The 65,065-nt window shown below is 41.2% G+C and overlaps 3 protein-coding genes across 4 annotated transcripts; 2 read left to right on the forward strand and 1 right to left on the reverse strand.

Annotated features, from left to right (window-relative positions):
• Nucleotides 1–2,325: 2,325 nt before the first annotated feature.
• Nucleotides 2,326–7,954, reverse strand: klhl38a (kelch-like family member 38a). Its single transcript, XM_056399011.1, has 4 exons — nt 7,498–7,954; nt 4,329–5,685; nt 4,080–4,185; nt 2,326–3,475 (listed from the first exon to the last, which is right to left on the reverse strand). Exons 2-4 carry the CDS (start codon nt 5,682–5,684, stop codon nt 3,186–3,188), a joined length of 1,752 nt encoding a protein of 583 aa, XP_056254986.1. The 5' UTR covers nt 5,685; nt 7,498–7,954; the 3' UTR covers nt 2,326–3,185.
• Nucleotides 7,955–9,660: 1,706 nt separating this feature from the next.
• fam91a1 (family with sequence similarity 91 member A1) lies at nt 9,661–34,399 on the forward strand. 2 transcript variants are annotated; one of them, XM_056399751.1, is made up of 24 exons: nt 9,661–9,964; nt 11,469–11,553; nt 12,172–12,323; nt 14,110–14,167; nt 16,239–16,306; nt 16,695–16,808; nt 17,428–17,518; nt 19,034–19,096; nt 19,405–19,511; nt 19,656–19,694; nt 21,499–21,611; nt 22,256–22,365; nt 23,656–23,768; nt 23,872–23,958; nt 24,160–24,289; nt 26,480–26,628; nt 27,348–27,482; nt 28,629–28,742; nt 28,895–28,967; nt 29,580–29,726; nt 30,259–30,357; nt 30,551–30,674; nt 30,807–30,876; nt 31,868–34,399. In XM_056399751.1, exons 1-24 carry the CDS (start codon nt 9,893–9,895, stop codon nt 32,051–32,053), a joined length of 2,499 nt encoding a protein of 832 aa, XP_056255726.1. In that variant the 5' UTR covers nt 9,661–9,892; the 3' UTR covers nt 32,054–34,399. The 2 variants fall into 2 exon arrangements, with proteins under 2 accessions (XP_056255726.1, XP_056255724.1); XM_056399749.1 differs by having other exon boundaries at nt 9,662–9,964; nt 30,256–30,357.
• A 2,610-nt stretch (nt 34,400–37,009) lies between these two features.
• Nucleotides 37,010–39,015, forward strand: lratd2a (LRAT domain containing 2a). Its single transcript, XM_056398481.1, has one exon. The coding sequence runs from the start codon at nt 37,510–37,512 to the stop codon at nt 38,332–38,334; it is 825 nt and encodes a 274-aa protein (XP_056254456.1). The 5' UTR covers nt 37,010–37,509; the 3' UTR covers nt 38,335–39,015.
• The last annotated feature ends 26,050 nt before the right edge of the window (nt 39,016–65,065 follow it).

A 65,065-nucleotide genomic window follows, 5' to 3' on the forward strand; every position in this document is an offset into this window, starting at 1 on the left:
ACCTTCACTTACCTCAGTTTTCATTCTTTTGCTTGGTTTCTGGATTTTTATGTAGTTCTTCTCTGGTATTGAAAATAAATGAAAGAGGCCATGCTCAATCTTAAAACTGATTCTGTCGCTTTATTTTATCTTTACTGTAAATATTTATTGTATGTCTTTAGCTTTAAGAATTGGGTGCATTTTAAGAGGTTACATTGTTTGTACAGGCATTTTAGCATTACTGCTTGAAAGGAGCTGGGTGATGTGCTTAACTGATCTTAGTGGGACTTGTGTAAAAGATAGCTAACCCTGGCTGCACACAGATGGCAGAGCATTTCTAAACCATCCCTGGCTGTAGAGGTGTAAACCTTCTTAAACCCCCTGTCCATCACATTAACCCAGAGTAGGGGGGTGACATTACAGACTGGCAAAGGGCCCTGTCATGTGACACAGCAGGGAACCTCCTCAATTAGTATTCAAAATTACTCCAAGCTGAGAGCACGTGCCCCTGGTTGTGATGTTTCTCTCAAACCACGATCTGATTCTACAATCAGAAACTAAAGGCTTTTGAAAATGCTGTTTAAGACAGAAGAATTGGATCTCAGTGATGATTTCATGTCATAGTTTTTGTTACTTTTTCTTTACACTTGTCAGTATTGATACTTTCCAGAAGGTTGTTCAGTTTTGGTGAAAAAGTTCAAATGTAAATACAGCGTGTTTGAAAATCTACAAGGTTTATAGAGCATAAGGTTTCTAGTGGTGGATATATGTGTGTGCTGATGCATGCATTCTGCTCCTATATATGTACACAGGTCACTTAACCACTATTGTGTGCATGCGTGCATAAGCTGACACACAGCTTTGGCAAGCAATGAAATGCTATCCGTTAATGGGATAGTAACAGACACTGAAAATAACCTGCCAGGCCACAGCCCCTCTGAGGGGTGACCCTCACACACTGGTTTCTATGGAACGACAGCAAGCAAACACACAGTCAATAAAAGTCTGAATATGCCGTGTCTTTAGCGGCAGCTCAATAAAAAGTTTCACAGGGTGTTGTTCTTAAATGCTGCTCTGTCTAACTGAGTGGAGCATCATCTGACATCTGAGCTGCTGGTAAATTATATTGATGCAACTCAAATTTGTAAAGTTTTAGCATCATTGTTTACAGTCTTTTTGTCTTAATAATGATTTAGGTAGGCACCACACATAGACATATATAGATTGCTGTGAGGCATTCAGAGTGATCAGGATAACAAGGAGCAATTTAACCCAACGTCAGTCAGAGCTTGCCACAAAGCATTGTGTTAATTTCATCTAAGATAAACAGTTTTAACTTCTTCTCTAATTCTTAAAATATGCAACACTTCTGTGGATGTTGCACTGGCACTTTATGACATGGAGAGCACATGTGTTGCCTTAAAGCCAGTGAAGATGCTTCTGTGTCTGTGTCAACAATGTTCCCTTGTATATGAAGGGAACATGACTCAGCCAGTCTGCAGACAAATGGAGGACCATTTAACTCTGCACCAAGTACAACTAAAGAGCAGCAAGCCGAACACACAGACTCAGTCACCTGTTCTTGTATGTAGAGAGATTCAAAGCAATGAATTAAAAACAGGTTTTGCTTTGTGTCACCACATACTGTAAAAAAAAAAAAAAAAATCAACAAAAAAACCACCTTTAAAAACCAAGTCACACAGGTAAGTCAATAACCAACATATAACCATGTTGTACAATAAGAAATGTAAAGAAAAGAAAAATAAAGAAATGTTTTCAATTGTGCAAGTAACAGCAGCACGTTGTGCAGCATGCAGCTGATCAGTGATGCGGTCTTGAATAGATAGACTCACTACAGGGATGCATGCCACAGATGATCCGTTGGGGTGCTAACAGGGTTGCCATGGCAATCGTCACCCGGGCCGGAGGCTGGTTGAGTACAGTAGTGAATGTATGCTCCATGTGGGTCAAGAGGGTTACAGGATGAAGACAGTAGTGGCCAGCGTAATAGTAAGACATGTCTCAAACAGTCTCAAACGGTCTCTACTGCTTTTTGTCGACAAATGGAAGCTAGGTATCAGATCAGTGAATGTGCTTGTGAGCAGCCACGTGCGGGTTACATATGTGTCAACATGAGCCCATTGTAGGCTGACAATCTCCCTGAAAACCATTTTCAGTCATAGCTGTGCTTAGCAGGTCACTGCATCCCCACAAGGCACTTGTGTTCAAAGGCAGCATTGTCACATATCCTCACATCAACATGGCTGCCTGAGAATCCCTTTTCCTTACCAAACAATTGCACATAATGAGATTAAAGGTAAACCACCATTGAGGAAAACACAATCATTTGTGTTTACAGTGACTTTTCTGAGTCATCACATCTTTTTATTCTACTTCCAGGACTGTGATTTTCAAGCAAAACATTCATAAAATGCTTCAGAGAACACGCTTTGTTGGGGGTTGCAGGAATAATTCTCAAAGTCATATTCAAGCCAACAAAACTGGAATAATGTTGGCCCAGATAATGTCATTTCAGTAAAACTGTTCTTCTTAGCAACATTTCAGCAACCATGATAGACTACCGAGCACCGCAAAAGGAGCTGGTCCATGGGCTGTCACAATTGTTCTCGTCATCAAGTGCACTCTGTTTGAAGCCTGTGGGTCACGGAGGAATGTATTTTCTATAAAGTGCAACTTTATTAGCTGTATGATCTGTCACTCTCAGTTTTACAAAAATGCCAGAGTTTGTGGATTTAGCACAACCATACAGAGAAGTCGTCTGCAGCTGCCAGACAGAGTGATAGGCTGTGTATAAATGTCAGGGAAATTAAAACATTAACACTTTTAGTTGACATCAAATGAGTGCAGCCATCTGCGGAAAGAGCTTTTTGGATTACGTAGGTGTCTGAACAGCTGCTTGTTGTGTGACTGCCTCTTGTCATCTCTGGGGTTCTCAGCTCAGTTCCACCCCAGGTGTGTTAGACTTGACACCTCTGCGCGTCAGCTGAGCTCGCCTTTGATTCACGTTAAAGTCAGCCTGGCTTAACATGCTGCTAAGTTGTGACAGAGACTGAGCTGCGTGAAGGAATGCAGTCATTTTGAAATGGTTTCCCATTTGTGTAGTTAGAAGCCAATAAATCATGGCAAAGGGGAGGTGAAGAACATGCAGCTAAGCATTCGGCAAAAGTGGCGTACTGGTTGATAGATCACGGCGGGTTGGGTCTGTTGGAAACACAGACCAGCGGCAGAGAGCCGTGGTCAAAGAGCTTGTATGGCAAAGAGCCTTTTGAAGTCCAAACGTCCGTCTTTGGGTCGTAACACTCGAAGCAGTCTGAGTCCTCGATGACATCGTGGCTGTTGAGGATGCGTCCACCGGTGACATAGAGCTTGTTGTTGATCACCGTAGCGCTGTGATGCATCCTTCGCTCCTTTAGATTCTCACATTTGACGAATTTGTTGGCTTTGGTGTCGTAAGCTATCATTCGCCTCGTGTACCCTGGAAATTAAAGTTTTCAGTCGGGTGATATGTTTCTTACTGTCAACAAATCACATGCACACGCTCCATCAGTGAGACATGACGTTGCCATGGGTGTCAACATTACAATTAATACTGGGACTTAATTTCAGTTAAACCACCCACACACTGTACTGCTGCTGGAAATACTCACTAGAGCACCAAATGTGTATTAATCCACCGCTGAAAATAGTCCCCAACTAATTCACTATTTATTCCTCTTTGAGTTATGTTTGCAAAAAACTACAGTGTCCAGCTGTTTCAGGAAATTACACAGCCTTTTGTAAAAACATAAAATCACCAGCATTTATATTTTTATGTCTTTGGTAGGAAGCAATGGGCTCTGGGCTGAGAGTCACAGAGGAGGGAAGTCAGAAAGTATCGAGAGACAGATTAACACATTGTTAGTTGTAAGTCTTTTGATTAGAGAAGAACAAGAATAATGATGCTAACCTTATCCTCTAATGATGCAAGTCCTACATGATTTAAAAAACAGATAAAATTAACACCAACTGCAAAGATGTTGATGAGTTTATTTCTAGTGTGAAACAATATAAACGTTAGGGACATTGACGTCTGAGCTCACCTCCTATGATGTAGATCTTGTCCTCTATGACCGCTGCGGGGGCACAAACATTTTTCACTGTCCTTGTCTCTAGCCTCGACCACAAGTTGCGAGAGATGTGATACACCTGTTGACACACGACAAACATCAACTGTCAGTCTGTTTTCTAGAGCATCAGATATTGTGATTCACACATACTGTTGCCTGTATTTGAATGGCAACAAATATTAGCACTTCTCTTTGGACCCTAAAATGAATGGTCCTCTCTACCTGAATCAGCCTGACAGGGTTCTGCATGGCATCCTCCCCTCCAAAAACATAGATCCTCTGATCACTGGCTGCAACAGCTGGATGCAGCACCGCTGTGGGCATCGGCGCCATGGCCTCCCATTGATTAAACATACTGTTATACCTCTCTACTGACTGAGAGATTCGCTTATCTACCCCAATGCCTCCTAACACAAAAATAAAGTGCTGATAGGACACACTCTGGTGGGCGTATCGTCGCTCCAACATGGGCTCGGCAGTCCTCCACTGGTTGGTTTTAAGGGAGAGTGTGTAAACTGTGGCGCTGACTGAGCTGTCGCCTGATGTCATGCAGAGGCTGAGCCCGCCAAGCACATAGAGGATGCTGTGAATACACACATATGCAGCTTTGTAGAGGCGCAGGGGGAGCTTGGCCAACCATTGCCAACGATGAGTCCTTTCATCATATAGTAAGGCTTCTCGAGAAGTTTGTTCATTGTTTTTGCGTCCTCCAACCACCACCAGTGTCTCTCTGCAGGTGTAACGCCGTGGTGTGGTCCAAAGCGGCTTGAGCTCACGACTACACTTAGCACTGACTGTGAGCATGAGGCGACGCACTGACTCTATTATCTCCGTACAGAGTGTGGAGGACTGCACCAGAGGGTCGTTGGCAATGAACTGGAAGAGGTACGTTGGATGGATGTAGCGAAGACGAACTTTCTTGAAGAGATCATGGATTGCACCACGACGTGAGAACGGGTCATGGTGGATCCATGCCAGGAGGGTCTCAAACACTTGCTCCTCCTCCGCACAAAGTCGGTCATCCTCTAGGTAACACATGAGCTCAGGAAGAGACAACTCACAGAAGTCCTCTGTTGCAGCTACATCAGAGAAAAACCTAACGGCCATCTCCTTTGCTCTCTCCCTCAGACTCTCACAGTGAAGGATCTCAGAGAGCCGGATCATGCTCAGACAGTTTTCTGGACTCAGCTGCTCCTGGAGAAACAACGAGCAGGCCTCAAAGAGACCTCCATAGTGAAGCATGGATGCTGCCTGCATGAGCGGGAGCACAATCTCCATTGTGATAGTGATGCAGCCTGTGTAGACATAGTCCACGATGCCGCTGATGACATTTGAAGAGATTCCCTTCAGATTCACACGGGCCTGACTGCTCTCCAGAAAGTTGCTGCAGAACATGGCACGGAAGTACGGGCTGCTGGACACCAGGACGTTCCTGTGACAGGGGATCTCCTGATGCTCCGTGCAGAGCAGGACGTCTGTCAGGATACGCTCCTGCCGGAGGATGTTGAGCTGGCCGAGCAGTTGCGAGGGAAGTTCTGAGTCTTTGAAAGAGAAAACATCTCGTGGTCTACAGGCCATTCTGTGTAAAGCAGAAAAAGAGAATCAGTCAGTGATCATAGTGTTGCATTTCTGTTGTCCACTGAAAAGAGATGATTGACAAAAACATAGTACTGATGACACTACAGTCTGACTTGTGCAGAAATTAGACTTGAATGTTGTGAAGAAAAAGGTTTTTTAAGTGCTGTTGAAGTTGAGTTGATCTACATCCATTTAAGAAATAGTTTGACATTGTGCCAAATATTCGCTTTTTTGCAAATAGTTAGATGAGAAGATCATTACCCCTCTTACATATGTTAAACATGATAGCTTCAGCCAGAGCCAGGACACAGTTAGCTTAGCTTAGCATAATGACTGGAAACAGGCAATAAATAAAGGTAATAAATCCACTTACCAGTGCCTCTAAAAACAAATTGTGGTTTTACAGGAGGTTATGTGCCAGACTGCTTCTTGGCCGGGCAAATTGACTTCCTGGAGTCTCACTGTGAGGATGCCAGGCAAACTATTCCGTTAAGATCTAAAAGTAGATTGTGATGCTTCTACAAAAATACTTGCATCCACCAATAACCCACCAAATACATAATCTACCAAAATGCTACTTGAAACTGGGGTGACACACCTTGTTCTGGCATTTTTTCCGATCACTGTTTTTTCATTTATACAGGTAAGTTATTTCAAATTTTGTATATTGCATTATGCTTTAAAGGAATGTAGAAATTATATTAATGACTGATTAGCTGATTAGTTTAATCTGTAAACTATTAAAGTAATTTATATCTACAACACGACATGCACTGTAGAATTAGGTGATAATGAAGGCTAGCAGAGTTTCACTTTATCTTTCTTTAACTTTTTATCTGGCTTTTTCACCTTTGCCCTCAAACTAACCCCTGTGATAGCAAACCCTTTCATTTATTAGCTGGCACTTAAACTCTTAAAACTCCTGCAGTGCAGCTGTCCTCGATGTGAATTACTGACTCACACATTTCTATTTTGAACTGCTTCTAAATTATCTTGATGCATCCATGTAGCATTAGGCCACATTTATGTAATGAAGCTGTCCATCACTGATAACTCTACCAGAGCTGTGTCAACACACCATCTGTGTTTCGTCTCCCCATCACTTTGACCTTCTCTCCTCGTCTGTTTCTGTTACTCTTTTCTATATGTTACGTTTGTCTTTTTTTATAACCATAGCTCCCTCTCAGTCTCAGCCTGTCTCCTCCTGGTTGAAGGGTTTGTGATGATCCTGCTGCTTAAAGAGCAGGAATTTCACTGGGCCATTAGCAACACTAAGTCTTCTAATCACTCCCACGACAGCTACTGATTTACTCCCACTTACCGGCCCAGCCTCTCTGATATATTTGGACCTCTAATCATTATTGTATACTATGAAATGCCAATGGCTGTGAGTGACATTTTTCCACAGATCACTCTCAGATCCTAGACAAGAACTGCTAGTAGAGACAGAATTATTTTTGAATCACTTTGGACACTGTGTAGTCATCATAAAATGTTATTTTATTCACATAAAAGTTTTTATACTTTTTAGTGACAGTTTAGTGGAAAACTGTCACAATGATAATTATCATTAAGTAAAAACATGTAGTACACACTTACTTTAGTCATCTAATAGTGGAAGTGTCTGATTACAATCTACATATGTATATGTTTATTTATTAATTTTTTGTTTGCTATCGTTTAAAAAATTAAAGAAAACTAAAATTAACTAAACTTAACTAAAAGATTACATAATAAGATAAACCCATGACTTGGAGTTTCCGACTGAGCCTGCTGTCAGTTCAACAACATCTGTGACTGGGTGAATCCTTACCTCCTGCCCTCAGAAAGTCAATAATATCGAAGATATCCTGTCAGTCTGGTCCGAAAAAATTTCAGTTCCAACCAAAAAAGTGCCAAAAATTAGTCCAGAGAGAACGTGGGTGTTGTAGTCAGGGAGAACGAAGGAGCATGACACAGAGAAACGACAAGGCTCTCCAGTTAGGCGCTGGTGAGCTCGCCATGAGGCCACTGTGTACATTCCTGCAGCTAAGAATAGTATCCTGGGCCACTGTGACTCCAGCCAGGCCTCTCATGTGACACTGAGCCGTTTGCTACCCGGTTGCCGGCTTAACAGCTCTGCCAGGGTCCAGGGGAGAGAGTGTTTACAATAGCCAGGGGAGGGAGAATCATCACGGGGTCCTGAGTCAGCCATCGAGACCACCCAGGCTGGTGTTTAATCAAAATGTCCCCGAGCTGCTAGCCTTTGTCCATCTTCCTGTGCCGTTTAAGTCCTCCCATCCTCCTCCTCCTCCTCCTCCTCCCGTATGTGTGTAACCCAGGATGAAGGTAAATATAGAGCAGCGCTGATGGGCCAGCTTGATCAGGAGAAACAGCTGTAAGACCTGGGAACAGTTTACCTCAAGGTGTGGTGGTGTTTTTGGGTGTTGTTACATGAGTGTGCAAAACTGGGGATGATACTATTACTACTGCTACTAGTCACCTGTGTGAGGTGTTAATTACTTAGCAGCAATGTGTGTCACACTGCCAAATAACACCCATTACGCTATATCCTGCATAAAGTAGATATACACTGTTTGTCCTATAAAAAAAAAAGAAGTGCAGTGAGAATATTTCTGCTTGTTTCCAAAGTATTTTCTAAAGTCAGGTTTAATTTTTTTCTTCATGGTAAAGCAGTAAAATGCTTTCTCTTCCTCGTTGTAGTTTTCTTTTTTTAGGATTTAATTATAGTCAAAGAAATCCTTGATACTATAGAGGTGTTTAACAGTATTATGTTAATAAAATTACATCTATTTCTTCCAAGTTTGCTTTTTTGTCAAATACTGGATACCTTCACCTCATCAGGCCTCTAAAAATGAAACAGTCCAAGATGAGAAACTGCTCACAGCTTATGTCCACATCGAAGCCTGAACCTCTGTTGAGGAGCTACAAGCAGACGTCACATAATTTTAAAGGGGCATAACCTTTTATGTCATAACCTCATGTTCCCACTCATATTTTACAGAGGGAGCTACAGTTCTGAGGCATTTAAGCTTCCTTTTTCCTAATCTCTCATGTCTCCAAGTTGTCATTTCTTATCTGTGGCCCCTCCCTAACCTTGCAGTTCCTGAGGCAGTGAGATGAATTATTGTCATGTTTGTTTAGTGGCATATGACAAGGAACTGGAGTTACATGTGGACAGATTGAATGACATAGCTACAAGAAAGTGAGCTGTCAGCAACAGACATCATGACATGTGAGCACACGCATCTTTGGTGGACTTTGAAACACAGTGAAATCCTACACTCTGTTATTGGTTTCCGAGTGACAGCTTCATGCTCGGAGCTCATAGTATGTTCTGCAAACTCCTTCAGGGATCAAGCTGAAAATCTGACAAAGGCTAGTTTCTGAAGAAAAAAAATGCAGATTGAGGTGCAGAGCGGAGATTATGATTTTCCGCTGTTACTTCATCTTACTGGCTTAAAATCCTACAGTCTTGATTCACTGATTTACCTGGTGCTGAATAATAATGCCTTTCATTTAAATCCACTGACAGTGCTCAGCCCCAGAAGTGTGCAGAAAGAAATCAGGATTTTCAGTTTTTTTCCTGATGGTTTTATGTTTTGAATGATATTGTGTAAGTGAATAAATAATGTTAAACTTGAAACTTGACCTTGGCCTCAAGTTTATCTTTTATCTTTTACAATTAATTATCACTATGTTACTGGTTGGTTTCTGGGTGCCTAAGGAAGTAATGTTGGGGCCCAGCAGCTCACTTTTGCCCTGGTGCCCCTCAGAAGTTAATCCGTCCATGATCTCAACACTACCTGACATGTTGCTCAGCAGGCTGTGAATGGCTTTGCATGACCTAATAATAACAATAAACACAGCCTTTTGAGGTGGAATATTACTGGACACGACACTGATCAGGTGTGATAACCAATCACCTCTCATTTGTCAAGAGCTCCATTCACATCCACGGTCACGCCTCGGCAGGAAGTGACGACTGTGGCCACGAGCGTGACGAACGGCTTGTTCGAAAATACAACAAGGAAGTGACCGTTTATTGAGAAGGAAAATAATCACCAGAGGAAACATCTCTGCAAATCGGGGGTCGCTTCGCTCGGTTGTTGGGTGTCGGGGTGGGGTAAAGTCACCGTGGACTTGCCCGAGAGCCCGTTTGTGACCGTCTCGAGGGATTCTGCTTTTAGCCAGCTAGCTAGCTAGCGATGAACACGGACGTGGAATTTCACATCAGGCAGAATTATCCGTGGAACAAACTCCCCGCTAACGTCAAACAGGTACCGTGTCTTAACGTCTCCTCAGGCCGGGGGGCGAGGAGGCAGGGAGGGGGGGTTAACCTGTCAATGTCACACGGGCGGCTGTCAGCGACGCACCGCTCGCTCGCTCCCTTCCTCTGCAGGGGTTTCTCCGTTCAGCCGGAGCCATAACTGACCATCACTGTTGCAGCCTCTGCTATAACTCACACTAGCATCACATGACACACAAGGCGAGTCAAGTCAGATTTTTATTAATGTGGCCCAATACTACAAATCACACATTTGCTTCATGCAAATTACAACATCATCTGTCCTTAGACCCTGAAAGCGGACAACGAACAACTCCCCCGCAAAAAAAAAAAAAAAAAAACCTTTTAATGGGGAAAATGGTAGAAGCCTCAGGAGGAGCAGCAGAGGAAGTATTTCTCATGCAGGACTAATAGACACGCAGATTTACAGTATGGACAATAAGGATGACAACACCATACATTGTAAACATTAATGGCTGTTTGATAGGTGGCACCACATGATTTTAGTGCTTGTCACCTGCACGCATTGCAATGTCGGAAATCGTTAAGGATGTTATTAGTAGTGTGCACAGATCCCTCATCCTGCATAAACGTTGTGCCGTTACGCCAACATGTCGTGGCAAAGAGGAGGCGGGCACGTGCACATGTAGAGTATCTATGTGCTGTTGTTCCGGCTGCCTGCATCCCAGTGCATCCTCACCAAAGCTGAATAACTGATCAGAAAAAGACTTTCAGGCTTACTCTGTGTCAGCTGGGTTGTGCCAATATAACTGATCATTTTAAGAGTGCACCAAGTTGTCAGGTTGTTTTCCACTGATACCGATTTTGTTATTTCAATTCTGACAATAGGAGTATGATTTGATATCAGTGTTGATTTCCCTTGAATTTAAAATCCATATAACTCACTGCCTGGATGTAATGAGGCCATAGATTGCCATGGCACTAAAAACTGAGTTGGTGGTCTAAGCTGATAGTGAAAACGTTAATTTATAATAATAATAATAATAATGACATTGACACAGAAACAGAATTTAATGTGGATTGGTCATGTCACGGCCCATATCTGATTCACTTAATAAGGTCAGTTCTGGTGCTGATACTGATCAGGCATACTAGATCAGTGCATCCCTAGAAACTGAATCTGTTTGGAAGTATGCACTACTAAAACACTATATCAGCTGACACAACAAACTTAAAATGGCCCTTCCTTGATTACCTGGTCCTGTTTTGGGTCCCTGTGTCAAAATCTAGTTTTTAAGACCTTCATTGTTTCAGTTTTGTGTTTACATCTTGCATGTTTTTAAACTGATGTGTTAAATCAAATTACATTGTAGTAAATCTGGGGCCAGGTCATATTCTTGCATAGAAAATCTGTAAGCATTGCACACACAGTGGAAAGAAAAGGGGGTTAAAAGGGGCCTAGTAGCTAGTTTATTTGCACCCTAGCAGGTTAATTCAGCCATGGTCCTCACCTGTGTGCTGTGTTTGTTCTGCAGAGTTTGGGGAACTCTCAGCGCGAGTATGAGAAGCATGTGCTGCTGTACAGCATCCGCAACCAGCTGCGATTCCGCAATAACCTAGGTAAGTAAGTTTGTCCATAACACCAGTCCAGTGCTAAACAGGCACATTCTACTGTATGACATGTCATGATTCGGTGTGAGATTAAAAAGAGACGGAGCAAACAAATTCTTTTGCATTTTATGGGTCTAGAATAAAGCATGTGAGTACGTTTCTGGATTGGCCAGATATAATCTCAATCATCAAATACATTTAGGATAAATCTAATTGGTTATTCTGCATTAGCTTAAGTGTATGTAAAAGTAAAATAGCTGCTTAGTGTTAATTGTAACTGCACCAGACCAGGTTAGCATGTTTTATTGCAGGTACATTCAGCAAAATACTTGACTACTCTCTCGGTTCGTTTGTATGTGTATGAGTTGCTGTTATATTATTGGCATTATCCTAAAGCATACTTGTCTGCAATGATTGAGAAAGTGATTATATTACGACTTAATTAAAAAGTCCATGACACTTTATCTAATCAATAATGTTATTTCTCTTGTGACCATTCGGAGCTTGTTCCGGATCAATATTCCTTTTTCAACCTAGATTGATCTGGTATAGATTGACTAGAAGTGTTCCCTCATACAGTAACCCTGGCTGTGACCTGACTGCTGTGTCTGTGTGTTTTATGAGCAGTGCGCCACGTGAGGAAGGATGAGCGCAAGTACTATGAGGAGCTCCTGAAGTACAGCCGGGACCACCTGATGCTGTACCCATACCACCTGTCTGACATCATGGTCAAAGGGCTGCGAGTCACTCCGTTCTCATATTACATAGGAATCATGGAGGTGAGGAACTCATGCTGCATTGCAGAATAGAAGTGGCAAGACTGGTGTTTGATGTGGCTAAGCTTCGACACTTTTTGTGTTATCATAATCTCAGTAAGCAGGTACTCTCACACCTGAACATCTATCTTTGTGCACATAGTATGTGAAATCCCTCGCTGATTCAGGAGTCTTGCGTTTTATTCAGAAACCCAAGACAATAACACTGGTGATTTCACAATTTTATGTGAGCTTTCAGAACAATGAGCTGGGTAAACTCAAAAGAACAGAGCAGGAATTCTTGTTGTGCAGCAGCAAAGATTCTCTAATTGGTTTGGAAACATCCAGTCTCTGTTCATTTAAACTGAACAATGTCTTCAGTTTTGTAATCCCTGGAAACAACTGCAGAAATGGCAGTTTCAGGCAAAACAGGGAGTCGAAAGAAACCATTATAATAAGAAGGATCTGAGCTTTTTACAGCTCTGTGCTTTCATGTGTAGTGTGTTCTTTGTTGCACTAACAATGGCAATATACCAAATTATATGCTACTTCTCAATAAATCTAATAAAAGGTATCATTTTGTGCACTGAAAGCATTACTGTATGGTCAGTATATATAGAGGAGAAAGTCTTTGTCATTGGCTTGCATGGGTGAGTAGTGCACTTGAAATTTCATTTTGTTTGCATGCCAATAAGAGGGGAAATGTTGTAACCTAGCAACAGAGTTGTTGCATTTGATTATGAGATATACCCAGGTAGTTTATTAAATAATCTGCTGTTTTAGAAGAACATGTGGTGCAATATTGTACATGTAATGTTGCATTTCCTCACGTTGATAGTCTTGGCATCAGTCAGGCACTAGGTGTCAGTCAGTGTCTAGTGACAGTGCCTCATGTAGTAGTTCAGGGAGAAGACTGATCCCAGGACCAACACACCCAGAGAAAAATCTCTGTTTGTTCTGCAGTCAGTTTGGGCTTTGCCTGCACGGCGGCTCACTCCCACTGCTAAAGCTCAGTCTGTTGTTTGAGGCCGTCACAGCCGGGCTCACAGAGAACCAGTCTGTCGGAGACTTTGACCAGCCGGGTTCTCCTTGACTTCTGAATTTCTCAATTACATTACAAAGTCGACCGAGCACACATGTTCACGTGGCTAGAAGTGTTGCTTCTGAAAAGTAATCCATACTACATATATTGTAGTATATATGTAGTAAAGTACTTATCATTTCTTAATGATAGTAATTCAGTTACCTCTGTTCTGTTACACTTGAAGCAGATTATAGATATATTTATTATGTGATTTCTGTACATAATTTCCTCAGATGTATCTCCATTACTTCACAGTGTGTGTGTGTGTGTGTGTGTGTGTGTGTGTGTGTGTGTGTGTTCATTCATACTGTGTGTTTGCGGATGCTAGCTGCCACATTTGATTGTTCCACATTTAGCATACTTCCCATTTCATCAGAGCAGATGTGACTAATATGTTCTTTCTTATGACTTCACTTACAAATGTGAATAAAGATGAGCCATTTAGTTTTTAGCTCACTTAAAAAGGCTTCACCCACTTTTATATGCATGCTAAACTAAACTTGACTGAGCTTTAACTGTGGCCACTGAATTGCTGAAAGCTATGTCATATTCTTATAATCCGTCTTAAGCACTTAATGAAAACGGGGAGTAGAAATTAGCATGGCCGCCCAGATCTGCTAATCCTGTTATTAATCAGAGGCAGGGGACATAGAAAGGGGAGAGGAAAAATGAGTTTAATTCTTCTTTTCCCTGTCTCCTTTCTCCTTTCTTTTTTTGCACCTCCAGGATATTATGAACAGTGAGAAGAGTTACGACTCCTTGCCCAACTTCACTGCTGCTGACTGTGAGTTCTTTCCCCTTATATTTTTCCCCCTTCTCTCCTACACTGTTGAAATGACTTCACTGGGCTTCTGTGTAGCCCCCCACCACCACCTCCTTTTTCTGTGTGTCTGGTCTCTTTTCTACATCTTTGTTTTTAAAATGCTGTCAGAGTACAGGGCGGTAGAACAGTCTCTATGAAAAGATGCAAAGTTTTCAGGAAGCTGAGGGTCAGGAGGTCATTGGAGGGGCACTTTAAAACTTTAGAGATCTCCAATGGTTATTTGACTTTGCTGTATTATTCATAGTGAAAATCAGTTCTTCAGTACTGACCCTTACAAATGAGGGGACAAGGTAATTAATGGACAGAAAATTAATTGGTCACTCTTTTTAAAATCAGTTAACTGTGTTTGTGTCAGAAAAATTTGGAGATGTCATCTTTAGGAAATTGTAACTGCCATTTTTGTTTTACTTTTCTGGCGTTTAATCAACCAAGCAAATTAATCGGGAAAATAACTGACAAATTAATTTACTTAATTTATGTCTTGTTTCTTTTTTTCTCATTGTGAAACTGCGTTTCTAACACAGAGCAATTAAAAGATAAATTAAGCTAATCAAAATGTTGTTGTTTTTTGGAAAATGGGCTATTGGCACCTGAGTGCCAGCCTTTCAAGCAGGTGGAGCGTATATTATTTTTTTATACATTTTTCTTGGCAGGTGCATCAGATTTGTTTCAAGTGTTTTTGATCTGCTTCTGTGTTTTGGTTTTTAAGTACTGGGGGTTTGAGTTTTCTTAGAAAACTTACTACTACTCCTCTTAAATAACAGATCCTACAATAATGTTGTCTGTAATAGACATGGTTTTCATATCTCCTGACTAGCATAACTAATGAACATAAATTATTTCATTGTATTTCCATAACCAAACCAGAGCACTGGCCAAATGGTTTTTGGATTGGTTGTTATAAATCCTATTTCATAGTAAATCAAAATTGCTTCTCAAAAAAGAAAGCTGTCGCTTCTCTGATGTGTTACTCCGTCATTGAGGAGCCGTATTCCTCAGAAATTATTGCAAAACCCAATTAAGACTGCGTCAGCTGAAAGTCAAGTGTGAGGTCAGTTGTAGTGTTCTTTGACTTTCTGCTGTCAAGTGAAACAGGCTTTGGCATTGGCCTGTGAGTGACTGAGTCCTGGCAGTACAGGACCTTCATGCTGTGGAGACAGAAGGCTGCCAGCAGGCTGTCGGAGCCTTGCTCGGAGGGGCCTCTCTCCTCTAATCTCCCTGGAGGAGCTTTGGAAGTGTGTCATGCAGAAGTGGGTGGATGGAGAGACAGTGAAAGTGTGTGCGTGAGAGGTTTACGTGGGTGGATGTTTGTGTGTTGTGTCTGTGTCTCGGGGAAAAAGCAGGATACGCATGTTGGATTATGCCGCTTTAGGAGGCAGAAATGCGAACGTCCCTTACTGGTCACTGCTTGCATTGGCAACCGTCCCAGCACATTTTGCTCTGCCCCTTGCAGGCCTGTGCAGCACAGGCAAGAGGAGGTGACAAGGTGGGATTTGGAGACAAATTTTCATAACTCTGCTCTACACTAACTGTAAAACTTTTGCTATATGGCACAGCATCTCCTCAGATTCATAATGTACAGGTTAATTTGATTACAGATAGAAATGCCTGGACACACTTTTATTGGTAGACATACCTTGTGTGTATGTTGGTAGGTGGATTAGAGGTGCTTTAGTGTGTCTGTATATACGTGCGTGGGTAAGTGTGTGGATGTACACTGTCGGCAGAGTTTGGATGAGTCACTGTTACCGCTTTCGAAGCTCCTTCGTTGGTTGAAATAACTCTCCAATATGAAGTTGGAAATATCCAGAAAAACTCATTCTCCAACTTTGCTTCTTGTTGTAATTCTCTCCCATTTTTTTCCCTAAAGCTTCAGAAGCTGTAATTGAAAAATGCCAGGGACACTTTTGCAGCTGCATTGCAGCCAGATTTATTTTCTGTAGGGTTAATGTGTAGTGATTACAATTTCATAGCCAGTTACTGAGGCATGATTGAGTTTTACTGAGTCACTCATTTCCCCATCGTCCCACAGGTCTGCGGCTGCTTGGCATTGGGAGAAACCAGTACATCGACCTGATGAACCAGTGCAGATCCTCCAAAGTAAGACATGTTTATAAAATAGGCTTTTTAAGATAGCTGGATAATTTATAAAATGCAAACCTAACACTTAAGACATATAGATGTCATGTCTCTGCTTGCATTATGGACTCTGTTATGTTTGCACCTTTAGTGTAAAATACACATGGGAGTATAGGATATTGAATCCAGTAATACTTAACCTGTTTGGCATCCCAACAACAAACTGCGCAGCAATATTCAATTTAAAAACACATCCTCATAAATGTAATTAATTGCTGTGATATATAGAGTGAATTTTTGAGTCTTGTTCCACGATACTCTTTATAATCAAAATATCAACACTTCACAGTCCTTCTCAGTTTGTTTGGGTGACTTGAGCTCTCCACACCTGATGATCTTTTTTTGTCAGAAATTCTTCCGCAGGAAATCGGCGCGGGACCTGCTACCGGCCAAACCTGTAGAGATCTCTGTGGAGCCATGGTGGGTTGCACAGACAGGCTACATCACCGAGGACGATATCAGGGTGAGATAAGGACTTTGTTTCTTTTCTTTTCCATGTTTCAGTTTAAGTTTGATAATAGACATGTGTGTTTACATGTTTTATTTGTAGTGATAGCAGTTTGAGATTATGGGTAATATCGTGGTCGTAGGATGGGAGGAGAGAGAACAACATGAATTTTTTGTGAAAAGGTCTTTGTGGTGTGTCAGGTTTATTAAAGTTGAGCTATTTAATGAGTTCAATGACAAAACCACTGAGGAAGCAACACTTTATTTTAAATCTTTTTATAGTATGAGCAGTACATGTATAATAGATCTACAAATTGAATGAAAGAATGAGTGTTGATTTGATTTTTAACCTGAGCTTAAGTTACAGCTGTTCATCCCGTGAGCCCCCTCATTGCATGTTGAGATCTCACCTGACTAAAAATCATTATCTGCCAAGTTTACAACAGTTTTTTTCTGCCTCCCACAAAAGGCAACGCTGGAAAACAGTCCACACTGTTATCGCATGCAAATGAATTCATCCCTCCCAGCAGCTGCACTACCAATGTTGTTCGCTGGAGGTGGTTTTTGACATCCATGGAAACAAAGCCACAAGTACAGGTGCACTCTAATGTTGCCTCTATTGTGTGTGATTACAGATCTGTTCTCCAGCAGAGAAGAAAGCCATAGATAAGATGATAGATTCTGGTCCTCAGCTGGCTGGTACAATGGAGTACAATGTAGTGTTAAGTGAGTATCTGCGACATGTTGATATAACTGTATCTGTATACATTAGTCTTTAAGATATGATAAATGTAATACTCTGATACCGTACTTTGGCAAAATGAGCCAAAATGTACACTAATGTTCAGTATGTTTTCCTCTCTAATTCTCTGGTAATGCTGTTTATATATTGTTTTAATTCTAATAACACAATCCACTTTCTCGCTGTCAGTCTGTCAAAAACATTCAATAAGTTCCTTTATCTTTTGTAACACTATTTATAAGTTTATGGTAAAATTTACCATACATGGAGATAGAGGGTGACTAAAAATATGAAGCACTTTTCAGTATAATGCAGACCAGTATAACACCATTGTTAAATAAAATACCTCCCATCTTCACACCCTTCATAAAAGCATGTTAACTGCATTGTCCACCCTCAGGAGTATGTTTTATTTTTTCTAATAAGACATGAGAACAGCAACATGATAACTATGCGACGACTCAAGATTTTGCACATAGCATTGCTTCACTGTCTTCCTTTTTCCAAATTTGATTTGGTCCAGTCTCTTGTTGAATTATGTCGCATCATATATCTTGTTTCAACAGGAATTATGAAAACAAACTGTCTGTCTGAGGGGCCGTTTTGTGTTTGGCTTTACAGTCTTTGTGAAACGGCATTTTGAGATCTACCTTAGATCTGACATTAGACACGCTAACAGGTCATAGTAGAAAAAGCACAGGTATTACTAATAACAATAATTATGGCTCCTTTCTGTTAACGTGTGACAGTGACAGTGAACCAGCATGAACAACACCACGACCCTGAAACTGAAGCAACTGAATGGAATTCAGCCATCATTCATTTTATTATTTACACAGTGACATGTCAAAATGTGTTTGGTGAGAAAGGTCTATTGAATATATCTGCTTTTAAACCATTAAAAATAGGGTGATGAAATCATAAAATATTAAAAGCAGTTTGTTCAGATTTAGGTCCACTGGTGCAGGACTAGCTCCATCTATTAAAGCTCCACCCTCACTTAAGGGTACTAAGAATTTGAAAAATATGGGATTTTGATATAAAATACAAGAAAAACTTCTCATATAATGCCAAAAAATGTTAAGTATATTTAATGGAAATTCTAACATGGGCAAATAACGTCCTCATCAGTGTTCTGGTGTGAATTTAAAAGATGAAGCATGGGGACTGAGGTTGTGTCCAAGCAGTTTAAATGTTAATTAGAGAACACTTTGACAGTGATGAGCCTCTGCCACTGGAGTGCTGGTGACTGAGTGGGAATAGATACAGTTAAACACAGGAGGTGCTGCGTGATTTGAGTACAAGTACCTGTTTAAATGAGATTTTATTTCTTCCACTGCTCTTGAATGTCTACTCTTTCTGTTCTAATCAGACGAAGTTCAGTATCTAGATAGTAATATTATATATATATTTTTTCGGAACAACAACAGAGATGTTAATGTGAAGAAGCACAATCATGTTTAAAGAGTTGTTTTTGTATTTTTGTTCTTTTATTGCAGGCTTGTACAACCGGGGCTTCATTTACTTGGATGTTCCCATATCTGATGACAGCTGCATCTCAGGTGTGTGTGTGTGTGTGTGTGTGTGTGTGTGTGTGTGTGTTTTAACATCCTGTTATTATCTTCCCTGAAAAAATTGCCTTCACTAAACACTGTATGTAATTAAGTGACAACTGTGGGAACATAAATGAGCACTATGCTTAATGGACTTGCATTGCAATGCCTTATTTTGTCATTACAGATACATACAGTCTTTAAAAAAGAAAGCAGAGAAAACACTTAAGCAGCAAAATTAAAGAATGTAAAAAAAAAAACAAAAAAAAAAAAAGGAAATTTTTGTCCAGTTGTTCATCACTGTTTGTGTTTTTCAGTGCCCCCGCTGGAAGGCTTTGTCATGAACCGGGTCCAGGGCGATTACTTTGAAACGCTTCTCTACAAAATCTTTGTGTCCATTGATGAGCAGACAAACGTAGCGGAGGTAGGCTTTAGAAATATGTTTCATTGAGCCTGCTGTGCTCATTAAATGTAATATGACTGTGTCTGTGTGTCTATTGATCAATTTTTCAACCGAGTCCTATGTTCTTTTTTTCTTCCTGATCCTTTCTCCCTCTGTGACTCTCAGCTGGCGAATGTGTTGGAGATTGACTTGGACTTAGTGAAGGTGGGTGTCCATTTGCTGCAGAATGCGACAGTCTTACTGTAATGCCTAGACTAAAACACTGTTTTTCACAACAGGATGGTAAAACGGTAGATATGAGAAGTATGGCCCTGTAACTTCTCAAAAAGTTACATAATGCTCACATAGTGCACCTCTATCATACTGCTATATTATATGTAAAGGATAATTATGTAAAGATATTTTAAGGATGTTTTCATGGTCTAATGCAAAATACTTTCACAGTCGACTGCATGAAAGAAAGCAAAAAGCTCTTTTCTCTTTCATTTTGGAGCCAAATGTTGAGATTTAAGTTTGGAATCTAATCTGAATATATATTATAATATATATTATGTCATTTTGTTACAGTGGTACATTGGCTTTGCTGTTATTTTTGTTGCACTGGCCATTTCAAGTGGAATAAGGTGCAAATTGGTGAGAAAAGCAGGGACACAGTGTAGCCTAGGTGGTTTTACTCTGAATACATACTCACACACACCTGAGAGGTACACTGTGACACTCATACGCAGCACACACACAGTTTCAGATTAGATCCATCATGCCCCATGACTCTACCAGAGGGCTGAACCATACCATTTCAGTTGAATTGATGCTCAAGTTTGACCCAGTTTTCCCCAGTTCCCTATTCATTCTCTATCAGACACAGAGCCAAACTGCCTGTCAGTGTTACGACCTCCAGTTTGAAGCGCTGAACTCCCCTGTCCCTTGCTCTCATCTCATTCCTGCCGCTGAAAGGCAACACTTCAGAGAAGTGGTTGAAGGCAGCAGTGGCAGCGATTCTCCAGGAGAAACCCTGTAACGTCAGAGATGATTGAGATGTCTGAGAGGTCTCCTTTGTGTGCAGAACTTTTCCCATCGTGACCTAAGTTTAACTTTCTCTCATGTAATGACTACCTCATAGACTAAGTCACTCGAAAAAATTTTCTTCACTGTGCTTCTTTTGATATGATAAGAGGATAGCTAAGAGTTGACTTCAGCTTGCACCTCTAGAGCATCAAGGTGTAGAAAGCAATCACGTCTACCATACTTCACTGAAGTAGCCTGTTCAGTCTGAATAAAAGATTTAACAGCAAGGCAAGTTGACGACTGTATATATTCAGGAAATAATGGAAAACCCAGCCAACTCTTAAGTGGAAAGTACACAGTAGCACCTTTCTTTTCTTCCTTTTTTGAGACAGTTTGAGTCAGTGGACATGTAATGACTTTTTATTGTAGATGCTGTCTGCTCATCAAGTGAGCATCACCCCAAAGATCATTCAGGTAGTTTTTAATCTCTTTTAGACTCTCATAACTCAACATTGATGTCAGCAGAATTTGACCATGTGTTACAAAAGCAATCTTCTTATAACCAGCAAACCGTCGTGTCTATCAAAGCGGCCATGTTTTTTTGGACTACACTGTCACAACCTTCACGCATTGTTTAAATCGTTTTTTCTGATTACAGTGATGGTTTCTAGTTATCTCCTCCGAATGAAGGTTCAACTCTGACCATTTTGAGTCAATGTTAACACCAGCAATCATACAGTAAGAGATAAAGCTACCCCTTTTTCCAGCGACAGTCTCAAGACACTTTATTGTGAGTAAGTGCTGCAACCCGACTTTCTCTTTTTCATTTCCTGTTCATTGCCCTTTCTCATGGTCTATCCCCACCGAAGGTATAACTCAGGCAAACACTAAATGTAGTATAAATAGTAAAGGAGGGTTACAGGTTTGTGATATTGGCAGTGAAAGAGTAACTGAGGACCTGACTAGTGAAGTCAAATATTTTGTCTCTACTGTGTTTTGTTAGAATGCAGTGTCCATGTACTGTCGCCTCGGCTTTGCTGTAAAGAAAGGTCAGGTGTTCAGCTCAGACCAGCTCCACCCGACCTGGAAGAACGCTCCATCTGTCAACAGACTCAAGTATGTGCATCCATCCATTACTTCCACAGAACAAGCAAATTGCAATACGTCGTCTTAATTCGATCCATGGTCATCCCATAACTAGGAGTATATTTTCTTTTGAGAAGGTTGAGACGGTTGCAGAGTTTTACAAAATTGTGCTTACACTTGAATCATTTTTAAACACCAAAGGAAAACTTACTTGTATTTTATTGTAATTACAATGAAAAAAGAAACAAGACTAGGTAGATAAAACACCTAGCATGTGGCTGGACCACATCGTAGGCTATTTGCATTCTGTCTTGTGTCAGCTAGTTTCAACCCTTCATCTGTTTGCCTCTCTGTGCTATACAGTACTTTAATACAGCCAAATTTCCAACAAAGCTGACATATAGTCAGGACATATAGTCCTTTTTAAATGAACCAAGGACTCATTCCTGCAGCACTCTATAGGACTGGCCCCACTGTTGTGGTGCAGCCAAAAACGTACATATGTGAGGATTATTACATTTTACATGGTCAAGGAAATTATATTATATTGAAAGACCTAAACCACCTTTATGGTTAGGGGCTGATGATTTCAGTACACAATGTTTTGATATGTTCAATCTGCATGTTGAGTGTGTGAGTACCGGTGTCAGTACCTTTTCTGTGCTCTGTGTTAGGAGCACCATGGACCCTCAGAAGATGCTGCTGTCCTGGGAGCAGGGCAGTCCTGTCATGGAGGGAGGCTCCTCTGCCACCGACACCGACACCACCAGTCTGGAGGACCAAGGTCTGGCCACACACACACACACACACACACACACACACACACACACACACACACACACACACACACACACACACACACACACACACACACACACACACACACACACACACACACACACACAACACACACACACACACCACACACAACACACACACACACCACACAACACACACACACACACACACACACACACACACACAACACACACACACACACACACACACACACACACACACACACACACACACACACACACACACACACACACACACACACACACACACACACACACACACACACACACACACTCACACACACACACACACACACACACACACACACACACACACAACACACACACACACACACACACACACACACACACACACAACACACACACACACACACACACACACACACACACACACACACCACACACACACACACACACACACACACACACACACACACACACACACACACACACACACACACACACACACACACACACACACACACACACACACACACACACACACACACACACACACACACACACACACACACACACACACCACACACACACACACACACACACACACACACACACACACACACACACACAACACACACACACACACACACACACACACACACACAACACACACACACACACACCACACACACACACACACACACACACACACACCACACACACACACACACACACACACACACACACACACACACACACACCACCACACACACACACACACACACACACACACACACACACGGCTTGAAAGCATATTCAGCAATGTATGCAAATTAATACACATGCTGATGAATGCACACAAAGCACTTTCTGAATGTTACTTCAGAGGTTTTGAAGCAGCAGTGCTAATTAATCCCTAAGAAAGCTTGGTCATGCGTTTGAAAGTCATTCTCACATTAACAGGTGTTTGTCTAAAATGGTCGAATTTTTGGTCTGGTTTTAATATTGTTGTGCATGTTAAGCTTTATTGTTGGGTTGCTCGAACTAACAAACTGGATATTATGAAAGTATCCTGTTCGTCAACCACATTTATATGTTTATTATCAATTAAATTTAATCTATTTGAAAAAGAAAATGTTTTAGTCCTTATAAAAACATTTAATCTTCACAACATCACAGGCTAATGTCATCAGTTCAAGAGGGATAACAGCTGTGCAGTTGTGCAGTATTACATGCATTAATCTTACTGCACATAGTTCTTACTCTTGCTATGTGTCTTTTTTCTGTCTCTGTAGCAGACACAGCCAGCGTCAGCAGCCTGAGCATCCCAGCTGCACCCACCAAGAGGATCGCCTTCCTCTTTGACTCCACCCTTACAGCCTTCCTTATGATGGGCAACCTGTCTCCGGTTGGTGAATGGATGTGAACTTGAACAAACTTGAGCTGTCAATGTTAAAAAGGCTTATTACGAACAGAATCATTTTAATTTTGTGTCTTTGTCTTTGTATCAGAACCTGAAGAGTCACGCGGTGACCATGTTTGAAGTGGGTAAGCTGTCTGATGAGACTCTGGACAGCTTCCTGGCTGAGTTGGAGAAGGTGAGGCCATCAGTTACAACAAAGAAAATAAAGCTAGTGAAGCCTTTGTCAGAACCTTGTCTGATTGGCTGTCATTTGCGGTTAAAAAAACTAAAGGCTGTAAATTCGATTCAGCAAATTATTGTGTATATACTCATGAATACGACATGCATGCACACGAACACTATGGTTTAACTTCTCCGCTGGTTTCTGCGGCTCCAGGTGGAGAGCACAGCAGAGGGCGAGGCACAGCGTTACTTTGACCACGCTCTGACCCTGAAAAACACCATCCTCTTCCTGCGCTACAACAAAGAACTCACTCAGGACCAAGGACCTGATATCCCAAATATAGGTAACTAGACAGTTACACTCTCTTTTCCATTGCCTTTACGGGTAACCACATACAAGAATCAGACTTCATACACCTGCACGTGTCTAGACCAGATTTGGTTTCTTGTGTTTTGCAGCTGTCATTCCGGTTTTGGTTTTAAGTTCTCGCTGCTTTCCCACCTCCAACAGCACAAGTGCACAAAATAGAAACTCAAATTTTTGTCTACTATCTGCACACAGTTCTGTCTGTGCTTCGTCTGTGTTTTCTGGAGTCAGGTGACATGACCTGTGGAAAAAAAAAAAAAAATGCAGGTGACATTTTGTAACGATCGTTTCAGAATCACTCTCAAACCTGCACATAGCAGTCAGACTGAAGTTTAACGTGAGAGCCGCGTGGTGTGAAGTGAATGACACACACACACACACGCACACACGCACACACACACGAAGAGAGACTATAGCTGTTAATGTAACATACATTTGCTCTGTAGCATGACAGATGCAGAATCATTAAATCTTGAAGTACATTAATTACACTACACCTCTACGTGTCTCGTAACATTGTCTTTTGATCATGTGTGTATTAATTGGTGTATGATTCAAAGCACAAATGACTCATTTTAGTAAAAACAGATATGTATTTCTCTATGTAAGTCTTTAAACAATGTGCAATTCAGGTGAAAAGAGAAATCAACAGCTCTTTAACACTTTGTCCCAGTCGTTTATTTTGTCTCTGTGGTAATTCAACGATATTCTGAACTGTCAGTACCACATTTGCAACAAACAGCTCCTCTAAATGATTCATATTCAGCTACCTAAACCTGTTTTGTGGTCATAGAAAATCAATAACTCATTAAATGTTTAGGTTGTGTATAAGGCTGGGAACACTCTTCTGGGAAAAACAAAGAGGAAAGTGGCAAACTACTTCTTTGTGTCACTCCCGGCTGTCTGTTCCTCACCTGTGTCTGAACAGTTTTTCTTGAATATGGTTCTGGATGAAGAGGCATAGTGCGAGTCCACAGTAAAGCTGTATTGTTCTACTCGTGTCTCTAGAGGGAGCAGCAGAGACTGAGTCCTCCAATGACGACAAAGCAAATCTCTGAGTTTCCATGTAGCTACCATTGTGCCACCAGATGCTGTTTGTTTGGTTTGGCTGCGTGCCTCATTCCTGATTGTCTTATCTCTCAGTCCTCCTCAGCTGCTTCTCCAGGCCTTTGCTGAGGAGTGAGTGCAGCGAGAGCCTGCTGCCTGAAGCTAAACTAAGCCCCTAATGATACAAAAACTCTAGTGATGATTGCTCATTTAGGAAGTGAGGAAAATTTATCTTGCCAACAAAAATAAATTTTGTAAATTCTCAACAAACCAGACTTAATTTGGCTGCAGATTGTATTTGAAAGGCTGTAGAAAAGAAAAGAAAAAATAATGGAGAGTTGAATTGTGATTCCAACATATAGAGTTAGTTAATGATGGCCTGTTCACTATGGAGGCATTGATTTAGTGAATATGAAGCAGCATCATTATCACATTAACTGGATTTGTAAAGAACTTGCTCTCTCTGCATTGTGAAATAAATATAAACCTCTTGACCTTTTTGGCTGGGTTTTAGTCAGTTCTTACATCATACGTCTGTGACACTCAACTCTGGTTATAATTTATCTGTTAATTATCACTATCAGCAGCTCACAGACACTTCCTATATTATTTATATCTTCTGTTGGAGGCATGAGGTGATTCTTAATTTCAAAATGTCAAGATGACACTTGTGTCCTTTGAGAGGACGCTCTTCATAAGTCAGCTTGGAGAGAAAATTCTTCTTAACACCACTGTTATAAATGAAGGAAGGATCTATACTGTGCCTGATCCACTGCTCTTCAGCTGCGTCAGTGTCTGATGCAGCAACAATAAGTTGCATTTTGTGAAATGTGGTTATTCACTTCCCTTCCTGAGAGGTAGATCAGAAGACTCATACCACTCTCCTATCTGTGATTAAGCTTTAGCTAGCAGTTTGTTTAGCTTAGCTTAGCTTAGCTTAGCAGAAAGACTGGGAACAGGGGAAACAGCTAACCAAAATGTTGTTTTATTGCTTGAAAGAAAGAAATGTACTATATAGAAGATACAATAGTGTAAACTACGTGCACACACCCAATGACTTGCACTCGGCTCTCAGCCTATCCTGTATAAAAGTTGTGACTGCCCCCCCCCCCCCGACTAGGATTCCCCTTGGACATGTTGCGCTGTGAGAGCCTGCTGGGTCTGGACCAGGCCACCTGCAGCCGCGTCCTCAACAAGAACTACAAGCTGCTGGTGTCGATGGCGCCGCTCAGCAACGAGATCAGACCCATCAGCAGCTGCACGCCTCAGGTACAACGCCAAGAGGGAGGGAGAACAGAGGGGGTACTAAGTAGCATGCTTGAATACTGGATCCAATATGTGTGTGGGTGTGTGTGTGTGTGTGTGTGTGCGCGTTAGGATGTGAGAGTGCTCTGTGTGTTTGTGTTTTAGTCAACAGTTAATGCGCTTATGCTTGTGTGTTTTGTGTGGTTGTGTTTGCCCTCTCGCTGTGTGTTCACACTTGTGTGGCCTGAGTGATTTGTGACTGTGTGTGTACGCTTTGTGAGTGCTCAGCCCGCAGTTGCCCCAACAACAAGACTACACAAAGAGAGAGAGGAGAGGGAGGGAGAGAGGAGGAGGCAAGGCTCATGAGTAATTCCTCTGCCTGGCCACACTCCAGATTTCTAGCTGAGCTCAGAGAGACAGAGGGAAAGAAGTTAAACTCTTGTTGTGCCATTCACGCTGCTGTTTATTCTTACACCACCGGGACTCGGTGAAGTGGAATTCAGTGAATTCTTCTTTGTTTTCTACTCACATCTCTCATAGCAGCTTCATTTTCTACATCTCAGACAGAAGAACAACATAAGACCAATTATTCCTCTTTGTGCTCGTTGCTCGTTTGAAATATTTGTTTATGTGAGAAATGAAATGGAGAGGTGTCTGTCTGAGGATGTGTACATGTAGGTGCATTAGTTCTGCTCCTGTGCACTTGTGTGTGAGTACATGTGTGTGTTTGTTTCTCCCTGCAGCACATTGGCCCGGCCATCCCTGAGGTGAGCTCCATCTGGTTCAAGCTCTACCTGTACCACGTGACCGGCCAAGGCCCGCCGTCTCTGCTGCTCTCCAAAGGCTCCAGGCTCCGCAAACTGCCGCTCATATTCCAGGTTAGTCTAAACTAATTATTAATCAGGCAGGTTAAATATGTGTAGGTATACAGTGGACTGAGGATATGTGTGCTGATGCAGGTATAAGCAAAAGAAACCTCTTTGAAGTTGGATAAGAAAAGCCACACATGTGATTACAGAAACAGTACTCTGGTTCTGATCAAAGACGTGTACGGGTAGTTTTTCATTCATCTTTGACACCTGCCCTTTTAAAATGTTGACCTTGCTGTTTCAGTTGGACGAGCAGGTAATCAGAGCACTGGAGGTGAAATTCAAGGCTTTCCTTCATCCACCGTCAACCTTCATTTTTTCATCAAAGCACCAGAGTTCATCAGAGTCACAGTCGCACCACACTGTGCACCTGCATTTTCCTCCTTCCATGGCCTCCCAGTGGTCTTGGAATTTTATGAACTATTCTGGGAATGCACAGCAGGGAACAAAAGAGAATTGGATGTAGTGAATTCTCAGGGGAGGACGGGTAATATCGTGCAAATGGGTCACTTTATGAAAACATGGCAGCTTGTATTCCTCTACACGTTTCAGACGACAGACTGTTTGTCTTCATGGTGAACCTACCTGTAGTAAAAACCGAACTTCTTACCCCTTCACCACTTTCAGAGCATAATACAACTATTTAAAAAAACAAAACAAGAAAAAATAATAATATCTTAGCTTCATGGAAAAGTTGAGGCTTAATCAGGCAGAGTCCCCCCAAAAGTCATAGCAGGTAAAATCAGTGCCCGACTGGAGCTTTAATTACTTTAATCAGTTAATGTTTGCCATAGTGGGAGGTTGACAAGTTGACATGTTAATTTAATTGGAGGATTGAGGTTTCCACTGCTTCTTTCTTGTTTTTTGCGTCCCCAGATTAAACCGTTTCTAATATAAACAATAGAGAGGTTTCGTATTAAATTTAGAAACTTGATAAGCGTTATCGCCTTTGTACAGCTGGGAGATACTGAACAATACTTTATTTCATCTACCTTTAACTTCACTGAAAATTACTCCAATATTAAAAAATGTATAAATGTTTATTGTTTTGTATGTTGAGTTATGAGCTGCCTGAGGAAGATGTGCTCGCATGATGGTTTCAGTTATTAGCAGCTGTGGAAGAATTCATTGTTTGACCATTTTTACTCTGTTCAGGTGTATGACAGGTTGTTGATCACTTCCTGGGGTCATGACCCTGGAGTCGTCCCTACGTCAAACGTGCTGACCATGCTCAATGATGCTCTCACACACTCTGCTGTCCTCATCCAGGTGAACACACATACATGAGCCTGATCTTTCTGTGAGGTGTTTCATGTTATCTCAAGGTGTTTTTTTGCATGTTTATTTCAGTTGTAACTTGTGTATTTGGTGCCAAGTCTCTCTGTGTTGATGTTCAAACTGTATGTGTGTATAACCCTCAGGGTCATGGTATGCATGGCCATGGAGAAACGGTTCACATCCCGTTCCCTTTCGATGAAGAGGATCTGAAGGGGGGTAAGATACTCTTTGTGCATGAGGCTGTACCATATGTTATATTATAAAGAATAATTCATTCATATAAAACCAATTCAATATAAGTCTTTAACCAAGCAATGTTTGTTTTTGAAGTTTTTTGAAGTGTTTATTGGTGGTGTTGTAAAATGTCTTCATACATATGCAAACTAATTAACACAAAAAAAAGACATCATATCTGTTTATAACTCCATTATAATGTAATGTATGATTTAATTATATAACAATTATGTGTTTCTTTACTGCTTATAAATGATAAATGGGGGGTTAAAGTGTCAGCCTCTTTTCTTGTGTATACAGCAGAATTAACTTATTAATTGATGATATTATACCGTATGTTGTTATATTCTCAGAGCAATGTTGTGTATAAATGACTGAACACAACCTCAGTCAAGCACAAAAACTCAATTCATTCATATCAATCTTACCCATCTTCATCATTGTGAGGACTCTGGCCCGTCTGGAGTTCAAGGTTACACTTGAAGCATCATTCCCATTGGTCGTGTTGTCTCTCTCTCTCTCTCTCTCTCTCTCTCTCTCTCTCTCTTTCTCTCTCCCTCTCTCTCCCTCTCCCTCTCCCTCCTTCCTGTGCAGAGTTCTCCTGCTCCAACATGTGTGTGCACAAAGCGCTGCAGAAGCTGAAGGAACAGGTGGACCTGGAGCACCAGTGTGGCTACATCACCATGCTCAACTCCAACAACAGGCACCGTCGCAGGGCCAGCGACAGTGCCGAGTGCAGAGGTGAGGGCAGCCAACGCAAGCACACTTTGTTTTTGTTTTTTTTTGTTTGCACTCAGATGTGCGTCTATGTGAGCACTGAACAGGCAAGACTTATAGTTGAATTAGTAACAATGTCCTTGCCTCTGATGGCCATTGGCACTGATGGTGCAAATTAGATAAAGATTGCTCACAGTCCACTTTAATTATGCTGTTTGTCTGCATAATTGTGCCTCCTATTGTGATAGCCTTTGCTAATGGACGTGGATCGAACTGCCTTAGCCTTTACATGGAGAATCACTGATTTAATCTTGCTGACAAAAGTGATCAAAGATTTTGTTTAATGTAGGTATTTATGCATATTACAGTACGCAGTTCATGCAAATAGTCAAACTAATATTTATTGAGCAAAAGGGAAATTATTCAAAAGTTCAGCCTTTAACGAAGCTTCTTAACTGAAGGTCATTCGAGCCTTAATCCAGCTGTGATCAGTTTCCCAGAAAAAACATTTCAATGCCTTAATGTTGATGGAGGTTTGTTGACTTTCTCCAAGGAGACACTCACCTAGGTGGAGGCCTGGACACCAATGGCAGCACTGAGTCCTTTGAGCTTGTGACAGAGGAGAATAATGGGGCAGGCAAAGGAAAGACTGACAGTAGGTTTACTGTTTTGGTTAATGTATTTATTATTCATTAATGTCTTCAATAACTTAATCAGATGTATGAGAGTTGGACGAGGTGGTGAGGACAGCAGAGAGTAAAGGATAACCTGGCACAAAGGTCTCACGTCAGCTTCAAAATGAAAGTCATCCCCATCCCTCCTCTCTCTTGTCAATCCCTTTCTTTCAGCCCTTTCATCTGAAGATGAATGGGTCCCCCTCGAACTGTGCTTCGGCATGCCTCTCTTCAGCTCCGAGCTCAACCGCAAAGTGTGTCGAAAAATCGCCTCGCACAAGCTCTGCAGCAACGAAAGGTGAAAAAAACCAAACCAAGAAAAAACCCCACCCAGCTTCCTCACAAATTTCTCTTTTGTTTAAAACATTGAGACAAGTGTAAAGAAAAGTGTTGCAGCAGTGCCAGACTTCAGGCTTTGTTGTTCTTTCAGCCTTCAAGAACTACTTCACTCAAGCCGAAAGCTGTCGCTGAAGGTGTTGAGCTTTGTTCAGTCATTCCAGGTAAAAACATGCTGCTGTCTCTTCAGGCTGCCACTTGAGAAAACTGACAGAGAAGAAAAGATGGAGCTGTGTCCAATGAAAATATCAGGAATCAGGAATTTAATTTTACAGATGGAGTTTGTTAGAATGAATCAAAATTAATGAGTGATTAATAATTTATAAATACATTTAGCAGAATTGTTGTTTTAATCTGGTTTTGATTATTCAACGCTGTCCAGCAGCCACATCATTAAACCTTTTGTTTTGAATCAATATCAATCAATCAATACAGTGTGCTACTCTTGCACCAATTAGTTCATTTAGAAGGCATCTTAATAGATTTGCCAAACGCTTAAAGATATTAAACAGCGACTTAAGTTTTTTTATTTTATTTATTTATTTATTTATATATATATATATATATATATATATATATATATATATATATATTTTTTTTTTTTTATATATAAAAGACAAAAATCCAAACATGTAAACAGTAATGTGTATTGTACATGTAGTGTCCTGAAATTATAGGAGAAATAAAAGAAATACATAGGAGACAAATAAAAGAATAATATGTGACTGTTGAAAATTGAGTGCAACAGCATGAGAGGTTAATGTGAGAGATGGGTTCAGATGTAATGAGGTTTTCTTTTGATTTGCAAATGTATTAGTGTGTGTGAGAATGTGTGCGTTTCAGTCAGTGTTGATGTGTGTAAAGGTGAAGAGAAAGGTGGAGAAAAACAAGGCAATTTAAAGCAGAATGTAAAAAATAAGAGAAAAAAATAAAAAGGAAGTGTGAAGGACGTGGTAAATATGTACTTTTAGTTTTAAACATCATGTCTCTTCTGCATGAGGTCTGCTCTGTGACACACAGACTGGAAATCAGACAGGAGCCATTCTACTTAGCCTTTCCTGATTTGTTGTTTTAATCCCAGAGAAACGTAACCTTGTCCCACATATCCTCTTTGCCCGGTGTGCTGATCTGTGACCTTTGCCCTGTGTTTGGCAGGACGGCAGCCAGCCCTCTGACCTGGACAGCGGCGTGTCGAACCCTCTCAGTCAGCCCCCGGCGGAGTCCGGTGTCCCCCTGCCCGCCCTTAACCTCCTCTTCAAGGACGGACAGCTGAGGGAATGGAGCGGACGGGCCCCTCCTGCTCTGGACATCTCAGCCCTGCAGAAGGACCAACCCACATAAACCAACCACCCCCTCCCCACCACCACCACCCCAAGATTTGGTCACGAAGAAAAAAAACAACATCTCCTTGAAAAGGACCACCCTCTCTTGCAGCGTCGCGTCTCTTTGAGGAAATTGTTACTCGAGGGTCGACCCTACATCTTCATATGCGACCACAAGGAAACACTTCATAAAACTTTGCCCTCTCTTGTTCATCAGTATCCAATCACGGGAAAATTAGCCCCGCCAGCACTTTGTCATTTACCTACTTTATGAGGAATCATCCTTGCCAACACTAGTTTGACCCCCCCCCTCCCCCCGACGCTTCCCTCTGTGATTCCTCGTATTCGTAGCAAGGCAGTGTTATCTGTTGGAGTGGTGCTATTATCACACTATATAAAAGTGATGCAGGTAAACATCATATAACCTGGAAGACCATTTAACTGGAACACAAGTGCTGTTCTCTACTGACTCCCCCTCCCCCCTCCCCCCTCCCCTCCAACCTTTCAATCAATGGATGTTTTGTGATCTTTGAGAGCGGAGTGTAAAGTGGTTAATATTGTATAGATGTTCTAAAAATGACCCACAAAATAAACAATGAAGTGTTGAACAGACTTCTTCAGGAATCAATTGGTGATATGCATATTCTAGGACCAAGTTATTTGGACTTGCCAGTCAAAGGAGAGTCTAAATACAGACTCTCCCGCTGCCTCCCTGTGTTGTCTCATGTTAAGTGATCTGATGCATGATACCGTTGCACAACCTGTACCATAAAAAAATACTTCACTCTTGTAATCAATATTGGGCATTTTTTTTTTTTTTTATTTGCACTTTGCAGGATTTCACCAAACCTGGGGATGAAGAAATGACATTTATTTTTTTGTTTTTAAACAAGGGATCTCTACTAGTGCGCACATGATTTTAGAGCTCACGTCTACCACAAGGAAGTGTTTCCTCTTGGAAACTCAGACACACTAAAAATCGACGGGGGCGTCAGCGAAACTGCTGTTTTTTTTATGCTTTGTTATCATTCTTTCTCAGTGCAAGAGAACACCAAAGACCAATTTTTCTCCCTGTAAAATATTTTATTTCACTTCCGTTTTACTGTCCTTCCTTTTCATTTTGTTGCCTTATTACTGTCAGCCAATCAGAAACTACCAGGTCTCGGCTCAAATCAGCTGATTTAATTAGATGTTTTTGGTTTTTTTTTTAGGTTTTTGCAAATTTAATGATTTAAAATGATTTATGTGATTTTCATTGAGTGTATATAACAAATACAATCAACAGCATTGGGTCACAAACTACCAACCATGACCCCTGCTCGAGAGGCTGGCAAGATTAACCAAGTGTAACTAACGGGACTGAATGGGAACAGTCAGGTCTGTGTGTTTGACCCAGGCCTGTTGCCGCTGTTGCCTGCCAGTATCTCTCCCTGGATCGACTCCAGTTTGTGTGCAGTGCAGTGCAGTGCACTCTTGGCTATCCCCGCAACACTCTCCAGGGGATTCTGTTTACATCATGTTTTCAAAAAATGGGGTTTGTAGTCGAGAGAGAAGAAGTCGACTCCGCTGTGAAGGCTGTCACAGACCCAAGGGATGGAACTGCTAATGCTTTGCCCAGCTTCGCAGAGATGTAATGGCCCAAAAAGTGTCTGAAGTCTGTCATGAATTTTCAGTGTGGTTCCAAGAATATAAAGTACTTTATATTGCATAAAGAATGGTAACCCATTTAGTTTTGTTTTTTTTGTTGGTTTTTTCTTTTTGATTTTGGCCTTCTGTAGTTTTTGACCCACTTGTGGTTGTTGTTTCTAATAACGTGATGCTGAACTAGAAAAAAAAAAAGACTTAACATGAGGTCCCATTGAAGCATGATGACTGTGTAGAAACTGTTGTGTGTATGTTGTGTATGCGTGTGTATTGTACACCTTACTATTGGTGTGTTTTAATACACGCCTACCTTTCACAATAAGAGTCCCCACCCCCACCCCCAATCCTGCCTGTCTGTTATCTGGTTGCAGTTATTTGGTCATCCCAGATATCCCCCATCCTCTCCCAGGTATACATCCACCACAGTGTTTCAAAAAATGCTAGTTTTATATGTCAGCCTATATTTTAAGAAATCTTTGTTGTAGCTTGTTTAATGGGACTGTGAATATCATTGACTGAGTTAATGATGATGCTCTTGAAATTAAATGGGGAAAAAAAGAAAAGAAAGTGACATTCCTTCAACATGCCCTCCTCTTCCATTCTTGCTCCATGTCCGATCTGCTCAAGATACATGTTATTATTACAAATAAATATGTAAAAAGTATATGAAAATATAAATAAATATGTAATAAGAACAAACTCTTTTTCCTCCCTGAAAATGTCTCTAAGTGTTGTTTCTTTTCTGATCTATACTTTGAGGTTTTGTATCACTGATTCCAGCCTCTACTTGCTCTGAATTGTAGCCAATCGCATTACACGATATTAGGCCGCTAGATGTTTTCGAAGCCAGGTGGAACAGATGGTGTGCAAGACGCAGCGGCCCGGATGCTCTGTCCATCTGCTTCAAGTATACACTTGTTCACCAATCCTTGTAGATGTAAATGGAAACTGAGCTGAAAAACAATGTCTGATACATGGGTGTGAAGCCTTTGAGAAGCTATGAAAAGCCCACATTTCAGTCTGTGACTGGTTGTGCCCCCACTGGACAGGTGGAGTCCTGCCTAATTGACTGTGTCTCCCAGGTCTCCCTGCTTCAGTAATTTCCCAGCACCACAAATTACACTGTGTCACCTGGGGGGTGGGGGCGGCACCAGGGGCATAAACTGGGTCACACCACCTGAGGATAAGGAGCTCGAAGAAGCGGTCAGATAGGCTGCATGTCACCACTCTCACAGTTCATTTCTTCCCTAACACCCTCAGCCACACACTGATACAGAACCTCGTGCTTGGGAAAGGTGTAATGCGGATCTGCTGAATTCATTTTGCAAATTTGGTATTTCTGAATCCCATCATATGTATTGTCAAACTGGGAATGCTGCAAGGCTTCACAATGAAATAGGAGCAAAACCAGGAATAGAAGACAGAGAAAAAAAAAAAGGTTGTGTGCATACACAGTACCTGCATAAACTTGAGCCAAAGCTGGGGAAAGGTCTGTAATGGTGAAATTATACCGGCCTCTTGCATGATGAATTCTGCTGCTTTGTCATCTTTACATCATTTTTAGCAAAACTGGAAGTTGATAATGATCCTTTGAATCATGTTGCGTAATTATCGGGCCAGATCATGATGCTACAGCTCATCTCTCTGGGTGTTAGCTGTCATAGATGTCCACTTTTGTACTGGATGTACCTAGACTGCAAGAGGACTTATAACTAGTCTGTCTGTATCGCTAAAGATGACATGGGAAACACAGATCTGTGATCTGTACAAGATTTCATGGCACTCCATTCGATAGATGTCCATATATGGATATGTCATCCACAGAGCTGCTCCGCTAAGGTAGCTAACAATCACGTGATATCCACTGGTGCAATCTTGGTTTGGTAACCTGTATGAAGAAATCTGAACTCTGTGACCCAGGTTGAATTTTCTAACTAACCAGGGAAAACATTCAATCTGGATTACACAGTGCTGGAAATCACACAGTGTGATCCTATGCAGCTCCAAGAAAGCTCAGTCTCTTAATTAACCTGATAGTCGTGCTGCCCAAAGGCCTCCTAACTAATCTGCTGAGTTCACTGTGTTAACTGGGGCCTTTCTGCCTGTTTAAACCAGACGGACGGATAAAGGGAGCACTGCTTCTACTGAGACACGTCCTTTGTCATATCTAATATACTGAATGACTTTGCAGTTGTAATGGGTCCCTCCTGTGGGTACCCAGCTCAGTAATGGGGTCAAACACAGGCTCAACCACCCTGTTAACAAAGTTTGTGTCTCTGTCTGTCTCGCTTCTTCACAGATATGAACATTTGTTTCCCTTTACAGCCTGTGAAACAGCGTCTCTTGCAGCCTCTCACTCACAGCCATAACGTTTGCAGCACAGGTGTTTTTCACACAGAGGCTGCTGCAGCGTTTGCCATTTTTGGGGCATACTGAGCGCATTCCCCTTGCCTGTGGGATACAGTGGTGAGAAAATAGCCCATAACCGCGAGCGAGTCTAGGCAGGACACAAGCCACTACAAACGTAATGGAGACATTATGGTCCCAGCAGGAGATGGAGAGGGAGCGAATGACTGTGCAGCTTCAGTTCACTCAAGGACAGACAGGTGGTCAAAACAGTAAAAAAAAAAAAGATGTTGGAGCCCTCACAGTCCTCCACACTGTGCAGATTTGTAATGTGCCATAGGGCCACATTCACCTACAGATGGAGGTTTGTCTACTCTGTGTAAACAGATAGTTTTTGATCACAGTGTTATTCACAACAAATAAGATAAAGTAAGAAAACTAACAAGATGAATAACTAGAATAAAATGAAATGGAATGGATGTAAAAATACCAGTAAATCAATAAATAAAATAAAAATGGTCAAACAAAATACTAAATAAAACAAAGTACAGTAAATATAACCAACTAAAATACAATATAAGTACTAAAAAGTAAATAAAAAAAAAAAGGCTACATTAAAATGACTACATACATGTATATTAATCAAAAAATAAGTGTAATGATATAAAATAAAACATAAAACAACATACAATAAATGACAGTAAAAAGTAAGTAAGGAAATAAAATAATTAAACTAATAAGTAATTAACCAACTAACTAAATAATTCACAGCACTTTTATTTCAGTATTACGGTAGCGAGGTAGGCCTATCAGTATTTTTTTCTTCATTTTAATTAAAGCCAATCTGTGTATCAAATTAAAAAAAACAAAAAACTGTTGAGCATTTCAAACAAGCTTTCAAGTTTTCTTTTCCTAGTGATGAGGAGCGGACATTAAAGGTGCGGCGATGAAAATTACGCGCACTTCCGCTTTAAAAGCGGAGCTGTGAGAGTCGCTGTTGATGCCGAGCCACAGAGCTACCTTCAGTTCGGCGGGTGTCTGCTGCACTGGGCGCAGTCTGCTCGCCGTCAGCGCAGTGGACTGGTTTATCTGCGGTGAAGACAAACACGTGAAACAGTCCCGTGTTTGGATTTTAAGTCCCTTTGTTTTTTGTGTGCGACAGCTGGGGGACGGAACTTTACGCAGGGGAACGATCGGTGAGTCTGCGAGGCAACACCTGAGGATATTTGTTCAGGGTGAATTTGAAACCAGTTTGCGTTCTCCTCCCAACTCCACACTTGTTGATGGGGCACTAACAGGTTTTCCCAGCAGTCATCACGGGGATATTCTTATGCGTAATTTGGATAAAACCCTGTCCGACGGCGGCAGGGCGACGGAAGTTTTAAGCTGTGAGGGTTTGTGGCAGATGGTGATGATGTTTGGCGACCGGTAACAGCTCTCGGCATCAGATCGTGTTACACAGGCTGCTACCAGGTGAGCAGCGGCATGGGGAATCAGATGGACAAGCTGTCACATTTAAGTTACGCAGAAGTTCCCACAGTGGACCCGAACGGCGTGGACACGGAGGACGGACCACGAATCGGCGTCTCTTACATATTTTCCAACGATGACGACGAGCTGGAGGAAGGCTGTGCGGTCGACGGCACGGAAAAAGACCCGAATCAGGAAGAGAAACAATACGACCAGCGCGACGAGGTGGAGTGCGCCGTCTACAACAGGGATGAATGCATTTACGAGAAGAGCGTGAAGTCTGCCAGCCTGGAGGTTTACTCCCCGGAGAATCTACTGAACAAATGTAAAGCAGGTGACCTGGTGGAGTTTGTGGCCACGGGACAGTACCCGCACTGGGCGGTGTATGTGGGGGACTTCCAGGTGGTGCACCTGCACAGAGCCGAGGTGAAAAACAGCTTTCTGACAGACGCGAGTCAAGGGAGGAGGTGCCGGATTGTGAACGACTTGTACAAGTTTAAAGCTCTCGGTGCGGACATGGTGGTGCAGAACGCGATGGAGCAGGTGGGCTTAAAGGACCGAGAGCTGAGCTGGAGGAACTCCGAGTGCTTCGCAGCCTGGTGCAGGTTCGGCAAGAGGGAGTTCAAAATGGGTGGGGAGATACGGATAGGCAAACAGCCGTACAGGCTGAAAATATTCATGTCGGACAAACATTCGCACGTGCTGGAGTTTCAGAGCCTGGAGGACATGGTCATGGAGAAGAGGAGGAACGATCACCTGGGCAGGACAGCCGTGTTGCAGGAGCTGGCAACTCATTTCAACAGCGTGGAGGAGACAAAAAGTGAGCCGGGCGCTGACTGACGCCTTTCTCATGCTCTTCAGAGATAATTTGCTTTGCAAGTAGAGTAGCCTCTACCAAACACAAACTGGTACAACCTGCTTAAACCTATAGCAAGCCTGCACTCCTTCGTTTTGGTTCACACGCCATGATTTCTACTTGAATTTTGTCATTTTAATTGCGCATTTTGGTCCGTGTTTCCATGAGTTTATAGCAACGTTATTGCCTTAAAGCCACAATTCACAACATCCTCTGACTCTATATGGCCTTAGCAATTATGAATTCAATTATCTGAAAGAAATTGAATCGACTGAATTAATCGATGGGCTTGTTTGTGGCTCCTGCAGCCCCTCCAACCCCCCCCCCCCCCCCCACACACACACACACATGCATACATACAGAATGTATAGTTTTATAAGAGCTTTACACATCTGTCTTCAAATGTCATGATTCTGTAAGTAGAGTGAACGTGTCTTTATTCATAGTGTGTCCTGTCACTTGATCCTTGTGTGGTTTAACTTCACCTCTCAGCTCACCCAGACAGTAAAGTGTCAGAGCTGAAAACAAGAGGGATTCTCTGCCTTTTCGAGGGTCATTCTCGCACCAGCACATCTGAAGAAAATGTTGTGGAGCTGGCCTGTGTTACACTGATCGAGTAAGTCTGTGTGAAATGTACCCAAAGTCCGAGTAAACCATGAATCATTGTTTCTTTTTCAACAGAGTCTTCTGTCATATTGTCTTATTTACATGCATTAGGAATCTTTCCTCCTTGAACACACGGTGTCTGTTTGATCAATTAATGCTGAGTACATGAGCTGTGTATTTAAATGGGCAGTCCTGTCCTCATCATGTGATATAAAAGTTTTTATTTGTTTTTTTTTTACATCAGTATAACTTGCTGGGTTACAGAGGTTAAATGTTTGACTTGTTGCAGAAGCATTTTCTGAACTGGTTGTCAAAACAGAGAAAATTCAGTAAGTATTTTCCCTGGTAATAGTTCATGGTCTGTTTTAGCATGTAATCATTTGAAAATCGATGAGTGGTGACTTCACAAACACAGGCTGCATCACCACAGCTAACACTGACATAGCTGAAATGTTCAGTATTTCATCCGCATGATTTTACTCCAAAAAATGTATTATTTCAGAAAACTCCTCGCTGCTTTAAAGTCAAAGGTTGCTAGACTTTTTATTTGACTATCACCAAAGTTTTTAGACTTCCATGAGGCTGACGATCCATCCAGTGAAAGATTACAGCAAGATTTCTAACAAGTCTCCTTCATGTGAAAATGCAGTTATAAGCCATTAATGACCCAGTTTTGGGTTTCCCAATTGTGAAAGAGCCCGCAGAGTGATTGGTCCGTATGACTGCTTATCTTGGGAAAAAGTGGCTGCAGAAGATCTGGACCAAAATTAATTTATTAAGAACTTAGGAAAAAATTAGTTAACGATTTATTACCCATTAATAAAGCCATCAGTTACAACCTTTATAAAGTGCCTTATTAGAAGGTGGTTCTGCTTGATTTATGGTTGATTCATGGGTTGTTGTGAGCTAACTTTTGGTTTAATCCTGGTGTTTTCGTCTCAAATTTGGCTCACTTTTAACTGAGGTGTCACCATGGCAACCTGCACCACGGGGCTAATCTACCTTGAACTAGGGCAGACTATCAAAATATATAACACCTGCTTCCTCATCAATCAACTCTCTGAGAAAATTAAGGCCTAATTCCTGCGGGCAGTACCGTGACTAGTTGGGTGAAAGATTGTGTTGATTCCAGGAGCCAACAGCTGGAAAGGGCACACAAAAATTGCATTAGGATTAAAAATGAACAAATAGTAAAAAAGCTAAAGCAATATTCTTTCAAGCGATCCAGAATTCCTCCTTGGGGCCACGTTAGGGCATTCAGCTGAAACTGACAAATAACAAAGTGGAACTATGAATAGAAACAAATTGATCATAATATCAACAAGCTAAATTTGTCGTTGTATATAAATTCCCCTGCATATTTTTTGGTAGCGATTTAGATAACAGCCCTGAAGGACATGTGGAAACACTGTAACACAGAGTGTTTTTACAGCATCAATGTGATGACACACCTTTCTGTATCAATGGAAAGAATAACTGCTGCGACTTCATCATGGCAGCGATAAGCTTATTTAGTTGTAGTTGTAGAAGCCTACAAAAATCATCCACACATGTTCACTTCACATACAAGGTATAAAAGTTTATTGTGTGCAAACGGATGTGGCGAGAATGAATATAATGGCTGCTGGAGTCAATCTTTATAGACTTTATAGACTCTGGTGTGGTAGACTCACATCCTCCACATCTATTTGTCTGCTCCTTTGTGCCTCAGTGATTTTTTCAAGCAAAGATTGCAGTTTTTGAAGCAGGAACAACTGCGCTGTGTGCACTGAATTGTTCCATGCAACAGAATAAGGATACAGTCAACATCTATAGCTTAAAACCTGTAGCTGCTTCCCCTACAGTTTGAAATACTAGAGTATTTAACTTGAAATCATCTGTGACAGTCTGTCAGAGGTCTGAATATTCTGTTACAATTACCACAGGGAACAAACAGTCGAAAACGGTATGCTACATGTGCTACATTTTGACCACATTTGTACTGGCCTCCTTAGACACCATGTGCTGCCTTTCACAGAGGTTGGTTTGATGTCCCTTCCAGCACTCTGATTAAATTAGGACATTTTAAAGCCTCCATAGGGTCTTGTCAAGCTCAGCCCTTCCTGAGTGTATTAGACAACTTATATTGAATAAAGTGTAATTTAACAAGACAGGAGCGCAGCTGTGCAGATGTTACTGCTGTAGCTGTGAAGGGGTAATAGTCTCATGTAAGTAATGTGGGAACATCCTGTATGTGAGGTGCAGTGGTGTTACAGGTCTTGGTTCTTGAGAGGTTTGGCAGAATTTGAACTTCACAAGAGATGAATGTCAGTGCGATGAGGCTTAGAAGGCGCCTTGTTTGAGGGTGGACGTGAACTGTGAGCACGTCTTCCTTGTCAGACTGTTTCATTTGAAGGCTTGAACAAGTCAAAGTATCCAGTTGCTATATGACAAGAAAAAAGGGCAAAGCATTACATCATTTTGTTTTATATTTCGTATTAAGTTTTAAAAACCTCCATCTGATCAATGCATTTCTGTCCATAATTAAATCCTATAAACCTCAAAATGTGAAAAATCTGCATGTTCAATGTCAGTCTGTTAGAAAGCCACTTATTTGAAGGATTTTCTAGCAATAAGTGTTTGTGCCTTGAGACAAGAAGGAGGAAGGCAGGTTGCTGCACTAAAATACTTGAAACAAATTCATTTAAATTGGAAACAAATAGAAATATTGCCACCACAGATGGGCAGATTTCTTTTCACAAGTTTTAAGAAGAGAGGAGTTTAAGATCTCAATTTAGAAGCAAAATTCACAGTAAGACAGAGATTTTTAGATCTTCTGATCCCAGACATTTATCTTGGACGCCCTTGGGGAGGGGGCTCACGGTTGGGAACTGCCCCATTAATGAACTCTTAACCACCGGCTCTTTACGCAGGAGGTCTTCTGACCAGGACTTTTTCTGCTGTGACTCAGTCAACACTCAAACGCAAAACTTTGTTTGACCATGTTGGCGCAGGCTCTGGAGCAGCATTCAGGTCAGATATAAGTGTAAACAGTTTTAAATGTCATCTGAAAACCCTCTTGTACGAACAGACCTTTTATTGATGTTCTGTGTGTGTGTTCTTAGTTTGTTTGTCGGTCTCATGCTGTTTTTGGATTGACTTGGGAAGCACCTTATGATATTTGATATAGAAAAGTGCTTTTTAAAATAAACTTAACTTATTGTAAACTTCCTGAGAACTGTAGGTGAGGTAGAGAGCAGGTTAAACTGGTCATAGATATGAACATGTGAGTGACATCATCGTCTCTGTGATGGACATATCCTGGATGTTTCCCTCCCTCCTGCTGCATGCAGAAATGGCCTGATGGGATCGGCTGCACGACCTCCAAATTAATATCACTAAGGTCATTTTATTTATATACAGAGCGTTCCCTCTGTAGTATACAGTCTGACTGCACTTACAGTGAAGCAGCAGTCATCCAGCATTAACTGTCTGCCAGGCCATTCCTCCGGATGGGATGTGAAAGCTTGGACATAGCAGATGCAACCCAATTATAATCAACTGCCAGTGCTTGCCTCCAGGTACCTCAGCCTGTCGCTGCTACTGTGTAGATTTTGTTTCTGTCGGGTGCTGATGAACTGATGAAATTAGTTGTGTTATAAGAAAGCACCACAATGGAATTCATGTCCCACTGTGGCTTAAATGCAAACACTCAAAGAGACATTTACCTTATAGTGTGTGTTGGACAGTGCATTTTAACAAGCTGTGTTTTCATGATTTTGAAAGTGTGCTTCCCATATCTTTACTGTCTGTATCATGTAGATAAGTAGATTCCTATGAACACATGAACAGTCATAAACAGGTTTAAAAAACCTGTTTGGGGGGCTCATCTTGATGTAGTCCTGTCCTCATTCTCACCACACAGGATTGATTTAACATTGGAAATACCCTATTTCCCAGCCTGTTATTTAAACACTAACAGAAGACTTAGCACACCATCAGAAGCTTTCAATTCAAGGACCTACAGACTGTGACAGATAGGCAACATTTATTTATTTTTGCTCAAGGTTGTTGATTCAGTTGAAGATTCTGTAAACAAAACTTTAAGCAATAATATAGCAGCAAACAAATTTTTATTTTATTTAAATGCATAGTGGAATAATGGCGTCCTGAGCAGAGAACTAAGTCACATCACCACCAACACATATGTTATAATCTGAGATTCTCTGTTCTTTGTTTTGGTATCCCATCTGGCAGCGCGTTCATGTTAGTGCGTGTGCACGTGCGTGTTATGTCCTCCGTACCTTTATGAAGACACAGGCACCGCCCACGCACAAGATGGCACCGTGCAGTGCCCTGCTGTTCAGGTGAAAGCTACCTTTAAGAATTTCCCACTGAAGAAACCACGTTTTCTGCAAAAAGGAGTCCTACAAAAGAAGAGATGAGACCAGAGCACAGGTGGGCTGGTCATGCGGACTACTGTCTTAAATCCCGGTCGCGGTGGCGTGTAAAAACATCTATAAAGGTTTCTTTATTTTTTAAAGTTTTACCGGCTCCTTCAGTGTCTTTACCCGCCGTTAGCGCCGCAGATACGAGGCTGAATTTCTGCCCGCGGAACCAACACTGGTCTGGCAAGATGGAGAGCTCCACAAGCTGATGAAGAGCTCCCGCTTGACTCAGGAACTGGCTTTTCTTCTCCTGGATGCGTAAGTAATGGCTTCATAATGTTACATGTCTGTTTTTACTAGTGACTGGCCACAGGAGGCATGATAACGTTAGCTAAGTTGCTGTTAGTCATATTATGAATGTGCTAGGCAACGGTTGCTACCGCTAGCTTGCTTACTGCTAGCTTTGCTGCGGAGCATATCATAGCAATGACAGCGTGGGCTAAAGGTTGTGGCCGGATTGATTTTTATTGGCTGTCGTGTACGCAGAGTAACGTTATTCCGTTGTGCTTCTTGTTGTGTGTTTAGCGTCGCTTTCACTGAGTTTAGTAACACGTTGCTGACTGAAAACGTGAAGGGAGGAGAGGGGGAGTTGTGGCCGCCGAGGCGTTTGTTTTGGTCTGAGTTGCTGGTGGTTTAGTGCGACATCTAGTGACAATCGTCTACAGAACATTTAATGCCGATGCAGCTAGTCTGGCCAATTCCAACGAAAAATACCTATCAGCACCTTTACATTTAATTAATTCCTTAAAACTCATCTAACAAAAGCTCTTATTTCTCATATCTTTAATGATCAAGAAAAATACCATTAATGCCAAAACATAACAAGATTACGCTAAAGTCTTTTTTAAAAATCACTATAAAATGAAAGATGTGTCACAAACCTACATAATTTCACCCCAGCTGAATAAATACCACATCCCAGCTTTAAAAAGTGAAAAAGTCAGTGGAAAAATGAGTGTTGAATCACTGCAGTATCCAAAAAGAGATTGATTCTTTTCCAACCGCAAGGCAACATGCATAAATATAGGTACACACACATTTATACAAACCTATACTTCTATGAACAAAAAAGAACAAAACCCCCAATTTAGCCCAAAAAATGGAGGACCACCTGAGGGTTCTTTCCTGATAAGAAATCAAGTGTGAATAAACTCATTAAAAGCTGCAAGTGCTCATTCAAATGCTTGTAAATGTTTTCGGATTCAAGTCTGGTTCTCTTGGTGGCATGACCTGTCTGGACAAACAGAGAGGATGATGGGAAAAGGTCGGCTGATTACACCTGCCATGATTGGAGTGAATAACAGCCAACCACAATAGCAACACAGCCTTTCTTTGTGTGTTTGAGTCATGCCAAGAACAATCCCCAGTGCCCAGAGGACAATTAAGATACTGTGATGTCGTGCTTCTCCTGATAGGTTGACACAAAACATTTTTAAAGGAGAAATGCCTGAACAACTCGCATTAGCCAAAAATCATTGGAATAAAACAAAACAGACTGATTCATCACTGACATGGTGAATAATGAGAAATTTGTGAGGTGGTTGTTCTGAGATGGAAACAAACTTAATTTTAAAGCGGGACTATAAGCATGTTTCCATTTTCAATTTGTGCTTTAAAAATATATTATTAGAAAAAAATTTGAATATTACAAAAAAGTTTTTTTGGTTTGTGTATTGAAAAAATAAAATGCGACCAATTGAAACGGGCTTATCAAATAAATAAGGAAGCATGTGACTGAAACTTCCACTTCACTGAAGAGACTAAAAGTTGTAGCGCACCAAAACATCAGATCTATGTGGAGGGATGAGGAGCCTGTGACCTTGCTCAAATTAATATGTGGAACAAACATAAAAGCCATTTCATCACATTTCCTACATTGCTTTCCACCATTTGTGGTCTGGTTCTCTTTTAATTATGTCATCCCATCATGCTCTCTTCTTCTGCAGTGGTTTAGTGGCACCTGACTGCAGAAATATGCTGCGCTCTTATTCTGACTTTGCTCCTTATTGTGACTTTGGAGCATTCACTCATTATTCCAACTTGGTTAGTGCTAATGATAACTTTGTAGAAACATAAATAGGATAAATTAACTTTATTTGTGGTATTCATTACCAAATGAAAGATAGGGAATTGCTCCTATAAAATTAGCTGAACTGATTGTATTAGTGTTAATATTATATTTTATTTTGATGTAACTGCCAGTGGTGGTGCATTTGCAGCCAACAGTTTGTTGACATGTATGTAGTTCTTTTAATTAAGATATTGTCAGTGTCAGTGATATCTCCGATTCGGAATTAGGATTTGGAGGATGACGTAATTACAGTCTAAACAGTATGATGTGAACACAGTATTAGTGCCGCCAACTGTTGATCTTGATGCGTTCAACTTCTAATATCTGCATAACAGTAGGTGAAATGAAACGCACATTCATTTGCATTTACTTGTCTCCATATTATCTGTGATTTCAGTTAAACAGCAATATCTAACTTTGCTACCATTCGCTGAAGGTGGCCATCATAAGCTGATGGTCATACGAGACGAGTATGTAGCATTTAAGACTGTATTGAACTGAGCAACTTTAGCAAAGTTTATTGCTCATGAATTTAGCTTTTCATTTGAGAGAAGAAGAAGCTGATTCTCTTTCAGAAGTTACCTTCGTCTTGTTTTTAAAGATAGAAAAAATCATAACTGTCGTGACGGATTTAATTAAAGTGCTTGTAATACATTTTTACCAACAAGCTGGTTTTAGCTTCTGATACACTGACACCAGTTTTTTTTAGATTCAATTATTCTTCTCAATTTTTTCAATTCTAATGATTAGGAAGGCTGCCCGGGTGTTTTGCCCACAGTGTAGCCTGGAGCAATGGTCTTTCGTTTGAAGTCCACAGTCGAGTGGCAGCAGCTGAGTGGCTTGAGACGCAGAAGAGGCAGGTGCCGTCATTGTCTGTCCAGGCTTTGTTTATCCGTCCATGGCAGCTCCCACTGGCAGGGGTGCTTTGAGCTGGTCATTTTGAGATGATAGGACTTTGTGTTTGCAATCACATGAATTGAGTTGTTTTAAATAATTTGAGGTAATTTGCATCAGCTAAGTAAACACAAGCTATTAAAGGCATGCTTATGTTAAGCTTTTAGAAAAGTGTTTAACAGTCTGATGCATCAGAATCACGTTATGTCTTCCAGCAGCCCTATTTATCCATGTTATGGGAGACTTGTCTAGAAAGTCATTTTGCTGCATGACACGAGTCTGGGAAATCAAAAGCAAATTTACATACTGTAACCCAACAATAAAGGCTTTTCTCTTCTGTGTTAACGCACCATTAAGCTGCTAAATTGGAGAACACAAGGGCAGAGTGTATGAGTCAAAGGACGCGGTGGCCCAACAGTTTCTTCTTATCACACCCTTATCTGTTTACACAGCTGTATATGCAGGCAGAGATCAGATCTGAAAGGGCAGAACACCACGACAAATTAGCCGAACTCTTCAGTTTGAATGAATCTAATGATTTTTTTCATTGCACCAGACACCAGACCAGACACCCTTTATCAAGTCAATTAGCAGCTCCTATCTGAACATCTGGGAAGCTATATCATTTAATTTAGCAATCATTTCCTATTCATGGTTTAATGACTTTGCAGTTGTTCTAAGTTAGTGAGTGCTGATGTCTTTTATTTACCTTACTTCTAATTATCCTTGTTTGCAAGTTCAATTGACTCAAAGTGTCTCCTTAGTTCTGTCAAACCATGTGTGCAGTTGTGTAGGCAAATAATCATAATTGGCAATTCTTCTACTAACATGTAAGTATGAGCTCATCCAGTATAAGCTTCAAGTCTAGCGGAAAAATGTACATGCTGCTGGTGCAGAATAACACCTAAGATGAATCAAAGCTCTGACTCATTAACTGATGTTTTGCATAAATTCCAGACTGTGTTAAGTGAAGGTGCAGTGAGCGTGCTGTCCTTCTCCTGCTTAAAAAATCTCTAAGATCACAAAACAGTGGGCTAAATATATTAAGTGCTGTGTGAATTATATGTAAATATGTAATATGCTATGTGAGCCTGCCAGATCTAGGGGACATATTATAGCTGAACTCTGCTGCCCTGGCTGCATCCCTGCATTTACATCCTCATTATGTGGCAGCCTCTGCACAGGCTGTGTTGGTTTGACTCCCTCCTGACCACAGCTGTTCCACTGTCTAAAATAATAAGCCGCCTTTAGACTCTTCAGAGGCCGTTTAAAAGTAAAAGAAAGCTTACAAGATGGGGTAACAAGCAGGAAGGAGGTGCTCCAAAATCGATTTGCATTCTGCCTCTCCTCCTCATGCAGCTACAATTTCCCCCTTAACAAACAAATTAACAGCAACTTTCATGAGGCTGCCTGAGCAATTACTTGTTCAAAACGCGATGCTCTTGAAAGCACAGAAAATTGTGCTGCACCACATTGCCAATTTTCATATTAGTTATGAATGCATGTGAGACTTTGTAATGACTGTCATCTGCTTGCTTACAGTTATTTTCAAACAAAAGGTAATTTTCAGAATTCACTCAAGTGTACCCCGTCTTTCTCATTACATCATCTGGCTTTTGGCCATTTGCATAAGTGATGATGGATATCTGTTTACATTGATTAAGTTATAGATAAAAGGCAAATCACCCTCTCAAAATAGTATAAAGGAGAAAATGTTTGTGTACAAATGTGGTCTTTGTGTGTTTTCCAAGCTTGTTACCCAAATATTACCCTGCTCCTCAGACATTCTGTTTTATTAGATTGGAAGAGCACATGATGCAAATAGGCCATAATGGCATATTCTCCTGAGCCCCGGCTGAAACAGAGCATATTGGTCATATAATTTTGATGGCGGACAGACTGTAGTAGACGGGTAGATTGTCGAGCGATGGCTCCTCTCTGCCGGGCTGCTGCAGACAGCTGAGGGCACGCTCTAACTGGCACATGCCATCTGTCTGGAGATCCGGGGACCAAGGTGTTGCTCCAAATGCGTGTCACACATCATCTTCATTGTGAAATCAGAGCTGGATAGCAGTCAATCACTCTGAGGCTGAGCTTAGGTTTTCATGTTTTACTTCAACTGCAGCTGAGGTCAGGGCTCAGGGAAACTGAGATGATCCAGGGCTGAAGACTGATGGTGTACAGCAGGAAGTGAATTTGAATTGTAGGCTTGATAATCAGCAGGGACTTGAGTGCCCCCTGTGACTTCATCAGCTTCAGGAGCTAGCAGTCTCGTCTCTCTCCATATAGTTAAGGGCTTTGCTTTACCTGTCTCTACAGAGAGGCCATTTGTTCAGATAGAGTGTCAGCATGCTGAGCTTCCTCTGCTAATGATTCTACAGGCGGTCGGCAGTCGAGGAGCTGTCACTAACAGCTTTGCCAAAAGAGAGGACTGACTCTGGTTTTCACTGCAGGGAGGTCAGCCAGCATGTTACACGACATATCACTATTCATGAAATTTTACCCTCTCCTGTTTAAACCCCTTGGCTCTCTCTTCCTTGATTTCCGCTCGTCTTTGGGGAGCGCACTAGGGCAAATGAGCATCCTTGTACTAATTGCTGCTCATTTGCATAAATGTTTGGCTTCCAGATGCCAGGAATGAGGCAAGTAGGGATAACAGCTGGTTGGGTCACCTCTCCACCATGTGTGAGTGAACTCTGACCTTCACTGTGGCTCTAATTCTCTGGTTCTCTGTCTGAAATTTCATTTATTCAAATCCCTTACTTTAAAGCAGCTCTAATCAAGGTTTTTACAAATATGTATAATGTATGTGTAATGTGAAAGTGATCACTTGTGATCACACTACCCCACAGAGAATTATCACCTGACCCTGCAGTTTCGCTCAACTATACGGAGCATTTTTGCATGTTATGCTCATTGTTTTGGTTTTATGACCTGGGATGAACCCACACCAACAGTATTGGTTTATTCTCACTGATGTCAGTGTGTTGTTTGACAGCATTAGGCAACTGTTCTCAGCAAAAAAGCTCTAAAACTCCCCTATAAACAACCTGTTTAGCACAAAACACAGCAAAAAGACAATGTTAGCAAGTAGTTGGTGAACAGAGTGGAGCATTTAGCAGTTTAAAGGATCTATTTCTAAGTTTTGCTATGGCTATATGGCTAGCATTAGCATTTACAGCTGTTTACTCACCAGTCTTAGCAAAAGCTACAGCCATGGTCGTGTTTACAAAATAAAGCAGCCTTGGTGCTGCAGTGATTCGGTATCAGATAATGACGAGACAGTCTGACCAGGCTGGGGCTAGTTCGTTAGCGTGCTAACTTCAGGACAAGAATAGAACCGAATAGAGATAGAAGCAAAACAAGAGGGTTGCTTTACATTGCTGGAGACAGCTCTTGTCAAGTAAAGGAATGAAGTCTGATGCTGGACTTAAACGTAAACAGCTTTTAATGCTAATGTTGGCCATGTAGCCATAGCAAAACTTAAAAATAGCTCCTCCAAGAAGCAGGTATTTTTTTTCCGGATTCAGCGCAGACAAAAATAGAGTTAAACGTGAGTGAATATTGGACTAACTGTATATTTGCCAGTTTTCCTGACATTTCTCCAAATTAATTCTGATGTTGTTCCGTGTCTTCTGGATGTGCAATAGGCAACCATACACTAACAATTTCACCATATGAACCCAAAAGGTGATAATATAACTGTATGGTGCTCACAGCTCGTTTCCGCTGCTCCCAAGTGGCCAATCAGTTATTGCAGCTTTAAGGATCTGTCAAACACCACTGGATGAGATGAGAAGGCTGCACCTCATTATTTCCTCACCCAAACTGTGTTAAGAGAGAGGGTGGAGGATAAATTCAAAAAGACACCGTTTCAGATTTGTGTCATTGGTGCTCACCATGTGGTCCAGCTTCTGCACTATAGCTGCTGCCAGGCAGGAGCAGAGCCCCTTTTATGTCCTGACACACAATACTCACCCAAAGCTGGTATGACAGAGAAAATGAACCTGACAATCAGGCTTAACCTAAAAAAAATATCAATATCTGCAGGTCTCGCTGAAATTATAACACGTTTGATGACAGGAAATTATATTATATATAGGTATTAAAAGAAAAGAAGTAACATTCAGTATTAAATACTAGTGAGGCATTGTCTGAAACACAATGTTTTACATTATGGTGCAGTATGCTTTATTGTGTCATTTCTTCTGTGCACCATAAGAGCCAGACAATCAGAAGCTTTTAAAGGACACCAATTCTCTTCCTGTGAACATCAGGGGACAAAATCTGAAAAGAAAAACACGGCACGACTACAGTATTTTAACTATTTGGTTGTTGAGGGGACATTTTTAATCTAAATTTAAATTTGTGTTTGCTGCAAAACTTGCGTCATCAGTGAATTCAAAGTGAAGATTATGAAACGGTGGCAAAATAAGAAGTAAAGCAGTGTAAATCACACTGTAATCGTTCCAAGAAAAACAAAGAACCTAAGTTATTCACTTTGATGTTTACCAGAGGTGAGATATACCATCCAGGTACATTTACTCTGCATTTGTATTCAGTGTGTGTGTAAAGCCTAAAATAATGAACTCACCCTCATGAGGTACATTTTCATCACTCTCTGCCCGGTGGGTCAGCCAAAGCACAGGAAATTCCAGTACTTCAAGAGGCTTGATTACGATAATAACAGCAGCACAGAAAACAAAGGATCAAGTCAGACGTTTGGGGAGTATAAGGCTCGAGAGCCTTATTCTGATTAACACGGGGGTGTTTTAACAGCATGTAATATCAGAGGGAATGTTAATAACACCGCGAAGAGTCATGCAGTGCCACCATTCGAAAAGCAAGTGTGTACCAATTACACTGCAAAGTGCAAGTAGTCCATATTTTATTTAGATCTCCCGTACCTCAGTGTGTTTGGCACCGACTGTGCAGTAATGTTGATATTAAACTGATATAATGAGGCTTTTTTTTGCTGTAGGAGGGTATAGGTTTAACAGTTATACAGCTCCATCTCATTGAAGCACTTTAGCGGAGTCATTTCTTCTTCATCAAAAAAAAGGGGCCTGCAGGTTTATAGAGTAAGACTCAGTCATCTACATTGTTAGTAAGAAAAAGCAAATGTCCTGTTATTGTTAACTTTGTTGATATTCAGGCTTGCTTGTTTTCATTCCCGTAATTTGGTTTTTATTCCAGTTTTATGAGAAGCAGTTTGCAAAGTTTGTCGGCGACCCTATGAATAAACGTCTTTATTATTATCCTCACACTGACATATCTACCACGAGTCGGTCATCACATTCAGCGTCCCTTATCACAGGAAGCTGCATTCATGGCTCTGCGGCTCAGTAAAAGTATGGCCGAGCTCTCAGGCCCAGCTGGAGATGGGTTGTGAACCCAGTCATTAGGGAAAAAAATATCAGTGTGTATGTGTGTTTGTGAATAGACTGCAGAGGGCTGCATTCGCAGGGGCCGCACAGAACCCTGCCATCAAGGTAACTTACCTGTCCTTGTATGCCTGAGGCTTGTACTGTACAGGTTGAAAACTGAAAATAAGCCTCACATCCTCCATACCCACACCTCAACCCATCAACCTCTCCCTTCAACAGCAGCCGTATGTGTCAACCAAGAGAAGGTCCTCGTGTTTGCTTAGGTCAAAGTCATCTGTCAAACCGCCGAGACGGCTGGCTGACTCCGCTGAGGTAATTGGTAGCATTGCTGCCTCCTAGGAGATGCTTGACAAAAATCTTGCCATGTGTCAGGGAAATCCGTTCAGGGGGCACAGACTCTTGTTCCTCTGATGGCTCGCTGTGCTGGGAAGCAAACGCACGCTGAATGCGACAACACATGAAAGAGACACACAGCCGCGATCAGGCACGGCAGCAATCAAAGGCAGTTGACACTTTTTTGCTCCAGATGAAATAACCACTACATACAAGAAGCTTTAATCTGCGACCCAAGTGCCTCGAGAAGTCCACAGTTGCGAAGTAAATTGTTGGTATAATGAATGGTGTTTAAAGACAGGCCAGAGTTTTATTGCTGTTAACAATGGATATGTATGTCTGAAGAGGTGGTTTGAAATGTGACATATTTGTGTCTTAGAAATCACCCCTGGTGATGTTTTAGCTCCAGGCCAGGGATAACTTCCAATCACATTTCAAGGCCAATTCTATGGTTGCCTGGATACAGACTTTCATATAAGGAGGAGCTCCAGTCAGGTTTTTATGATGGCTCAGCCAAGTAGTGAAAATCTGGCACCTAGTTAACCATCTTCCTTCTAATTCTCCTGTTTTAAGTCTGCCAAGGAAATTATGTTTTTCTTCCCTTTTGTCTATTTCCTTGTCAGTTAACAGAAAGTATTTAGCAGACAGCAACGAAATTTGGGTGAAAGTTAGACTACGGGCCAAGTTAGAAATGGTTAGTGCTTGGTGATTATGGTGTCATTAATAAAGCCTGTTACCTTTTTGCTCATAATCCATGGTTTGAGATTAGATAATCATCACTGAACTCTGCATTTCCATTCAGCTCTATGGAGCTGTTAGACCTCTGCTTAGACCTGCACATTTTAATCCTCACCGTGGTGTTTGCTTAGTGGTAAAGTGGCGTCAAGGTGCACAGGGAGACTGACACTCCTCTGTTCCCTTTAAAACTCCTCTAAAGGAGGAGCAAGTTGTCTTTTAGAAAGTGCTAGAAACTAAATGATACAAAACCTTGAAGTCAGAACTCTAATAATTAAAGTCTAAGCCCATCTTTGTCTCATAGTGGGGGGCCTTTGGCTGGCAGGATGACATCAAGGTCTTCTGAACATCCATCATCACATCCCTGCTGTCTCTGAGAATGAGCGTGTTGTCTGAAGCCTAGCTTTTGAAGCAGTTACTGAGTCAGCTAAATCTGACACAGGATCACAATATCTAGGGCATGAAGTTTGTGAATTGTGTACGAATTTAAACAAATGCAAAATTACATTTCGTCACCAATGTATTTGAAACAAGGGATATATTTCATTGTAAGCTAGTCCTGAATTTTAAGCATGTGATACAGTAGATGTTACATTAGGAGAGTTTCCACATTACTTCCTGTTCAGACAAAGGAATGTCAACATGTCATAAAACTTTGCTGATAATGTATCCTCCTGTGCTCTTTTCTCTGCCGCCCTTTGCTATGTTATTTTGCCTTTCTTTGCTATTCATCTTCTCTTTTTCCTCATGACTTTACTAGACATATATTGGGTGAAAAAGGTCACGGGGTGAGGCAAACATCATAGCCAGATATCAGGTTGGTCTGTACCCTGCAGAGATGTTCCTTAGCTTTGCTTTTGACAGATGCACAACAAGCCGAGAATCTTTTGACTTTGGTGCGACTGAAGGTCTATTCCAGCTCTTTTGATTTTGCTCAGCAGGAAGTCGCTGGACCGCAAGATGAGCATGGGGCTCTGAGACCCCGAGCAGCCGTATGAGATGGCTCAGAGAGGTGCGACCTTCAGACAATGGTGGGCTTGTGGGATGTGGACGCTGAGAGGTGGGCTGCCTGGCTGGACAACACTTCAATAGACACCTGCAGCTCTATCTTTATGCTATCGGCTTCACCCTTTCTTGGTCCAGTGGACAGTGATTGCAGGGGAGAGAGAGAGAGAGACAGAATGGCAGGGGTTGGGAGATGGAGGAAAAGGGGAGTAACAGAGATCAGAGGCACAGAGGATTTAGGGACCAGAGAGAGAGAGAGTCAAAAAGATGCAACAGAAGGTTGGACAGCCTAAAAGCAAACAAGGCAAACAACAATGATGGGCAGGAATGAAGGTTTTAAGCTGCAGTAACAGCTAAGTCACTTCATTTATAGAGCACAAAAACAGCCATGCTAACTGCTCCATGAGGCTGCACAAAGCAACATATCGCTTTGAGCTAAATGCTAATGTTGACATGCACCATGCTCACAAACGATTACATGTTGATGTTAAGCAGGTACAGCATAATTTACTATCTTAACTTTGCAAGTTAGCATTCTAACATTGGCTACGATCTCTCTTCTTGGTGCCAGTGAGGAGTGTCGCTGCTACAGTTTGAACTGGACTGACGATGAGGACCTCGATCTTACTCTCATTAAGCTGGAGAAAATCTTTGTCCATCCAACATTTGGCATCATTAAGACAATAAAGACTGAAGATACAGAGCATCACCTAGTTTTGAAGGGAAATATAGGTATGTGTCGTCAACGTAGAAATTATTATGTACACTGTATTTTCTAAAAACAGACCACAGTGGGTACATACAGTATATAATGCAAATAAAATAGGACTGAAAATTGAACTGTGGGGTACACCACCTTATTCTGAATGTCTATCATGTTTCAGAGTATGCAGGAGTATGAAATGGTTGACTGAATCAAATGCAGCAGAGAATTCCAACAAGATTAAAATGGCATGAGTCAAAAGACAGTATTAAGTGTGTTATCCTGATGCAGTACTGTGGTGTATCCTAAAACCTTGTCATCTGAAAAGATGTGAAAATACTTTTTTTTCCAGGTCCTCAGATGAAAATGAGAATTTGGAGATTGATTGCAAGTTACTGCATTAAATTCAGATTGAGATTGAGTGATGGCATGCTTGAATGAGAGAATGTGAGCTGGTGAATAAAAAAAAGAAATAAAGTTTGTAAAAGTTGGGATGAGAGGAAGGTTGGGGTGTCACTGCAGTGCTTGGGAGACAGATTGACACCATGTGTACATATGGTTGACTCTTGGTGACCATGGAGACGGATGTGTTAAACAGGAAATGAGGCTTTATCACATTCATGGCTGTTATTTATTATATCATCACCGCCTTGCTTACACAGTGGAGGAATTTGGGCGTGTGAGGTAGTGGTTCCCTTTGTGCGAATCATCGCCTTTCACAATGGCAGGATGATTCTGTGCTTTATTGTGCTGTCTCATTATGAATCATCACACTTCCTTTTGCAATCAGTTCCTGTTTTTTTTTCTCTCTGCTTCTGTTTGCAAGTCAGCCTTGAAACTATCTTGCTATTAACCTTAAGAGAACAGAAAGAAACACAAATAATTACACATACAAACCCGCTAATTACATTATTTAACCCAATTTATGGATGTACTAGCCTTAACCTTTGAGTTCCTCAGCACTGTGCAGTTCAAGCTAGTAGAGAAGGAGAGCACTTGGATAATGGCTTTGTAAGCTTTCCGACGTGCTGAGACGCTCTCCAGCACAAACGTAATTACGGCCTGACAGCGGGTAGAGGCCCTCACAAAGGCCCGATAATCAGAGGCGGGTGATCAGAGCATGCAGCTCATGACCAGGAGAGGCAGTGACGCTGAAAGGTAATTAAAGTCACCCGCAGAGTGGAGCCATGCAAACTGCACTCGCAGCTTGCTACAACACCCCTTCTTGACTTCTCGCTGTTCTATTATTTTCTCTCTCTCCTCTTTCTTGTTTCATTTTCTGTCACATCCTGCTGGATTTCTTTCTTTTACCTCCCTCCTAACCCATGGCCATCTTCCCCTAAACTCCTGTCTTGCTTTTCTCTCGATCTGTCCATCATTCCTCCTGTGAGTGTTCTTTTCTTCTCCCCATCCATCACCCGCTGACTCATGAACACAGTAGCTACCTTTTTAAGTGCAAAACCGGTGAATAAATGGACCACGGCATCCCTCAACTCTGTGCCACACACATACTCATGGTATATGTTCATCCCAAAACAGAGTGAGTTAAATTGATTTTACTTCAAGCTTTTATCTTATAGTTGTTTTGGTGCTAGTTTTAAATGCCATGTAGCTCAAATGCAAAGTAAACATTTTCACGCCTGTGTATTGGTCCTTCTTGTGCATACATGTGTATTCCTGTATATCTGAATGTATAATGTAGTGGTTTATGTACATCTTCACAGATTTCTCATATGCGTGACCAACTTGCACCTACAGATTTTCCTAAGGGCTTACCTGGTGTTACCTCTGAGGGTGGAGTCATTGTTGAATGAAAATAAGTTTAATAAGATTATAGGAATTGGGTATTCCAGGATTTTTTCAAGGTACTAAGCCACCTTAGATCAGAGGTTATAAAAACAGGAAGGTATGTATCAGTATTCTGGCGGCATTTAGTTTAGTGTGGACTGTCTGTGAGTTTTATTTTGAGGCGCCTGTATAATATAGCATAAAATGTATGTGCAAACCTATAGTGAATGAACTGATGTGCTGTTTTTGATTAGATACATATGTTATCCCAGATTTTGTCCCAGTCAAGTTCAAGGTCCTGTATCTCGAGGTCAGCAGCGTTTTGGCATTTTTAAAGATTAAATCATTATAAATGGTGGACACAGTCCTGGCAAAGGATGTTCAAGGGTTAACCCCAAGTGCTCAGTGTATGAGAGGGTAAAGGAAATGAAAGGGCATGGATTGCTGATCTCAATTGCAGGTACAGGAACCAACAAAGCCGAGAAGCTCTTTAAGCTTCTGACCTTAATTCTGTAGTATAATTATAACAAATTGGAGATAGGTTACAGAGCTTGACATTACAACCTTTATATTTCTACACATCGGTCTAAATTTACACAGAACTGCCTATAATTAGTGCAAACATCCTACATGCTGATCTGACTTTTACTCCACAGAATCTTACGTCTGCAATTCTGTGTGGTTTTACCAGTTTTTTACTCTATTTGGTGCCAAGGTGTAGCAACTTCTTTGTTGCATCAAGTTTTCAGTAGCTTTATCTGAAATAATCAATATTATAGTTTAAAATCAGGTGCTGCCAGACCTCCAGAGGGCTTTGAACATTGAAGTGTACGCAGCCGTATGCAAGGTCTTTTACCAATCCAAATGAATTTAGAGAGGGAATGTAATTCATCAAAGTATTTAGCTGGTGGGAGCTAGGGATCACCAACTTTCCTTTTAAAGCGGGGGGGGGTGTCTATCTAATATTACTTGCTGCAGAGTGTGAGCTTATCTACAGCTAAGCCTTTGTGCTATGCAAAGGAGTGAAAGATTACCCCTTTTACTGCTCCCCTGTTCATAACCCCCTCGCTCACCCATGGGGAGCTCAGAGTAAATGGAGAAAAAGGGTGGAGGCCATTGTGCAAGTATGTGGATTGGGTATTTAATCCCTTCGTCAACTTTTCATGTTTGGCACAGTTCAGGCGCCGTACACAGCCCGGTGTCTCTCCTGCTGACACTGTAACTAATGACAGGATGTTGAAGAAGTAAATACTCATTCTATTAAGTGCCCACAATTTCTCCCACTCAGGGGCAGCCAAAGAGCATGCATGTAAGATGGTGATGAGCCAATAGAGCGGGCATCAGTAGTGGATTAAATGAGAGTGTAGACGGCATGTCAGGGGAACGTGTGTGTTTAATCCTTCCCCTGAGGATCAATGAACTTCAGTTCAATTAGACATAACACGCTTGTCATTTTGTAAAGACTACAAGATCATGCAGTGACTTGCTCAATTTGCTCTCATCCTCAAATGTAGGAATAATTCTCCATTGCAAATAGAAGTCCTGCACATAAAATTTCACTTTTAATTCATATTTTTATACTAAGGATGTATCAAGTGACAACATGAAAACTGTTATAATATGAAAGAGGTCACAGGTAGTGATGAACCTAATTATCACCTGCGGTCTGCAGCTGTCCTCTGCTTTACGGAGGGAGGTTTATAGTGAGTCTCAGCTGTTTTGCTTTCAGGGCCACGGCTTTACTCTGTTGGTTCACTCTCGCCACTGTCATTGCATCGTTTTTGGACGCAGCGGGCAGCTGTGTGAAAAGCACCAAACAGCAGACATAGTTAGTGACTAAGTGGTGAACAAAATACCATTATTTTGACAGCTAAAGAGACCGATATTTCCCTCATCAGTTGGTTTAAAGCAAAACAAACCTAAAAGGAGAGTAAGTATTCGACTTGCCTGCATCAGGTGGCCAGAAACAGAAGCCCGACTGAACGCGTATGTTGCTGGATATGTTTATAGAAAAAAAAAAAAAAGAAAAGTGAAGCTAGTGGAGTATTTGGCAGCTAAAAGCTAGATATTTGCTGTTTTGAAACCAAAAACACAGCTGAAGGAAAAAGTTAATGTTGGACATATATACTTCAGTTGACCCGAGATGAATGCTAATGTTGCTTCTTATCTGCTGCTGTAAAGAAACAACTGTTTGCTAACAAGTCACTGCATCAACTTAAAAGGTCATGATATGTCGTTGTGTTCACTATTCGATTCTGCTGCCCCCAAGTGGCCAAACAAATCTGTTTCTGCAGGTTTAAAGTATCAAAAATACAACTTCTTATTATGCAGAATAATAATTGAATAAAGATAATTATTATATAATTGAATTGTAACATTAAACTTTGTCGGTGATATGGAGATAATTTAATTTAATTACTCTATAGAGTTTTTAGAATTGCAGTAATGTTTTCCTTTGAAATGCAGTGGAATGTAATGGTGTAAAATAGATATACTCCACTAAAGTACACGTATCTTAGAATTACACTAAAGTACATCACTTGAGTACAAAAACTCTTCATTCTTTGATTAGCTACAGTACATATGCAGCGGCCCTGTGGTTCTCCATCTCTTTTTTCCTCTCAAGTGTGCTGTTGTGGATGTGGGTCCACAAGCAGGACAAGGGTTAATGCTGCTGCTGCTGGGTAACACACAATGGTACCTATGTACTCAACATCTAATCCACCGGCTTCAAGTGAGCAGCAAGTTAGCTAATGGGCATTTTTAGAGAATAAGAATCATTATAAAGCTCAATGGCATTAAAGACCACAAAGGCGGTAGCCATAGCCACTGTATACCAATTTAGTCCACACTGCCCTGTGTGGCAGAGCAAATCCCCTTACACTGTGCTCTTTGTTTAATTTTGAGCTAATCTGTTTGGCCGTTGCACTATTTTCTCTCTGCCATCAGTTAGGGAAACTGCTGATATATCATTTTTGGAGCCAGGGGGTTAGGAATTAAGCAGCTTATATATACAGTACACCCTCGTGTAGCAATACAAATGTCAGGTCTCTTTCTAACTGGTTTAGTATTCAAATAACATTTTTTATTTTTTATTTATTTATTTATTTTTTTTAAATAAGGTGAGGTCTCGCTGTTCAGTATTTGGTTTTCTTTCTTATGACCGTATTTTGGAAGCACTTTTAACCTTCCTACAAGAAATAATTAACTCATGGCCGGGCCAAATTCTAATTCATATCATGGATGATGAAAAACGCAAAGTTGCTTAATTTCTATTCTCCTCACAGGCATGTGTCTATTGCAGAGAGATTAGCAGTGATTGTGTTCAAGCACCAGAGTCTGTAGAGGGAAAATAAAAAGTTGGGTATTAGGCAAGTTGACACTGTGCCTTTTGAACAAGGCAGCCCTGGAAGCGCAAGATACCATGTGCCCCTTGAAGCATGAGTGACATGCAAGAGAGGTTATGTTTTATGCGAAAACATCTCACAGGATGACAAAGGAGGACTGCTTCATTTCAATATTTCCCAGAAAACAAAAGTACCAATACACTTGAGGAGAGCATTTTGTTTTCAAAAACAGATAAATATGGAAAGCATGGCGTCACAGCGGCAAGCTACTGCAGGAAAGGGAAAAGGGAAAGAACAGGTCCGACCTTGGCTTTTGCTGTGTGGACTTTGGATGTTTTTGAGGTTTTATTTTTCCCCACAGCCCAGTGAGTTAGTCAGATCAAAGTGTGTGAGATTGTCTATCTGTGCTTGTCTTGTGATGGTTTTTCAGCCTGTTTGTGACGCTTCCTCGCCTTCTGCCCAGTGCATGCTGGGATGGGCTTGAGCACCACATGACTCTGACCACAAATAATCAGAATTGGCACTATAAGTAGAGCATGGCAGAATTTTTAAAATCCAGATTATTCAGCGCTGTCTGTCAGTGGGGTTTTATGAATGACACAAAGCTTTCAGGGAACGCTCTGGTACACCCCATTGTCTCCATTTGTGGCAGCCGTGAGTCAGTGATGTCAGTGTTAATACTGCAGCCTGAGTGCACAAAGCCAGTGGTGGAATAACACATTTCTAGGAAACTGCAGCAAAACATACAGTGGTTCTCCTGAAACAACATGCAGCCTATTTTCTGTTCGACTGTAGCTCTTAGGGATGAGTGGACGTAATAATGAGTTTATGTGGGATGTCGAAACACCTAGTATATGTTTTATACTTAGAATAGATCACTTCTCTTGTTCTAACCCGTGATTGTTGGTACGGAACAGATACTTGTTGGAAGGATGTCGGAAGGATGTTCAAGGAAGTTCAATCCTCTGCCTCCCTTTCAAATTTCTCTTTCATCCATAACATAATTAAGGAGGAAACACTCCAGTCAAGCTGAAATCTCATTGAAAATTAATAAAATGGAGATCACTCACAATACAGCATGTGGGAAACATAAATTCACCTCATTAGACATTTACATTTTCTTGGCTAAGTTGAGGAACTATTACTAAAATACTTATAATACTAGATAAAATAATGTAGATGTTCTCAATAATAATAATAATAATAATAATAATATTGTGCCTGACCTACACGACAGAGCTCTGTGCAGTAACAGAGTTATTTTAGGAGCAACTGAGAATAATTAAAATATTCCACATTTGCTTTGTTAAAACCATTTTTTAAGAGGGCGTTTTTACTCTGATTGGCTAATTTGGTGAGATCTTTAACAGTCTGAGCCGAGGCCAGGAAAAACTGATTGGTTCCACGGACAGATGGACGGTTTTACAACCAAACAATTTAAACAATATTGGTCTGTTGCCTTTTAAGATCCCATAAAACCCAAATCTGAGGTTGTTTCATGTTGTTAGTTTCAAATAAAAATATGGGTGGTACTGCATGAGTATGGGACAGCCAATTACAACGAAATGGTGTGGGGTGGTGTGATGTGCTTCAGTTATATCCACCAGATGCATAAAAAACATGCATGCATGCAAAAAATAAAAAAAATCCAAGCATATTAATCTGTGAAAAAAACAAATAATTTCCACATTGCACTTTCTTCCTCACTGTGAATATCCATACCATCATATAGAAGAGCCATAACCTCAGGTCCACCTGTTCCCTGTGTGAAATAGACAGTTTAATTACATAGATGAAGAATAAACTGCCCTCGTGCATGAAAACACTGCCCTCTCCTGGACATGTGTTGTCATGATGCGTTCTAACACCTCAGACCATGAATACTGAGTCGATGGTTAGAAGTCTGATATGAAGAGTTCTCACAAGTGTTAATCTATATAAGTGTATATCTATATAATCTGTTACTATGATATGAGAAAGAAAAGCTCTGATGCTCTGTCTCTATTTCCGATCTAACAGTGAAGAGCATTCATAACACATTTCTTAAAATTGAGAGGACACAAACTTGCACCAGTGTGTCAGTATGTCACAGCTGACCAAGCCAAGCTCTGAAGCACAGCTTTTACTGTATACACAGTTAACCGGTTAATCAGTTGCTTTAAAGCAGCCATTTGTAAGTTTTGCTACATAGACAGCATTTGCATGAACAGCTGTTTACTTACCACTCTTGGCAAGAGCATCAGCCATTGTTGCATTAAAAAGACAAGAGGTTATAATACGCCTTCTGAGCAGCGCTACTTTTTCAGGGCAGCTTTGACACTACAGTGACCCTGTATCAGAAAGTGACGTGACTCAATCGGCGCGGGGCTAGCTGGTTAGCACGCTAACTTCAGTACAAGAAATGGAGTGATAGAATTAAAAGCAAAACGAGGGTTGTTTTCCACCACTGGAGACAACTCTCGGTGAGTAAAGGAATGAAGTCTGATGCAGAACTTGCAATGGTGCTTCTAGACTAACAGCTGTTAATGCTAATGTTGGCCATGTAGCAATAGCAAAACTTTGATCAACAAAATGTATCAACATTATGCATGTTGTGTCCAGTCTGAGGACTAACTATAAGAATGGATTCTTACCTTAAATAAGCACAAGCTTGTCTATCAATAGGAGGGTTGATAGCAGTTGAAAAAGAAAATATTGATTGATTGAATTTTTTCCAAGTCATGATAAACAAATCCAGTAAATCAAGCCACCCAGGGCCATTCCATCAGCGAATTTTAATATGTGAACAGTGTTTTTCTATTTCGCCTTGTCTGAATAGAAAACAATCATGATAGTAACATGGAGCCCCCCGGGGGCCACTTTGCTTGAAATAACCTCATCTGAGAAATACTCTTTATTCCTCTCCTGTCGGTGTTTAAGAGGCTGTTGACCCCGACAACACTCAAGACTCCCATTTACCACCCACAGGCTTACACTGTCAGAGGAACATGAAACATGATGCTATGCCATGTTTTCTTGCAAACTCCATTTTTATAGGGCTGCAATTACTAATGGTTGTTGTCATTGCTGAATAATTTTATGATTATTTTTTCGATTAAAGTTTTTTTTTTTTTTTGTGCTACAGAACAATATTTTTATGAGCTGATCTCCATCTTGTTCGTTCTTGTCCTTAAACATAAGGGAGACATGATACACATACCTGCCAGTGGTTTCACTGAACAAAGACCGACAAAAGCAGAGAGAAAGAAGACTGCTAGTCAGTACACATGGAGGTAAAGAATGTAGGTGGCAACTTCAGATGTCTTGTTTTGTCCGACTGAACGTCAAAAACCCAAAGATGTTCAATTTATAGTAAAAAAACAAACAAACATATCCTTACATTTCAGAAGCTGGAACCAGAAAATGTGATTATCAAAATAGTTGATAATAGATGATTGATTTTCTGTAAATCATCAATTCAGCTCTTATTTTGAAAAAGCTTAATTTCAGCATAGACAAAGAATTGTAATAAATTAGAAATTTTCTGTGGCACATTCTAATAAGGTATACTATGTGACTAATGGCTCTTTTAATGGTAAAAAAAAAAAAGTTATTCATGCTTTATTGATCTGATATTAATTAGGTAGTGAGAACAGCATTGGTCTTACAGTAGCTCGACTGCTGAACTTCTAAAAAAAAAATAAACACAACAGTGGAAACAGTTACTATTATCTGACATATAGTTGCAGTTTGCTGCACCTCCACAAGATGGCAGCAGACATCACACCTTGACTTAATTCACATGCATTCAAGGTATGTCTTTGTGATTTAAGATGACAGTTGAACATACCAGCATTATTACAAGCATTCGGTCTCCTCTCTGAACTACGATCAGCACGACCTGCCTCAGATTCCTTCAGGGATTTTTATGATGAAATAAATCAGGTCAAAGAGTCATTTAAACAGGGGAGGCTGTTTCCATTGCATCAGTGGAGCGCTCTGCAGTGCCAGGGAGTTCCAGGAAGAAGCACAATACCTAACATCATCTCAGAGTGGAGACTGGAGCAGGTGCTTTACTGTCAAATCTCAGATCTGCTTCTTCACTTCCTTGTGTTGTGTATGTGTGAAACCCAGAGTTACACCTTTATCTCTATGCTCCATGTGGAAAATCAGAAACAACCAACATAGTTATTATCAGAAAAGTTTAAATTCCTCGAATATTTAATAGGTGACTGTAATTTTACACACTGTTGTGTAATTTCTGTTTTATCAAATGAGGTCACAGATATCGAAAACAAATCTGATGAGGCTCCCATGTGCGCCACATGCAGCCGGTCATGAGGAAGTTTGTGAAGTCTGTTATTTAAAGGCTTACGGTACATGTTTGGGAAGCTTTAATGACCCCAGATCACAAGGAAGGATAAAGTTTACTTTTGTGGCCAAGGGACAGGATGAGCTCACACAGCCACACAATATAGACCACAGCCCATTTCCTAACACCTTGTCTCATTTTACACCTCACTAATGCTCGCACCCTGACTGTAACTTTAAAGTAATGTTACCCTTGTTTGACATTTTGCAAGAGTTGGCTGAGAAGATTTGCACCACTGTCACTTCTCTATGATAAATATGAAGCTATAAGCAGCAGTCGGTTAGCTGAGCTTAGCACAAAGGCTGAAAATGGGGAAACGTCTAGCGTGCCTCTGTCAAAAAGTAACAAAACCTGCCTCCCAACACCACCTGAAGCTCACTTATTAAAACTTTATGTCTTGTTTGTTTAAAGAAGCAAAGTGTAAATACAGGACCTTGTGGTTTTCGGGCAGGTTATGAGTCAGACTCTTTAAAGGTGTTGTTAGGCAGATTTGGTTTCCTTTGGGCTAGCTGTTCCCCATTTCCAGTTTTTAATGCCATCCAAGCTATGCTAAGCTAACTGGCTCCTGGCTTCATATTGAGTGTGCAGACATGAGAGTGTGTCATTTAAGTGCTTCTTTACTTCTTTTAACTTGTGAATGACAAACTTCCTATGCGCACACACACACACACACACACACACACACACACACACACACACACACACACACACACACACACACACACACACACACACACACACACACACACACACACACACACTACCCTGATTTTCATTACTTGACCCATTATTAGCCTACTTTTTAGGGCCCCTGTTGTCATCCCCGGAGGAGTGCGACTCTGATGTGTTAGGCAATCATCGGTTTGGCAGCTTCCCAGCAGCTGAGGCACTCCAGCTACCCTGTTGATACCTAATCTGACTCTTGTGCACTCACTCACACACTCACACACTCTCTCTCACACACACTCACACACACACACACACACACACACACACACACACACACACACAAATGTAGACATGCAGGCAGGTATGCGCATGTACATGCACACACAATGCTTACGCAAG

Source organism: Seriola aureovittata, chromosome 16 (genome assembly GCF_021018895.1).
Source record: "Seriola aureovittata isolate HTS-2021-v1 ecotype China chromosome 16, ASM2101889v1, whole genome shotgun sequence".
Classification (NCBI taxonomy): domain Eukaryota; kingdom Metazoa; phylum Chordata; class Actinopteri; order Carangiformes; family Carangidae; genus Seriola; species Seriola aureovittata.

Coding starts and splice junctions, on each gene's coding strand:
- klhl38a (XM_056399011.1), bottom strand. CDS start 5,684: ATGGCCTGTAGACCACGAGATGTTTTCTCTTTCAAAGACTCAGAACTT. Junction 4,186..4,328: donor ACCCTGTCAGGCTGATTCAG/GTAGAGAGGACC, acceptor GTGTGTCAACAG/GTGTATCACATCTCTCGCAA. Junction 3,476..4,079: donor CAAGATCTACATCATAGGAG/GTGAGCTCAGAC, acceptor TTTAATTTCCAG/GGTACACGAGGCGAATGATA.
- lratd2a (XM_056398481.1), top strand. CDS start 37,510: ATGGGGAATCAGATGGACAAGCTGTCACATTTAAGTTACGCAGAAGTT.
- fam91a1 (XM_056399749.1), top strand. CDS start 9,893: ATGAACACGGACGTGGAATTTCACATCAGGCAGAATTATCCGTGGAAC. Junction 19,695..21,498: donor TTGACTTGGACTTAGTGAAG/GTGGGTGTCCAT, acceptor GTGTTTTGTTAG/AATGCAGTGTCCATGTACTG. Junction 29,727..30,255: donor CGACAGTGCCGAGTGCAGAG/GTGAGGGCAGCC, acceptor ACTTTCTCCAAG/GAGACACTCACCTAGGTGGA.